General features: G+C 39.0%; 2 protein-coding genes across 3 annotated transcripts; both read left to right on the top strand.

Moving 5' to 3' along the window:
- Positions 1 to 16,114: 16,114 nt before the first annotated feature.
- On the top strand, positions 16,115 to 21,247 carry LOC122180875 (hyaluronidase PH-20-like). The gene is made up of 3 exons (XM_042872801.1): positions 16,115 to 17,083; positions 19,476 to 19,565; positions 20,588 to 21,247. Exons 1-3 carry the CDS (start codon positions 16,115 to 16,117, stop codon positions 21,245 to 21,247), a joined length of 1,719 nt encoding a protein of 572 aa, XP_042728735.1.
- Positions 21,248 to 30,937: 9,690 nt separating this feature from the next.
- LOC122180954 (ADP-ribosylation factor-like protein 8B) lies at positions 30,938 to 57,567 on the top strand. 2 transcript variants are annotated; one of them, XM_042872979.1, is made up of 7 exons: positions 30,938 to 31,126; positions 35,307 to 35,387; positions 49,260 to 49,333; positions 50,134 to 50,227; positions 52,387 to 52,454; positions 54,084 to 54,154; positions 57,110 to 57,567. In XM_042872979.1, exons 1-7 carry the CDS (start codon positions 30,938 to 30,940, stop codon positions 57,157 to 57,159), a joined length of 627 nt encoding a protein of 208 aa, XP_042728913.1. In that variant the 3' UTR covers positions 57,160 to 57,567. The 2 variants fall into 2 exon arrangements, with proteins under 2 accessions (XP_042728913.1, XP_042728914.1); XM_042872980.1 differs by lacking the exon at positions 54,084 to 54,154.
- Positions 57,568 to 72,089: the final 14,522 nt, after the last annotated feature.

The raw sequence follows: 72,089 nt of genomic DNA, 5'->3' as shown, positions 1-72,089 counted from the left end.
ATGCACTGCTACCTTTGCATGTTTCAGAAGTCGTTTAAATTCGTTTCACAGGCAGGTGAAAGACTTCAGAGGCATTTTATAATGCAGATTCTCTTTAAGGCCACATTCCAGCTGTGTTCGAAGGTGTGGAAAGTCACTGCTGTTCCAACAGCTTCTGCTAGCTGGTAAGCTACTTCCTGTTCCAGCCGCTGTGAAAAGCCTCGCGGTTCCTTTCTTTCTTTAATTCAAATTCAGGTAGTCATCCAGACACAGAACATTTATGACCTGCTTTAATTAGCACTTTTCTCAGCAGGCTCAGTAAATTGGACTTTTTTAAATTTTTTTTTTATTTTTTTTTTTTTATTTTCCAAGGTAACAGCTGGATCTGTTTCTTCAAGCCTCCTAGTGAACGGAAGTTCCTAATAATTGAAATAATTCTTTTTTTTTTTTCTTTTTCCAAAGTTATTTTACAAGTGCTTAAAGGCCTAATCAGGCTGAATTTATAATTGTTTGTGGTATTGTTCTTAATATAGAAATAACAAGGAAAAGATCCCTGGGTCTGATTCCTCTTTCCTGGCAGAAACAAATCAGGAATATCCTCTGATGAACTTCCGCCAGACAGATCCCTTCCACATTAATCCAGTTAGAAATTGATCTGATTTCTGCAGAAGTTATGTGTGAAATAAAACCGTAAGAGAAGCCTGTGAAGCACCTGAACTTCTCTTAAAGCAGGGCAAATATTAATTAGGACCTGTTAGTATCTACGTCTCAGAACTCCTTTCCAGTGCATGAATAGTTATGGCAAAGCTTTAATGAGTTTTTACTCTCCTTAACTTCACAGGCAGGGTGGAAAAAAAGCAGACTCAGCAGGGAAGTTCTGAATGCTCAGGAGAAAGAGCTAATTTAACTGCAGGAAACTCTTGGAAGAAAATCCTTGAGATCAAACTCCTAATCAAGTTCAATACATACCAATGTGAAAAGAACAAAAACCTATCAGTCAAACACGCTGTATAGCACTGCTGAATGGGAATTGTTTGATGATTTTTTTAAAGAATATTCCAGTCTGTTCAAAAAATAAACTGCAACCATAGATTTCTCAAAGAAATTTGTGCATGTGCACATTACCTAGGCAAATGTTCTCACAGCTTGAAATATGCCGTGGAAACACTCATGTGCCTCTTTCTGGCTGCTGCAGCCTATGGGCCTGCTGTGTTATGGTGAGATGGTGCTGACAGTGATTTTTGGCTGAGGAATGCTGCCCACATCTGCGTTTCACATCTCTGCTGCTTTCTTTGCCTGGGGCAGTGTTGTCACTGTGTTTGGGGTGGAGGTCAGTATTACTCAACAAAGATGGTTTGCTCCTGGCCAGGATCACAGGCGATACATTCTACTCCATGGCATTCTCAGTAATTATTGCATGGTTAGCAAGAACATTAATATTTTAGAAAAATGAGAATAGAGAATATTAATTTGGATTTTGCACGACTTCCACATAAATGATTTTCAGATGGGTTGTATTTTTATAACAGGGGAAACGTTCCGGCCTGCAAGATGTGTGTTGGCACCAAAAAGTAAAGTCTGGCAGATGACAGTGAGAAGTGGGATTTACTGGGATCCAGAGATGTGTGTATCCCAAATGGCAAGGATCTAGGAGCATAGGGAAGACTATAAAGTTCTCTTTTACACTCTTCATTCTTTTCAATTGAAAGGATCCATAGGGGTTTATTTCATTTTCTCTGCAAGGGTAATGAGGATGTCTGCTTCTCTTTCTTTCCGCATATACTTTGAGCCAGTCTGTATGCAAGGATCACTTCCTGCATGCTCATGCTAATGTGCAGGCCAGTGGGTTTATTCATGCTAAAGACATGATCCCAAGCATCCATTATATACTGGTGAGTGTTGGCACACTGACATCAATTCTCATAGGTGCATGAGAGCTATATGCACTGCGGTGAACTTCAGCAGAGAGAATGTGGGACTGGATACACTTCAGAAGGATACTGTGCTGATGCTATTGCTGTAAGCTGCAGCTGAGTTTCCTAACCCTTTTTGCAGTTAGAATGGAAAGGGAAGGGTGTCAATGTCTACTATTCTTTATTAAAACTGCAGCTTTCAGTATGTACACAGGGTACATGGGAATATATATTTCTTGACATAAAACCATTTCATTTAGATTGCTTTTAGCTTCCACATCTGAGGATATAACTTGAAAGTGGCTTGGCATAGAATGACATAAAAGACAATGAGACATGAAAGGCAATCAGGTAAATAAGAAAATTCTTATTTACTAATTTTTGTAGTGCCTTCTGTCATGGCAACTTTGCAAGGTTTTAGAAAGATGTATATTAGAAATGTCATTCCAAAAGGAAAGTTATAATGCAAGACTGAGAAAAAGAAGCAAAATAGCCTTCTCTACAGCCTTCAAAAGCTTACATCTGAGTCCAGGAAGACACTAAGGCAAACCACTGACGCTGTGCTGCCCATCAGCGTGCACAGAGGAACACGAGGCAGACTGGCTGTGCAAACCTACCAGCCCCAGAACAGGGAAAACCCAAACTCTAGAAGTGTGGTGCTGTTCCCAAACAAAAGTTCTATGGAGGCAGCAACAGGATAGCTGCCCTGCAGCGCTGAACGTGGGACAACAATTTGCCAGTTCAGTCATGGGGCCTTTAGGATCAGGAGGTGCAGTGCTGAGCTGTTGCATGAAGGGAGCTGCTCAGGCCCTAAAAGTACTCCAGACAAATTAAACAGATCTGTACCAAACAGAACAGTGCTACACATGAAAAGGTGACATGTTGATCTGCTCTGCTGCTTTCAGGACCCTTGCTCATGTTTCTGCACTGGATTGTGCTGTGTAGGTAAGCCGTCTCATTTGGAGATTACAGAAGAAAATCTTCCCTGGGCTGCATTACATAAAGCAGACAGACAAATGGTGAAAGTTTTCAAAATGACTATAACTGCTGTAATTCAATAGAGGGCTCTGTGCTTAGACAACCTGACTTGCCAGCATGCAAGAGGCATTTCCGCCTGGAGATTTTATGCATGCATAGGAAGGAAAATACTGCCTCAGTTTAAATCACAGTGAGCTCTCAACATTCCTGCTTTTGTTATATGTGTCACCTACAACCTGGGGCAAGGTATGGAGGTGCACTGCTTTCTATGGCTCTTCCCCAGTGCCCTGGTTTCTGTCACAGGGAAACCTGTGACAAAGGCCAGAAGGAGACCATATGAACTCAGGACAAATTTCTAACCTGGATGTTTAGAAAGTGAGATTTCAGGATGTTCATATTATACACCTGTTGGTCAGATCTCATGCAGCTTTACACCTCTAGGTCCTAGAAAATTTTAAAACTACACCTTCCCTCCAACTTGCAGTGGTTTTGTTGAGCAACAGAGAAGGCAGTTGGCAGTAGCTATGATGGATGGCCCAGCTCAATGAGCAGCTACATACGTGCTGGGGGCCTGGGCAACAGGCACAATTCTTCAAAAAGCAGTGGCCTTCCAGGCTGCAAGTGCACACTGTTGGCTATATGCAGTTTTTTGTCCTATGGTTTGCTCTTAAGGCAGCAGAGTTCAGTTTTGCTTACACTGTTTAAAAGCTTTGGGCCACTTTTGCCTTTGCACACTACATGTCTGGACTTCTGCAAGGCCTTTGACATGGTTCTACACCACATCCTTTATTTCTAAATTTGAGAGAATTTTTTACTGAGAATGTGGCTCTGACAGAGGTTGCCCAGAGAATCTGTGGATGCCCTATTCCTGTGTTCAAGGCTAGGCTGAATGTGGCCCTGGGCAGCCTGATGCAGCATGTGGAAACACTGAGCACAGCAGGGGGTTGCAACTAGGTGGTCTTTAGGGTGCCTTCTAGCCCAAGTCATTTTATGACTCTCTACTATATCTATATCCCATTATTTTATTTGTAGCATTCAGTGATACAGACTGTGTGGTGGATTTCTATATCTTTACCAGTTTTTCTTCCCATCTGGCTTCAGACATCTCCACCCTTATTAGTTACCAGCTGTTGCTTTTCTGCTTTTTCTTCTTCTTCCACCGTCCCTCAGCCAGCACATACACCTTCCAATTTGTGTCGTATCAAATTGAAATCAAGAGCCACCTAACAGCCACGCTCTTACAATTTGGAGGGGCACAGAGACATTTACCACCAGATTATTGGGTTGAATCCAGCTCATTCAGTAGCAACTGGAAATTGTGACTGTCTGCATACTGGCCGACATCTGTGGGGCGTGACACTGGTGGCTCTTCTCCAGTTGCTAATGGACAGATGTTCACATTATATGACAGAAACAGCATTAGCACTTCTTCTGGCAGCCTCAGCAGGGGGGCTGACATGTTCAGCAGCCATGGGGCTGTTTGTAACTCCCAGAAGTGGCCACAGAGAAGCCCTGCAGTACTGCAGAAAATAATTTGCTGACCCCTGTAGGGGATGGGAACCTTCTGTATTGGCAGCTGAGCCTCTTGCTTTGGAAGAGTTTGATGGTAAAAGTCAGAGAGGATGTAAGTGAACGTCTTAAAAACAAACTGGTAAGTTAATGAGGTGTGAAGAATGGTTTGGTCAAGGTTCCCTGCAGCTCTTCTTTAAATTTGGTTTCCCATAGTCCTGCAAAACCATTACCATGTCTCCTCAGCTTCCTCAATTTTCATTCTATTCCATAAGACCACTTCCACCATGCATACCAATGCTTCCTTCCCATTTTAGGAACTGCCTGGTATTTAACTTCTTTATTTAAAACTTCTGCCAGCAAAAGCCCTGTTCTGGGAGCAAATTCTTATTTGATACAAGTAATGGATGGCAGACGACAGGTGGTAAATGTGCAAGCTAGGATTCTGGCTGTTAGACCCCTGTGAGGTGGATCCTGTACCAAAAAGATGAAGTGTCAGAGGAAAGAAAACCACTTCTACAGGTGAAGTGGCAGAGCCTTGCAATCTGTAGCTTGGGCTGAAATAGCAGCGGGTTTCTGAAAACAGCAACCATGAGTTTCTCAACAGTAAATCAACCTATGAGGTCTCATTATTGTGTATCTCTCTTTTCCTTGCTCATCTCACACATCAAGCTGGCTTGATATTTTCCATGAAGAAGGAAATATTTTCTTTTACAGAATTGAACCCAGACAAGAACAGATTTTAGAATAATACTGAAAAATCTAAAACCCTTGATTTTTTTCAAGGCTTTTACCAATTAATATTGTTTTTAAATTCTTACCTACTGTACAGGAGCATATTAGTAAGGAGAGATAAAACAAATGTATACATACATATAAAAATTCTATTCCAACTTGTTCCTTCACCACAGAAAACTCTTTGCTTTAAAATATTTTTTATCATAATTTTAGAATGGTGTTAAAAGCTATTATTTTCTAAATAATAATTTCTAGATTATTCTTCTATACCTTTATTTAAAATCAGTGTAAAAATATAAGTACTAAATAGTGGCTAATTTTAATGATTGTATAAAATAATTGACTATTTTGACTCTTATCATTTGGGGATTTATCATTAGATCTATTTACTCATACATTTAAGAAGGATGTGTCATGTAGTACAGAAAACAGTAAAAGACAGTACACTAAGAAACCAGTATGTGAGATGTTTGAAAGGTTTTAATATTGTAACAAAAATCTTGACACTAAAGTCAACTCCAAAGACAAAGCTGTTTTTCTGCTGAGGGAGAAATGTATCCATTAATAAACTTCCACATTACAGGCGTAAGTGAAGTTCTGCAGCTCAAAACGGCTCCAACCCATGGCTACCTGCCACCCCACTGTTGTAGGAAGCCCTCAATCTACAGGGCTATGCGAGTGTCATCACAGTGAGGAGTTTAATGACATAGTGGGAGGTTGTTTCAGTACCTCCATATGGCTGGTAACATGCTCTGCATCAGCATCCACCACAAATGCTCCAGCGCTCCTGCCTGAATATGAGAACAATCAGAGGGCACCGTGCTGCTCAGTTGGCAATCCCCAACCTAGCAACCTCGGTCTCTGCTCCCCAATGAGTAATTCCCCCTGCTGCCTTGTTTGGCACACAGCACGCATGCAGCTCCTGTTGGCTCTTTATGCTTGAGCACCAGAGAAGGCAGTTCTCTTCCCCCACCTCATAGCAAACCCATGAAAATTATTTTACCTCCACTGGTCAAACCACTGGTGCATCAAAAAGTAAAAGCTGAAATATAAAGTATTTCTTACTTTAGGAAAAAAAAAAGTTTCAATTTGTTTTTGGAAATTTTATATTACAAAACTAGTTGTAAGACCTTTGACGGGTAATGTTTTGTCACAGTAATTACTGTGATCAGCTAAGACAGAAGACACCTTTAATCAACTACCCTGTAATTATGCTAAGGTTTACACTAAATGACAAATCCCAATTGGCTGGGCCAGAGCCCTGCCTTTCCAGACAAGGCTAATTATATTGTCAACTCACTTGTTCATTCATTCCAGCAAGTCCTGACCTGTGGTACCATGTAGGTGAGTATTTACTGTTTATTTCTATGTTGTTTGGTTTTTACTATTTTGAAATTTAAATCTCCGTAAATAAAAAGGTAAATTTCAGCAGTAATTTCCAGCAAGATTGTGAATACTCATGACACATAGAAACCTATCTCTGCTGTGATGAACCACGTGTTGAACTTCTGCTGTGTGATACTATCAGCTTCTTCTCTCTCACTGTCTCCTGATTTTTTTTTTTTCATTCCAAGTGATTCCTTGACTATTACACACACAAAAGATTACTTACAAGCAGTAAATATACAGTTGTCACAGTTAAATCTATGTGTGCATATCAACAAAACTGCTAAAACCATCTCATTTTAAATTTCAAACCCTTTAGGTTACATTGCTAGTCTGGGCGATTTTTTGGGGTGGTGGTGAGAATAGATTTCATTTACAGACAGGGGTATGCTGAAAGGGAATGTGAGGCAACTGAAATAAACTGACATTTGGGGAAGTTTAGTAAGAATCTATTTGTCCATAGTGAATGTTTCTATTCAGAGGTAAAAGAGATGAGACCTTAATGTGTTTAACCACTCAACTCAGGTAAATGATACGCTGCAGTGTAATAGTTATTTTTTATATGCAGCTACAGGAGGGTGAAGCAAACCACAAAATATCAAAGGCAACAGGTTTGAGTCAGAGCTGCTTAAGGGCAATAGAGCCAGTGACAGGCAGCTCCTGCACAGGTACAGGCTGTCGTGGGTTTCCCTGAAGCCATCAGAGAGTAGAAAGCCTAGAGAGGGAGGTGTGGATGTGAGGGCATCTCCACACTGAGAGCAAAGCCTGCATGGCCTGTGCCATCCAGGGCAGAGAACCTGTGGCAAATGGTCCAAGTTGACTTTCTCAGCATGTGAGACATTAGATCTTTCATCCTAAAAATCAATGACATTGTCTCTCAAATTGTCCGCTTAGCCAGGATTTTAAGAGTTTGCAGGTTATTTCAGCTAGAAGAAAAGCTGATGCTGAGGTTAGGTACCCTATCTGTTTGGTTCCAAGAATCACACATGTTTTAACCTTCTTAGCACTGGCAGATCAAGAAATTGCTGTCTATGGAGAGCTGCAAGCCTCTGCTTTCCAGCTCCCTTACTGTAAATCCTTCTTCATAGGCTTTCTTTAAGGCTTATGCTAATGTGCTTGCTCAGGCAGGTCCAACTGCCTTCTCTTTCTTTTCAGGTAAAATTGTTAATTCTTTGCATAACCATTTCCCCAAACAGTGCTCGATAATGCTAATTTCTCCTTTATAAAATCACCGTGTTCTGCATAGCTTTGTACTCACCTTTGTTTTGAGACTTTGACATCTGCTTACCATCTCTCTCACTTATCTCCAGGGATGGGTGGCAATTATGCTGGCTCTTTGGTATTAGGAGGTTTATCAAAATAACAAAAGACCCAGGGGGACCGGAAAGAAACAGAGTGAATGGAGACACAGTATGAAACAGCAGGAAAGAAATTATTCTTGTGGGAAGGTTTATTTCTTTACTTCAGTTTCACATTTTCCTCAGATTATATATAGTCATATGGAATAAAAGAATACAGAATGAATTACAGTCCCAGAAGAGGAAGTTTTGAAAGACAGAACATTAAGGTATAGCACAAAAGATCTTGAAATCACATACTGTGAAGACAGATACTAAGATATAAACTGGTGCTGAGGTTTATAATATTTATTTCCAAGGCTAATTCCCACTTGAGGACCCCCTTACCTCTCCCTCCTGTGGCTCTAGTTATAAAGCATTGTTACTAAAAGCTGGGAACGATTTCATCCATTCAGGTAGGGTTCACTCCAGCGGTACATCTGCTCCCTTGCTTTCAAAAAAGAATGCCGCTATTGTCTCTCCTGTTGCATCCTCTCCTTTAAAAAAGAGGGCATGATTTTGTGACTGAAACTGCTTCACATTCGGAATGTGTTAATTTTAATTTTTCTGCTGTGTTAATTTTAATACTGCGTTACTTAACACCGACTAAATGAAAGCCTATACTGACTCTTCCTGAGATGTCTACAACAGTACATTTCACCTACAAACACCTATTTCAAAGGCACAGATACTTTTGTACAGCGCAGGTCATTTTTTCGTATTAATTACTAGGACAGCGTAATGATTTGCTAGAGGGAAAATATTCTTAACACAGATGTGAAATGCCATCTGCTTTGACCGAAAGTGTACTGTAGTTATATTTCCATGCTGCATGGAATACTTAAGAGGAAAGAATATCATGTGTTTTTCTGCCCAGTTCAGATGTCTGGTTTTCCAAAGAATATTCCTATGAGAGATGATAAACATACATGTTAATGGCATATTATAATCCTCTAGATTGTTGTCTCCCTCTGAGACTAGCCATGAACTTGCAGACATAATGTTGTCTTGTTTGGAAGAGCTCACCTGCAAGATCCAGTAAGCTGCTTTGAAAGCCTGTTTATGAACTGCAGCTCCAAGTGCATGGACAGCTCTCTTGCAAAGACTGCTGTCCAAAAGAGTTCAAAATGATACTGGAATACAAACAGGATTCAGCTGCAAAGCAAAAGATATTAGACATCTTAGGTGGAATTGCAAAGCATTATTTTGATGAAAGTATTCAAAGATTATTTGATTTACTCAGTTGTGTCCCCATAGGATAGGAGGAAAATCAATGAAAATTACACATACAACCTTGTCATGTAGTTAGAGGGAAGAACAGGTTGAATACGTGAACTAAAACAGAGAAAATGTGTTGACCTTTTATTCTGAAGGCTCCTAATTAGAGTTATTCAGTAGGGTTCAGTGGGATGTAGGATGCAGCAAAGAATATTCAACTAAAAATTGGCCAAATGTAACCACTTGTTGCATTTTGAAATGGAGCTGTGACTTGCCCAATATTCTATATATTTTTTTCATACGACACTGATTAGTATTGCACATCTTTAATTATTTTAAATTCTGCTACAGGGTTCTCCACAGAGTGACAAGTGACAGATTCTTATTTCGTCTTTGATTTCCCTGCAATAGAAACTGTCATTACAGAATCTGAGTTCTGACAAGTCTAATTATACACAATACAGCAAACAAAATGTTCCAACTAGTCTTGAAAATGTGTTCAGGCAGCTTATTCGGCTACCTCACTAAACAAACTCAACAAATCAGAACATTAGTAAAAAAAAAAGCTGCTAGGATATTACAGAACTTTACAGAGTTGGGAATTAGAACTTTCAAGAGAAGAAACTGAGAAATTAAGAGGAGAAAAGAATTTTTCTAATATTTTCAATCAGTCAGGGAACACAGGAGCAGTGATAGTAAGACTTTGAAAACCAATTGGAAAGATTAGCAAAAACATATAGTGGAGTCACAGATAAATAATCAAATATTAGTTTGACTAAGACTTTTTAAGGCAGGCTATCCAGAGCTTGGATGCTAAGCTACTGACCTTTAACAATATCGACATATTTTGATTTCTTCCACGGGCAAATTAACTTCTCTCAGCTGGGAATGTCTGTATAGAAATTTGTCTGGAGGTTTTCTCAGGCTAGAGGTCCTCATGCAACCATTGCCCTATACTCAAAACCAGAACTCAAGAATGAGAGTAAGCAATCACATAAGAGCTGGTTTGTCAGTCATTGCTGATAAGGACAGCTCCAGCACTGGGGCGTAGCCTGACAAGCACTTCTGAAATCATCGGTGCTGGCTAAACTAGCCAGTTTTGCTGGTTTGTGTACTTGGAAAAAAAACCTTCCTCTCTTCACTTCTGGCTGAGGCATTTTTAACCTCAACGACTCACTGCGTGGCCCCAGAAATGGTTGTAGTAGTTCAGATGAGAAGATTATATGCAAGTGAGGGTGGAGTTTTAGAAACTATTATGCAAATAAATGCTTACCAAATTCTGACTTTACAAACAAGTGTATCTCAGTACATTTCTAACAAGGCTAAATCCTACTATGCAAAGGCTTCGTGCTTAATGTCTGATCTTGTTCAATTTCCCATCAGCTGTGCACACACATAGCTCATGTTTGCACCTTCTTTCTGAGAGGCTACCTAATCCTCACAAGTGTTATTTTCACAGCTCCTGTACGTATGTGTTAATTGAGTATGACCGTCTTGAATTTTAGAAAACATTTCACCTTGGGAGTGCAATGCAGCTGCAGGATTATTCTTCCCTTTCTTCTGTGGCTGTTGTATGTCTCTATCTATGCCTGTGATACCATGGCCTAGTATTAGATATGGAGGTTGGTGGCCCTGCATGTGGTAGAGAGGTTGTAACTTGATGATCTTTGAGGTCCTTTCAACCATTCTATGATAAGCAAACAGCCTCCTGCCCAGGTTCCTTCCCTTTAAAAGTGTTTAAATCATCTCTAGGTCACAGTTCCATCAAAGCAGGTGCTTTCATACACATCAGTAGCACTTTCCCCTTCTTTCAGACTCCTCCAGACTAGAGAATAAGACAACAGGGCCATTTTTCACATCACTACCTGAGGCAGCCAAGAACAGAGCAGAAGGAATTTCAAATACATTCAGTATTTTCTATCAATCCCTCAAAAGTAGAGGTGTCCAGCAGTGTGAACTGCTAACAGTATGAACTGCTTTGATCCTATTTGGGGAACCACGAGTCAATGGACTGCATTGGTATTGCTGATACTTTCTGGTTTGTCAACAAAAAAACCAAAAAAAAAAAAAACCCACAACAAAGTCCTCTGTACTCTACTTCAAGTTCTGAGTTTAAATACATTAACACACAATTAAACATATTCTTAGCACTTATTAGTTCCTCTGCTACTTGGGAATCATGGAAATTTCCTTGTACTTAAGTGTTACTCAGTGGTGCTTTCTTTCCTGAAGATGAGTCTTTAGACAACTTCATATTTTCCTAGTGTTGAGATAAGGGAAGATGCAAAGCAAATTGTCCCAGGCACTTATAAAGCTATGGTGTCAAGATCTCTATCTTCTCTATACTGTTGGGAGTCATCTATTTTAAGTAATTCTTATAATGCAAATGAAAGAATAGGAACTAAGTATACAATACTCTGGTCTCATTTGTGTATTTGACCACATTTTTTCCACCACAGCTTCACAGTGATTTAAAGACAAGCACTGCTCTATCAGGAGCAATCAGTTCTATGTGCAGACTTCTAGCTGTATTTTCCTCAGCACAGTGAAAATACTATTTTCATTATCAATAATTTGTTATTATTTTGTATCATTAATAAGTATGAATATGTTTGCAAGGCAAGAAACAGATAATAAGCTCTTGAAAACTATTATAATTAAATTGATGATCTCAGGCTTACTCTTACACACTGTTGTAGAAGTGTAGATATTGTATTCCTATTATTTTCTAACTGTCTTTGGCCAAGAGGGACATTTTTTAAACAGGACTGTGTAGCTTGACCCAAATCTATGACAGTGCAGCTACCAAAATATGGGAGCACACTTGTATTTTCAACAATGTGTGTTTCTGCAGTCCAGTTTATGCTGTGAAAAAAAAAAAAAAAAAAAAAAAAAAAAATTAAATTAAGAAAATTCCCGTGATTCTCTCTAATATGTAACCTTTACAAATGCCAAATTCAGGAAAATGTAAAGCAGAAATTATTTCCCTAGACTATGGGCATTTAGCTCCATCAGTATGTATTTCTAGTACATAGCTCTAGCCCCAGAGCAATTAGTGTTAATATATTGTAAAGATATTGACTTTTTGACAAAGAACAGCTTTATTACTCAGCTCACTTAGGCTGATATTCAAGGAGACTGAAAAGAGTAACATTTATTAGAGCTGTCATCGTTAGGCTGGACCAAAGACAATCCTTTTAACTGGAAGCCATCACATAAACTAATCTATCAGTTTATACTCAGCAGAGTACATTACAGCAGCATTTGCAGGAGAACTATTTCCCAACAATGTTAAATCAAACTTTGTAAGATAAGTCAGTAATAAATGTGTTCCAGCTGAACCAGTAAATACAGTATTCAAAGTGATAACTTCCTCTTTATCAATGGCTTGCTATTGAAATCCACTCATGAAAAAGCTTACAGGAACAAAAATTTCAGTCCTGTAGTTCTGACTTCTGCGGAGTCAAGAAATCTTTCATAAGCGAAATAGAGGCACACTGAAAACTTAACTCCACCCTACAACTCCTTTATTTAGATGACCCCTATTATATGAAGGGTCCACTGTCTTGGCAAATGCCAATGTAGATCAGCTTCTATGTGTGATCATTCCATTATGTTGTATTTGCATAAGTCAAAAATACTTTTTTTAAGTGTTTCTCCATGGAATTATTTTATTTTGTCCTGAAGTCTCAGTTTCTACCGTATCAGGAAATGTAACTTCATTTGATAATGTAAGAGTCAGCAATGAGAGACAATGTTGGACATAGTTACAAACAAGGAAGCTGAAGACTGAGGTTTGCAGCCGCTACACAGGGACTGGCTGCAGTGACCATGAGATGAAAGAATTTAGAATCCTGAAAAGCAGGAACAAGGCAAATGGCAGGACTGACTTCAGGACAACTAACTTCACTTACACTTTATAAGAGACTGGCTTGGAAACTTTCATTTGAGACAGCCTTAGGTGGAAGACAGATCCATGACAGCTATTTAATCTTTAAGAATCACCTTCTCATGAATGGTCCATCTCAACACACAGAAAAATAAGCTAAGAGACACCCTGTATGAATAAATAGGGAACTTCACAAAGCTAAATCCCCAAATGAAGCACACCTGAAGGGGATGCAGAGATAGAATCATAGAATTATAGAATCACAAGGTTGGAAAGGACCTACAATATCATCCAGTCCAACCATCCTCCCATCACCATTACTACCATAAACTACTAAACCATATCTTGTAGCTCCTCATCCAGATGCCTCTTGAACACTGCCAGGGATGATGACTTCACCACCTCCCTGGACAGGCCATTCCAGGGCATGACCACCCTCTGAGAGAAAATGTCTTTCCTTATGTCAAATCTAAACCAGTTCTCTGGTACAACTTGCAGCCATTTCCTCAGGTCCCGTTTGTTACCCGGGAGAAGAGGCCAAACCCCTCCTCATCACAGCCTCCCTTCAAGAAGTTGTAGAGTGCAGTGAGGTCTCCCCTGAGCCTCCTCTTCTCCAGACTTAAAGAATCCCAGCTCCCTCAGCCACTCCTCACGAGACTTGTGCTCCAGACCCCTGACCACTTTCGTTGCCCTTCTCTGGACACGCTCCAGGGCCTCAATGTCTTTTTTGTAGTGAGGGTCCTGAAACTGAACACAGTACTCATCAGAGCTGAGTAGAGGGGGGCACTCAAACACTCATCCCCAAGCCTGTAGCCCTGCATGGTGTAATTGTGGCCAAAGTGCAGGATACTGTCTGATACTCAAATACTGAGTGCGTAATGATGGGATTATGAAAGCCAAAAACCCACCCAGACTTGAATCTGGCAAGAGATGTGAAGAACAACATGAAGAGCTTCTACATCTTCAACAACAGAAGAAAGACAAGAAAAACGATATAAAAACTGAGCAGTGAGGCAGGAGATCTGGCAGTAAATGACATGGAAAAGGTCAAAACACTCAATGCCTTCTCCACTTCAATTTCTATTTCTAGGATCCCAGGCTCCTTGCATTCATAGGAAAGACTGCATGGAGGATTCACGCTTAGTGGAGGAAGATCAGGTTACGGAACATTTAAACAAACCAGACAAGTCTAAAAACAAAACCAAAACAAATCCAAGGCTATGGGTTATAGTGGCATGTGCCCATGAGTGCTGAAGGATCTGGCTGATGTCATTGCAAGGCCTTGCTTGATAATCTTTAAAAGGTGATTACAACAGGGGGAGGGTTCAGAGAACTGGAAGAAAGTAAATGTCACTCATCATCAGGAAGGGCAAAAAACAATGATCCAAGGAATGACACACTTGTCAGCACAGTCCCACCTTGAACTGTAGGAATTAGGCAGACAAATATTTCTGGACAATGCTTCAAAACCTTAAGGACAAGGTGACTGGAAGGAGTCAGCATGATTTTACAAATTGGAAATCACACTTGGCCAACCCGATTGCCTTTTATAATAAACTGGCTGAGTGTACAAGTGGAGAGTAGTGGATATTACTGATCTTGATTTTAGCAAGGCTTTCAACATTGTCTCCCATAGCTTTTTCACTGATGAAATACAGGCAAGTTATATGGAAAATTAAGCTGAAAACTGCCTGAACTACTAGGCTCAAAGGGTTCTGATCAGTGCCAGAATGTCCAGCTGGAGACCTCACTCTCGCAATATACACAAAAGTTTTAGTCAGCATCCAGTACTGTTTAACATCTTCATTAATTATCTGGGTGATGTGCCCACTTCATGGTGCCTCCTGTATTTTCCTCCATGCTCTTATATGCTTTAGATACTCTATGGCCTAATGATGAGGTTGCTGCCATAGCCAATCTCCACCAGTTTTATAATTCAGTATGATGTCATATGGTATGGAAAATCCCTTTGGCCAGTTTGGGTCAGCTGTTTTGGTTCTGCTCCTTCCCAGCTCCTTGCATATCTCCAGTCCCCTCACTTGCAGGACAGTGAAAAGCTAAAACATTCTTCTCTTTGTGCAGTGCCACTCAGCAGCAACTAAAACATTGGTGTGTTATTAACACTGTTTTTCTCCTAAAGCCAAAACATAGCATCATACCAGATACTATGAAGAAATAAAATCTATCCCAGCTGAAACCAAGACAACCACCACTGCTACCATTATGTTCTTGACTAAAAGTAAGTGTGACTGCTCACTGCGTATGCATGCGTGACCTCAGGTTTCCTAATGCATTATGTTCCTGGGCACACTTGGCCTTTTGGACACTTAATCTGTAAATGTGAACCAGCCTCAGGAAAAATATAGATAGCCATATGCCAAGACGATACACAGCTTTTGAATCTGTTTAAGAACTTCTGGACAGAAGATAGAGTGCCTTTCATATTTCAGATACCTCAGTGAATTAAATGAGTTTATATGGATTGTTTTCTTTGATGTGTGCCAACGTTCTGGTTCCAATTTTGTGTTATCTTGGATCTTTCCTTAAGAGCTCTGTAAAATTAATCAATTATGACCTAAAACTGTTTTGAGACAGATGAGAAGTATTACTTATAGGTTACTGTTGATTAAAAGAAGACATTGTGAGAACGCTCATGTATACAGACATCAGTCACAGCCACAATCAGAACTACTATCGAGCATATTCATTCCAATCCATGACTCATTGGGTACCACTTCATTGACAATTTTGTATCTGTTCTTATGAAGCTTATTTCTTCTATGATTATACATTGTGCTTTTCCTTCAAGAGAGTTTTACTCAAAGATAACAATATATTCAAAACCAAAAATAGTGTTTGTTTCACAGTTAGAAAAGAAAGATTTATCACCTCTTATTTATCTTTTTTTTTTCCCTCTTTTTTTTTTCCCTCTTTTTTTTCTGCATTAGGTCTTAGAAATTGTTGAGAAGTTTCCTGCAGTCAGAAATGGTAGAGAGAGTCACATAAAGGACACGTCCATTCTGCACCTCAGAAATACTGCTTAATGGCTTTAACCTGAACATTATTGTATGGTACAGCTTCTAACAGACTACCAAACTTCTCAGCAACCCAGAGAACATTTAATTTTTGTCTGATCACAATCACCTAATGCCACTGCACATGCTACAATGGAAACTCTAAGACAAATACAAAATTTTGGTATCTGTGTTACTTGTACATATCCCATAGCCTCTGGCATGGTGTTCACCATTCTTCTAGTTTCTTGCTGCTCATCTCTGAACATGAGAGCTCGTCCACTTCTTTCTAATTCACCTTTCCTTTCCATCTGGAATGCTCCTACAGAACTTTGTACTGAAAGGACTGGAGTGCAGCTGGACATGTCATTTTTTTCTCTCATTGGAAGCACACTGAAGACATCCATTGGGCAAAACATCACTCTATTCTATCCAGACAGGCTTGGTTACTACCCATACAAAAATGAAGTCACAGGAGAAGCATTCAATGGAGGACTCCCTCAACTCGCGCTGCTGGAAAATCATTTAAAAAAAGCCAGAGAGGATATCCAGTTCTATATTCCTTCAGATGAACAGTTTGGATTGGCTGTCATTGACTGGGAAAATTGGAGACCTGTGTGGATAAGGAATTGGGGATCAAAAGACATTTATAGGCAGGAATCTATTGAATTGGTTCAGCAGAGAGACGTAAGTCTATCAGAAGCTGAAGCCAGGACTATAGCTAAAAAGGAATTTGAAGCTGCAGCAAGATCTCTTATGTTGGAATCTTTAAAACTGGGCATAGCAATGAAGCCAAATCGTCTTTGGGGATACTACCTTTACCCAGACTGTTATAACTATGATTACAAACAAAATCCACATAATTATACAGGAACCTGTTTAGATATTGAAATAGCAAGAAATAATGAGCTTAATTGGTTGTGGGAGAAGAGCACAGCACTTTATCCATCTGTCTATCTAGAAACAGCCTTAAGGTCTTCCAGAAATGCCCAACTCTTTGTTCGCAACAGAGTTCAAGAAGCCATCAGAGTTTCCTATGTCTCTAATTCTACTCATCCCCTTCCAGTTTTTGTATATACACGACCAGTATTCACAGATCTCTATGAGGAATACCTCTCTCAGGTGAGTGGAGCTACGCCTTCAGTATTTCAAACTTAAATGGAAAGAAATTATCACAGGATGCTTATTTAGAAAAGATATCAATTTGTATCAGAAGTATATAAAAAAAGCTACCAACTACATTTGAGCAAACTGAACAGAAAGAAGTCTATTTTCAATCCTACCTCATATTTATCAACTTATGTTTTACTCTCTGAGCAGTCCTCACCTGCAGCAAAATATTAACATCTAGAGAGCATATTACAGTACATTAATCCAGAAGAAAGAATAACCTTTTCCAAAGAGAATTAATAAAACTGGGCTTGCCTAACATCTACTTTTTAACAGAAAAAACAATAAAAGAGAGTTTTTCTCTTTGTTTTACAATAAGCGTTTCCTTCTCCTCGCTTTTCTCTTTGGTAAATATGAGGTGTATCCCTCCTGATTTTGTTAGAGGAGGTGGAGGTACCTATGGGTGACTATTGTAAGATCTTATACTTTCATACCTCTCCTATTCCTCAGCCTCCAGTTGAAAAATGAGAGGTCATTCAATCATCACTTCTTTGTCCAAAATGTTCACTTTTTTCTTCTTTTGGAATTCTGTAGAACATATTAAACTAAATAATTCCTGTTGCAGAAATTCTTAAGTGGTAAATCACCATTTTTCCACTCCCAGTTATCTGATTTTTATGATGATATAATCTAATTAGTTTCTGGAATTGAAGAACTTTCTTGCCTGTTTAGGACTTGAAATACTGATGCAAAAAAATCAGTTTGTAAAAACCAAAATAAGGACAGAAGACTGCTTTGAATTCTTTCTTTGGTTGATGGGTTTTAAGGCTAGTGAAGAAATTCTGTCCTTAGGTACACTATGCTAGCTTCCTAAATATCATTTCAGCAAATCACGGGTTTGCCAAGGTTAGGATCTGACTAAGTTCTAATCATCTTATTACAGTTCTGGCTACTTTTTTCTGAATATTCTTCATTTACCTGTACTATCTTACATACCACCAAACTGATGAATCTCCTCCAGGGCACAGGGAGGGGGAGGTTAGTAACTATCTGGTAACTGTAACTGTGTCCAAATACTGGACAGAGCACTACTGAGCATGGCTCCCAGCTCTGTGCATACCTGTGAGGAGCAGGAGGTTCTGTCAGCAGTTCTCCTGGGTTCCTGGTTACTCTCTTTAAATCCTCCAACACTCACATATTGCCTTCTCATATTGTGCCTCTCACAAAGATTTTTTTTCCCCCTGTTCTTTTTCTGTCTATAGCCCTCTCCCGTTCCAGATGGGCTTAAATGCTTTATTAGGACTGGGCTAATAGCTGACCCTTAGAAAGAGAAGTGAACAGAAACAAATTTCCCTGATCAATCTCTGTAAAAGGTCAGAGGCATTCTCTTGAGAAAAGAGATTCCTGTTGGTGAAAGCTCTGCTCTTGCTACTTTTCTGCTCCAGCACTTTCTGAGAACTGAAATTAAATTCAATTTAAAAAGATCATACATCTGTGCTTTCTAGCTTGCACTTCAGGCAGCATTACTGAAACTGGTTCCCACCAGCTCCAAGCAGTCAGAAAACAATATAGCAGAATAAAAATTAAAATGGTTGGTGGGGTATATGGGCTTTCTAACCATATACATAGGTTGCTCCAAAAGCAATGCTTCCTGTTTATTTCCATGGAAGCCACAACAGCTGTAAAGAGCACAATAACACTATTTGGTAGACCAAATTCTTAGCTACAAAACATTATTTTTTCAACATAATCACCACCAGTATTTGTGCATTTACTCCAGCAATGAATAAGAGCCTACATGCTGAGCTCATAAATACATGCACCAGCAGAGGTGACCCACTGTCACTGTTGCCACTGCTGAAACACACCACCCTCCACCTCACTGTGCTCACATCCACTGTTTGGTCTCCATAAATGCTTAGCAAGCATCAGTGAATGTCAGTGGGTACAATTTTTTTCTGTGTGGGGAAATTCAGTGACACACCTTTGCTTCACATGCACTTCAATGTCAGACAGCACTTTGTCAGACTGCCCGTCTGCTGCCATCTGTCACACAGCAACAACATCTAATGGAATATTACTGGGAAGGTGCAAGCTCTGCTGCCATACCACCAGCATCTGCCTCTGATATCATGGGCCACCATAATAAAGTAAGAGGCATTACTTTCAGAGCAGAACCTTGTATAAACTGGAAACAGTTGCCAATATTTTCCAGTATTGCCTGCTCAACTCCATCCCAGAACAAAACAGTGTTATTGTGAGCAGAATGTTTGCATAGTGTATAATTGCTAGCTGTCTTCAGAGTAGTTATTTTGGCTATGTAATTTACTACATGGATTTTATCTTCAGCCTGTATGTTATAGCTTACATACACTGGTATGATTCTTTCCTCATTTATTCTCAGGATGACCTGGTAAATACCATTGGCGAGTCTGCTGCACTGGGTGCTTCTGGAATTGTGATTTGGGGTGATATGAATTTAACACAAAGTAAGGTATGCGAGGTTAGTTATTATGTGGTATTTTTAAAGAGCAATAAAGTGAAAAGGATACAGAAAAGGATTACAATTATTTACATCATATCTTCTACTTTAACAGCAATGACTTCATATTGTCAGCAGATCTACTGTTTTCACTAACCAAAAACCAAGCCCATCTGAGGCTAATGAAGATTGCCACTGACTACTGAGAATAAGGCTTCAATTTTTCGTACTTTTTGTGTTTTAAGATGTCAAGCAAAATTTTCTAGGCAGGCTTTTCATCTAAAAGAAAAACAAACAACTGCATATACCTCAGATTCACTGAAATGATGTCTATCACTGTAAATATTAGCTTTATCTGTCTACTGATGTGTGGTATTAGACAAATGCCCTAAGAGCATACAGCTTCAGAAACAAACTGTTCCCCAAACCTCTTGTTTGACAAGCATATACAGCATACATGCCAGCTTCGTGGTCAATTAGATGTTCTCTTAGTATACATTTAATTTGACCATACTCCCAAAATCCTTTCCATTCAAAAATGCAATGACAGCTCCCCATTCCTGCAGTCCAGCTATTCAGAAGAAAACTGAAGATTATCACAAGGTGAATTAACAGAAAAAATATTTGCTTAGGCTGAAGGACTGTTTTGTGAGTTGGTTTTATTGTTTATTTTTCCCTCAAGATATTCAAAACACATAAAAAGGAACACTGATCCTTCATACAGCTTTTTAAAATGCATCTGATTCAAAAGGCAACAGGGAATCTCACACAGATAAAATGAAAGCTTAAAGTCATCTACTATCTTCTAGAAGTGCTTTTAGTAATATCTCCAATAACCACCTAAGATAAATTTATTGTGATCCTTGGATTATACAGCAACTTCTCTGATAAATCTGCTTCCAGAAACCAGTTACAACTGTTTTTAAAACCTCAGGAAAAACATTTACTCATATCCACTACAGTACTCTTACTATAAAGACAGCATTCTAATAGTTCCTGTACTAAACTTTTCAGATATGATGTTCTTTTTACAGAACACCTGTAGGACTCTGGACAACTACCTTAGGAAGACTTTGACTCCTTATCTCATCAACGTCACAATGGCAGCCAGAATCTGCAGCCAGGTAGTATGCCAAGACTCTGGTGCCTGTGCACGGAAAAAATGGAATTCCAATGACTATCTTCACTTGAATCCAGAGAATATTGCCATTCAAATGACAAAGGATGGAAAATACACTCTGCAAGGGCAACCAGCATTTCAGGATCTGAAAACATTCGTAGAAAAATTTGACTGCCACTGTTATGCAGGGCACAGCTGTGAACCCAGGGTCGATATCAATGACATCCATTACCTTCGTGCGTGTATTTCAGAAGAAATTTGCATTCAGATATCCTCAAATTCATTTTCTAATATAGACTCTTCTAAAGAAAAGAATCTATCTAACAGAACTGTATTTCCACTTGCCTCTCAGAGTAAGGTGACATTATCTACACATCCTGAAATAGGTGATTTCCAGCCTGCCACTGGAAGTAATATACTGCATTTAACAACTGCAGAATATAACACTGTCACAGCAGCCACTAGATATGATGTAGAAGCAAATGATACTTGTAGTTTTGGTAGCTCTACATCCTATAGGATAAATATATTTAATCTTTTTTTTTTAATTCTAATTCTGAGAACCTTAATATAAATGACTTGAAGAAGTGTGAATATTTTTTTCTTGGCTGTGTTTAATTTGCACAGAAAAATAATTCCTAAAAGGTGTAAAACAGCTGCAACTCTGCGGTCTTATCTGTATCAGGTAACCTCTTCTATTCCTTGTGTAACACTTCAGTTTGAATGTAATTCTTCAGTTTAGTTCTATAAACTACTATTTGTGCCAAAAATATACTGGTCTGTATACACTGATTATACCTGCTGAAATGATAACTCAGCATGAGGAACACTTTTAACACTTTTTTTGTTTTGTTTTTTAATAGTTGACATTTTTAACAGTTGCATTTGAAGAACACATTTGTGAATAGTACCACTTTGTATACTTCAAGTTAAGTCAGCTAAATCCATCTTAACCTGGATTTTATTCTCAACAGTTAATGCTCTGTGTTCATTCCCTCTCAACACTAGCTATTAAAAATATTTGGCTTAACTTTATATTGTGGATCTTTGCAACATAAGGTTTCTATGATGAAGGTACCCACCACCCCAATTTTTTTTTTAAAAAAAACTTTTTACAATATCTGCAAGCACACTGTGGTTCATCTTTTAATTGAATATACTCCTAACTCTTCAAAAGTTAAGGTAAATATTGACTTCTAACTAATGCAACTTCATTATGTAAAATTGGAGCTGTAGCAGTTAATCTTTCCTTCTTTCTTCTCCTCTTCTTCTGCCAAGCTCTCTCCTTTTTTTCTTATTGGCTCTCAATTGTTTTGCCTGGCCAATACTCAAAACTCATCAGATCTGCTTCCTCAGTCCCTAATGGCACAGGTTATTAGTCCTGGTTTCTCTGGTCAGCAAGCCCTGGAAAGTGCATGTGACTGTCTCTGTGCCATGTGGACAGCAGCCTGAGTGCATAGGACATTTTCTACACTGATTTATTTCCTATTCAGTCTATTTCGTGGAAAACAGTTTGCTCCTTATGAAAACTGAACAGTGGCAGATGTGATGCTGGGGATCAGGGATTCTCATTATTCATTTCCAGTGCCTATGATCAATCATGTCAGATTTTTTATCCATTCTGCTCACAAAACCCCAAACTACCTCCCCTGGCATGTAGAAAGTTCTGTGCCCCAAATGCTTTCTTGGCAAGAGCAGTCTATGTGTGCCATCAAGAAAGAAAAGCAGACTGCAGTTGACAGGAAAGATAGTAATAGAGGAAATACGCCTATCTGGAGAAGCACATCATCCAAAAAGCACATCATCCAGGACACTACTGTGAAGGCCACGGTGTGAAACCACTTTCTTTCAGCTCTGAACAGAAACAGCAAACAATGAGAACTATGAGTTGCAATTTATGATTTCACTGCAGATGCTCAGCTGTCATGCAGAGGCTAGGCAGTTTGTGTTTTCCTCAAGAGACAGGAAAGGACTTGGTATATTCAGAAGGAATTCAGAGAAAATCAGTTATTCAAGCCTATGATCTGCCAAAAGCCACTCCGTGTAGCTACAATAGCATCTGTGTAGCTACAATAAGACTATTTACTTAATATTATTTTATTGAAGTCACATATAAACCTCAGAAGAAAATCACTCCCAGTTTCACATCAAGAATCTAGTTATGATTTCTGTATAGCTAGTTGAAGCATTCAGAAGCAACTAACTGCAGTTCATTTGATACAATATTTCCAAATTATTAACTCAGATGCTTAATAGAAGGCTTGACTTCTAATGGCTAAAGAGTGGCTGCTGGCACTGATAGATTAAAAATGTCTCCATAGAGCTAGGCATGATCTGCATAAATAAATCATCATCTCGCATAGATACAACATAACAGAATGATCTGTCATTTCAATATAGCAGCCCTTTACTTGCAAAAACCTAATGCCTAAATCTAGCAAAAAATATGTATTAGATCTAATGCTTTCAAATGTTTGTGTTGTCAGTCATAACGTGCAGACAAATAGATGAAGACTTTAGATTTAAGAAGAAGAAATAATGTTTAATGGCTTTTGGACAGCAAGTTATCAGGAGGAAGTAATGATTTTCTCACTGCACTTACACTGTTGAGCCCACAAGTCAAAGTTACTCCTGACATCAATGTGACAAGTAGACTAAAAAGTAAAAAAATGTATTTGTAGCAAACTGTCCAGAACAAAAGAAGTCAGCAGGTTTTTAATTACTTCTGTAAAAACATAGTTTTGTCCCTCCAGCTTTTAATGGATGTTTGACCTTGGGTTAACAAAAGCCATGGTGCCCTACTGCATTATTGCCACACCTGAAGTCCCTCTGCTTCATGCTGAGCTTGATATAATTATCAAAGAATTTCTAAGACCTGGAATCTTCACTGGTAATGTCTTAGCATACTTTGTATGACTTATACAAAGTATTTTTTTGGTTTGTTTTAGCAGAATCCTTTAACATGGCTAACACTTTCTGCTGGCATATAGAGTTTTAGTTCAAAGGCTGCATTGCGTTGTGGAATCACGTACTGAACAGTTTCTTGAGGTCAGGCTTCTTTGTAAATATCTAGCTCGCTTCAAGACACTGAATTTGTATTACTTTGTGATAAGTGAGCTTGCAGCATCACAAAATCTACAAGTCCTGCCCAAAAAATTACCGACTATCAGCCAAGTAATAGCAAGCAGAGCATTTGTTGTGAAATCCCAAGGGAAGAAGTAGGAAAGAGAAGATAATAAGAGTTAGGACAAATCATCTGAACTTCCCAGTGGGTAAAGAGGAAGTGAACTGCAGAAGTGAAAGGGTACATCAGAAGGGAATATGGACAGCCTTTCTGTACCACAGTTTTTATCTACTTGCTATTTAATATAGACAGCCTTTTCCCAATGCTCACTATAAAGATAAAAGAACACAATAACTGATATGTTAGATTAGATACATTTATCTGATCTCACTTAATTTTTTCTTGAGAGCAGCTAGAATTACAAAAGTATGAGACAAGTGAGAGGAAAGCAAACCATCACAAAAACTCTCCACAGAAATGTATCTTCCTAAGCTCCATCATAAGCAATTATCTTGTGCTCTGAAGGGTAATGCTTTACCAAGCATTTTGAATCTACGTGTTACTCAAACATACCTGAAACTCATGCTTAAATCCTACAGACTTCTTACAATAAAGAGATTTGTGTATACTGACATGTATAGTTATTTTCCAAGCATATTATTGTGTTCTGCATTATGTTTGTCTTTCCTCTTTCTATGTCAAAGAGTAACCATGGAGTCAGCAAGAGTTTTCATGGAGTAAGGATGGAGAAAAGAAAGAAAAGTAGAGCTACTCCTGTTGCTGGGGATTACTTTACGTTCCAAGCCAAACTTGTATTCTCCTACAGCAGACAAACAAACAAAAAAACCAATCACTTTCCATTAATTGCATTTCCTGTAATCACCGTTGTCTCTGTAGCCTTATAGTTTCAGTTTCTTATGTTCTTGTGTTTTTCAAAAGATTAAATACTAGATGAGCATTTGTCCACTTTGGTTACCATTCATCATTTTGCACCTCTTCCTTCCAGGCATAACTTAGGCTGGTTATACTCAAGGAATGGGGTACTCTAAACCGGGTTTGATGAAAAGGTCTAAAAAAATGAAAGATATTCAACCACCTTCAGTGCCCTTTTTCAATGTGTACAAATTTGGCTAGTATTTTCATTAAAATTCTGATTCTCTATCTGAAGGATCTGGATCTGGCTTATTGTGTTGCTTATTGTGGGACAGCCAAAGATACTGGCACTTTCACAGGAGATGACCGTTGGATTTCACAGAATCTGAACACAAGTGAAGCCACAGACTAGTAACTGCCATACATTTCCTTGCTTCTCAGTTTGAAACCTAAGAATGTGCAGGGAGATTCTTAGAGACAGGCCAGTAGGACCACTTTGCAAGCAGCCTAGGACGTGACAGCATCCCAAGCATCCAGGAAAATTTGTTAATCCTTGAAACATACTGGAATGTACTGCTGTATATATATAAGAAAGGGATTTCAAGCCAGTACAATGCACACTATGCAACTCCTAGGCACTCCTAGACTCCTACTACGTGTGTACCGGTATCTCTATCAATCACAGTATTAATACAAGCAACAAGACAGCAGACAGTCACATAATTTTGAAATATATTCAGTTACAAAGCACCAATGAGCAACTAAATTCTTTCCTTCAGGCATACAGAATACAAATATTTGACCTGAGATTTCAGGGCAGAGTTTGTTTAATTCCAAAGTAACATTGTATGCACTTAAAAGTGTGCAACTTTATTAAACTGTGACTTCATTTTTCTTAAAGAAAAAATAATCTCATTATTACTATCCTTTTGTTGTAGGTGTTTTTTTTTGTTTGTTTGTTTTGTTTTTTTTTTGTTTTTTTTTTTAAACATCTTACTCAAAAGCAGTGTACAGGTGGCTAGAAACGAATTCAAAAGGTTAACTGATCTGACTTCATGCCTTATCACATCTAAATATTTTTTGCAATGTGGCTATTGCAAATCCTTCTAATTTGCTGGAAATACTTCATTGAAATGATATTTTTCCTTAAGTAAAATTATGTAAACATGAAGAATTCAAGACAATCCTCAGCTTTTGTGTCTGTCAATCAAGGATCTAAGTCTTTAGAGAACAGTTATTTTCTGTAGGTGTTCTGAACCTTCAGCAGCTACTTTTCCTCTTCGTTGTCAGTAGTACTCAGAACTGCAAAAACTTCCTGCATCTGTTTTCCCATCATCATATATGAGAAAGAAAAGGACAGGGATGTAAAGGACACCTATCAATATTAGCACCCTTAAGGGATTAACTTCGGATATCATTATGTTCACTAATGTGTTCCTACCATCACTATTTATTGATTATAGTTCTTCTTTGCCAGTAGTAATTAGATAACATTTTCTAGTGTATGCTTGTATATCCCTTAGTTTATAACTGATAAGGTATTTATTGATTAGTAATCAGACCCAAACAGACAGTATGAAGATTAATGTGAACCACTGCTTTGAATACTAAATATTTTGTTTCTGCTCCACAGTTGGACATCAAACAATATGCAGTCACCTTTCTCTGACTTTGTTTCCATCTCAGAAAATATATTTATGCAACAGAACTTCAAGATCCTGCAGAAGAAATATGCCATATGTTGGCAATCTCCTTCTGGAGCAAGCTGCTCCCCCAGGCTAGTAACAGGTTGAGACAAGATGACAGCTTGCCAGTGTATAGTGATGATTTCCTGAGGCAGGCACCTTACAACCACCCATTTAAAGGGAGGTAAGGGCAGTCCGCAGTCACATAACAACAATATTAATGCCACAACAAAATATGAAGCACCTTACTGGCGCCAACAAGTTCTTAAAGCACTGGACTAATAATGTTCAGACTTGGGCTGCCTGTCTGTAAATCCATTGCACTGTTTCGGTTATCATGCTAAATATAGCAAACATAGGTATCCAAAACACAGAGTTTTTCAGTTAAAAATCTCAATCTGCCCTACTCTGCTAGTGTAACAACCCAGACCTAAATTTTTTTTTATGTTTTTCTTCCCTGGAGTGAGTAAAACTATAGAGGCACACTCATTTCTGAGGCTGCGGCCAGCAGAGGGCACAACTAATGCCCATGGACACCAACGGGGGCTACAGTGCTTTTACAGAGACCTTCAGTACAGTCTTTCTCTCATCCTCAAAGCAGCTGCTTGACTCTGGTTTACAAAGGGAAGAGCAGTGTCTTACCAGTGCAGTACCTTGGAAGCAGAAAAGATGCATAGTTTATTCTACTTCCCTCCCCCCCCCCAAAGAGCTAGTATATCAGGACAAACTTGAAAATACCAAAGGCAGACATCACTTCATTCTCTCCTCTCTAAACATTTCACTCAGCTGAAAGCTTCTTTTCATTAAGATCTACAGCTGTCACTAAAAACCAGGCTTAAGCTACAGACAATCTGATCTCTTTGGTAATGTTGAGAACTAGACATGCGGGTCCCCATCATCTTGTACTGATCAAATGTTTGTATCTGATGCATTCATTCAGATCAAATTTTTCTGTATCATTATCATCATCTGAAACGTAGTATCAGTTATTATCATTTTTATAACACAAGGAAGTCTCCACAATAAAGTAAGCTGCTTTATTACCACTTCACAGACAGAGAACTTGAAAAACTCAATATAGCACATGCTATGCATTGCCATAACACAGCTAAGCCGGTCCCAAAGTGTGTAAATCTCTATAGGCAAGAAAGAAAAATGAAATGTTTTATCAGCAGTTAAATGTTTCCTGGAGAGATTAAGTGGCCTGCCTACAGTCACGGGGGATAATGAATGGTGGCCTTCTGTGTCTTGGGCCAGGCTTTCAATAGCAAGAACAAATATCCTTGAAGATGCTAACTGTAACAAGGTAGTAAGACTTTCACATACAATATTCTCATGCAATATGCTATCATCAAACAGCCTGTAAATTAAAGAACTGCTTGTCATAGTCCCATAGTTTGTCACAAAAATAGGGGTGTTACGGGAGATTTCAAATATAACAGAACTTTGAATTTGGGCAAACACACCAAGAATTTTTAATATATTATATTTTGATGCTCTAGACACCATGAAAGACTTCAGTTAGTGTGTAACCAAATTAGCCTGAAAATTTACCTGCCTTTCCTCTGCTGTCTTTTATGAGGATACTTTTTTCCAGAATACACCACTGTATCTGTAACATATTGCTTATGTAAGCTTAACTGTGAGCTGTAAGCACTATTCCCGAATTTAGAATTCCTGAAAAATATTGACTGATTTATTTTATGTGCATTTTTCCCCATGCAGTAATCAGAACCACTTCACTCTCAGAAACTACTTGTACAAATGGCCTATCTTTATTCCACACATTGTGAGCTGAGTGATACGTAGATATGGGAGAAATCCTTACATTTTCAGTTTTGATGCTGCCAGAAGCATTTAATCTAGTCATTCAAAAAATCAATAATTGCTTTGGCTGAAACAAGTTTTTTAAAATAACAAAATACATGGCAGAAAAGTAAAGAAGAGTTGTTTTTCTATGAAATATTTCCTGAAATACTTTTACCCATCCAACCAGAATAATCTATTTCCTACCCTAGCTTTTTCACTCATGCCTCCAGTTCCCACTGAATGGCCAATTGCATGCTACCAAGAAGCAAGCAAAATAGCTGACTTCTGCTAACCTCTTATCTAATACAGGACTTGATCAAACGCCTCCCCTTCTATCATGCCACCAATTTTCAAGATCCGTACCATGCCCTGAAATTGCCTGAAGACACAATCAATGTTTCAGTTTTAAGAGTGACATCTGCAGTTCTACCTTTAATCAAAAACACCAAAGCTTTTTATCTTTTCAGTTTTAAAATTAACTGTTCACCACTTTATAACTTAATTCCTTACCTAAGAAAAAAACAGTCATGAATTTTTTTTTGTCTTCTGATTTTGTCTTGACATCCATTTTCACAGTGTTTTTAAAACCACAGAGGATTTCAATTAGCACGGGCTGAAGCTTTCACCTGTCCAGTTTCTACAGACTTAAGAGGAGGTGGTGGCTTGAAAAGAGGGAGGAACACGAATTAGACCCTCCACTGAGGGAACAACAAGCCACTACATTGAGCCAACCACTTGGAGGCCATGCATTCAACCTGCTGAAGGCAGTTTGCTTCGGGTGCATGTATAACTCTGGATGAGGAAGGTAACACAGGGGACGTAAAGAGGAAAATAGGGGTTACTGCAGAAGAGAAGCAAAGTTTATGGTTCTTAGCTAGTTATGAAACTAAATTCACTAGTTGTTTTTCTTAGAACATAACTCCATTTAAGAAAAATAATTAGTTATATATTTGTTGGTTGTTGCAGTTCAACTTTGTTTCTATTCTGTAAGCTTCTTTCATGACTTCCATATTGTTCATTTATATTTATGAATCTTTAAGGCTAACGCTCTACCATTTTACCTTGATCTTTTATCTAGCATAAAAGATTTAGACCATAAGAAAAAAAAAATAGAAATAATTAGCGCAACTGCCAAATCTCTAATAAAAACTCCACAATTCAGGAAAACACTAAATTACACAACCCTTAGCGACAGTCAGGTATGAGCAAACAATTGCTTCAGTTGCTGAGACAAATCTCCTGTGTGATAATTTAGTTCATAAATACACAAAGCAATGAAAATATCATTAAAATAAGCATTAGAAATAGCAACTCCCGTTGACACAAGCAAGATTGTAGCAGATTTAATGATTGCTTTTCCTAGCCCAGCACTTTGCCCCCAAAGTGGCTGTTCAACAGAAACTACGGGATAGCTTTGAACCAAAGAGATTACCTGTATCAAAGGCAGCAACTTAGGTTAGTTGGGGGAAAGAAAAAAAAAAAGCCACTAGTTGTTTGTTAGGGACTCATCACTTAATAAATGTCTGCACTCCTCCAGACTTTCAATAAAAAGAAGCAATGAAAAACAACTCCCCAGCATCAGCGCTGGGAGGCAAGGCCAGTTCTCCATTCCATTTTCTTTTTCAGATGTTTAATTAATTTTACAAGGGTAAATAAGCATCTAAATAAATAAATAAATAAATAAATCACAGAAATACATTATGAGTCATTTTGGCTGTATATACAACCAAAGCATGAAAAAGCATAAAAATCTGTCACCTTTATAGATAGCCCAGACCAGTTGCTCTTGACAGTAATGCCACAAGAGCTTCCAAGTTTTTGTGGTTGGGCAGATGTAACCAGTGAGCTTTGTCACACACTGCATTTTCTAAAATGATGAAATCAGCCTCGACAAGGAGCATGGAAAAAAAAATAATCTGAACAGTTCGATGAAAACACTAGGTTTCAAAATACAAATATCCATATAAAATTTGTAAGTGCATAGTTTATATATGCATGAACCCAGAACTGGAACCTCCTCAAGCATCATGTGGAATTTAAATGACAACTTCTGAGCTTGGCAGAGGGATTCCGACTAAGTGTTAGCTCTGTATATTTGGGGAAAACAAACCTGTATAAGTGTGTTAGATATCACTTACCCAGCGCAGGCAAAAGACAATTCCCTGCAATGCTGCACATCCTGTCATTGACAACTACAAAGACCAACCAACTAAACATCTCCTGTTGAAACAAGAAAGCGCGCGAAGGGAGCTGACGGATAAGAACCAAACAAAGACGTGGTAAGCCTTGGAACTTAAAAGTCTGTCCCAATACAAAGGACAAGGAACAGACTTCCACAGGAAGAGTGGGAGTACTGAAGCTGTGAGAACTGTCATTCTAAGAGGCGGACCTACAACATGGAATCTCTGAGGAGATGAGTCCATCAGCTCTCATGCCGTGCCCTCGGATGGTCCCGGGCAGACAACCCGCAGCCTGCAACAGCCCCACCGTTGAACCCACCACCCGTAACCCACGCAGCCAACCGCGCCCGCACCTTCACCCTCCCAGGGCCCGGCCCGGCCCCGCCGCCATCTCGCGGCACGGCCCCACCCTCGCCGCGGGCGGGATCCGTCACACCACGCCGCAAACACCTCCCCGGCCGCCGGCTCAGCCGCGGCCGCCGCCTCCTTCTCCTCCCCGCCGACCCCCTTGGGCCGGGCCAAACCCCTCCCACGTCTGCGGCGAGTGGCAGCGGCAGAAGGGCGGCGGCGCCGCCATCACGTGAGACACCGCCGAGCGCTCCGTGCCCGCGCCGCTTCGTCCGCCGCCGACCCTGGCGTCGCCCCGCGCCGCCATGCCCAGCAGCGAGGCGGTGCCGCTGGGGCTGGGCGCCTGCCGCAGGTCGGGGGCGCTGTCCGGGATGTTGGCGCTCGTGGCGCGGGTGCTGGAGTGGCTGCGCTCGCTGTTCTGGAAGGAGGAGATGGAGCTCACGCTGGTGGGGCTGCAGTACTCGGGGAAGACCACGCTGCTCACCGTGCTGGCGGTACGCTCCACGCCGCCGCCGGGCAGGGGCTGGGGCGGCGGCAGGGGCAGGGGCTGGGGCGGGCGGGCGCGGCGGGCGGAGGCCGGGGGCGGCGGGCTGCGGCGGCCGCCCAGCCGCAGCGGGTGGAGGTCTGGCCGCATGGCCCGACTCGGCCGGCCCCTTCGCTCCGTTTTCCCCAGCAACAAGTGCAGGCTGCGCCTCCGCGGCGGAGCCGTCTGCTGTCGTGAGATCCCCGCAGCCGTGCGCGGCGGGACGGGTGGGGCCGTCAGGGACCGCGGGCCTTCTGCAGCCTCGAGCGTGGCCTCCGGGCTCGGATGGGGCTGGCATTTTACACAGGAGAGGAAGAAGATGCCTCGTGTGTCGCGACTGCACAACGTGACCGTCGCAAACCAGGTTCCTAAATTCTCACCCGTCAGTGAGAGCTTACCGCTCACGTCAGTGTATTCCAAATTAATCAGTAATACATAGTGCTTCCTCCAGGGCCTTAACTTTCCCTTTACTGGTTTCTCCCGCCAGCTGCATCACATCCCACAGTTCCCTGATGGCCAGCCCTTCCCTAGCATTCAAGTCTGGCACACCATTCCCTTCCCACTGTAACAATGGGATGGCCTTGCTGCCTTGTTCAGCATCTGCACTGACATATACCATGACATTTTCCATTCTGTCTCCATGCTGAAATACTCTCTCATCTTTTGTTGATGTGCTGCTAACCATTCAGGTGCACTTTTCTATCTGCCCCAAAGCTTTCCATCAGAAGGTTGCAAAGGAATGCACATTACGTAGGGTTTGTGCTGATCATGAAGCTTGTCAATGGTGCCGTTTTCTCCGAGGTCATCAGCTCTGCACTGTATTGCAGCTTCACCTGTCATGAGATGGGAGCATCCAGATGTTGGACAAAAGCAGGAATAGGGCCTGTAGTCATAGATAGGGAGGCAGTGATGAACGCGAGCATAGGGCATTTGTTGTTTCCTTCGTGTGCGTTACAGGGAATAAAAGGATATGGGTGAATTAGTGTGAGTGAAGAAGTTGAGAGAAAGGATAAAAAGGAATGGAGTGGCGAAAGTGCAGGTAGCAAGGATAGTGTGCTTTGAGGCACGTCTGTCAGTAAACAGAAAACAGATTAAATACGCATTTTTGTTAGTTTCAGGTGGTCATAGTAGCATAGACCTCTGTACTCTTGTAATCCATTGGAAGCGTGCTTCCTGCAGCAGGCTTTGCTGAAGGAGGAGACATAATAGATTGTATTGTTTCTTGAATTGATTTAATAAAGGGAGCAGGAGAGAGCGCAGCATTTCAGAGACCTCAGTTCTCTAACAGTAGTGTGCATTGTCAGACTTTATGCTTGTAAATGCCCACTCGTTCAGACTACACCTGTAGAATAACATACATGTTTGTCTTTCTCATGCTAACCCAGATGTGATAACACTCCCTTTTTCTGCAGGTCTACTTTTGTCAGCATCTCTTTAAAGAGTATTCTGCAAGGCATCCATGTTTTCTGATCTGAGAAATGTCACAGATTACAGTTTTTGTAGCTTTTGGATTTTTTAATCTGGAGATCACGTCCCCTGATAAACACCAGTTGATAAGAGGATGGCAAACAGACTGATAATAGGCATCTGTTTGTGTGTGATTAGCATGCAACACGGGGAAAATAGCAATTACAAAACAGAATACTTGAACTCATTGCATACTTCAGTGGATCATAAAAACAAATGGTAGGAAATAATTATTTTTCCCACTGTGCAGTAGTGTTCTGAGTCTCTCTTATGCTACCATCCAATAAACATGCTTTAGAACAGTCTCCTCCCTGATAGAGCCTTATTTAGTTCTTGGTTAACAGTGGAAACCTTGGATAAATTCACTGCCTCTTACTGTGGATGAACACTGATGTATTGAAGTGAATCTGCCCCATTGTTTTTGATTGTGTAAGGTGTAATGACTGTATTCATTTTCAGTTCAATATTCATCAGCATTTAGAAAGGACATTACAATCTTCTTGCATTCATTATTTTCATTTCTGTTAAGATACAGTCGCTTTCACTGAAGTGTAACAATGAAATTGTACATCATGAATATTCAGGAAAATAGTTCATTTGTCATGTAAAACTTTGCCACTAAGCAAAACTGAACTTTTTACTTTATGGTGCTAACAGCAATTGAAACAACACAGTAATCAGAGTTTTTGTGCTAATATGGGTGAAAGATTAAAAATACTCATTTCCTTTTTTCATTTTGTGGGAAAATAAAGAACTGTAAACATAGTGCATATTTGTAGCTGGATCCACTCAACGAGAACTGAAAAGTTTAGAAGGTTAAAACTGTTGAAGGAGAAGACATTCATATACTGTATTCTATCCTCCAAACTGGATTGTTTTCTGTTTTTATCTTCCAGTTTAGTGTATTGAATGTGGTGTATGTTTTGTGATCAAGGAATCCAGACTTCTTATGCTTTGCCTAAACAATAACTTAGTAAGTTGGGTATCTGTTTTTTCCAGGCTTTCTTGTTGCTAAATAGTGATATTACATCCCCATGGTTTATGTGCTAGGAGGTGTGTATATGTCCACACAGATTTTGTCCTCCGCAAGTACATATACTATATATTTTACCAAATAGGCCAGAACCCACTGCAGCAGGTTGGTAGTGATTGGCTTTGTCTTACTGCATCCTCTTAGAAACTTCTGTCACTGATGGGTGTGTGGATCTGTAGGAGAGTGCTGGTGCATTTGTCTTCACTGCTGCTGCTGCTGACAAGTCACTGAAGCAAGGAAGGAGAAGAAAAAGAGACTTCCAGCAACAGAAGATGGGGATGATGCGTAGTACAGAATTTCGCAGTGCTAAGATCAAACAAGTAATTGATGGAATTTGGTTCTTGCCTAAGCCATCAAATTCCAAACCCCCAAATCATTGAGAAGAGCACATAGCTGACAAAGGCTATATAAGTTTTTAATCCCAAATTAAAAGTACTAGTTTAATGGACAAAAAGCAGAGGTGCAGTGTGTTCTCAATCTGCCATGAGTGAGGAAAGCAGTTGCAGAAAGCATGTAGTGATCAGCAGTAGCACTAAGGATAGCTGGTGGCACTATGGGGCTATGAGTTGCTGCTGTGCTGCACCTTGCAGCTCTGATCATCTGCTTCATGAGTGGGAGGGCCCTGCTGGAGGATGTTTGCTTCCCTCATTTGTATACCTGTATGCTGAAAAAATAAAGATTATAAAGGATGATGAGGTGAATGAAGGGAATGTGGGAACATAGAGACAAAAGGGTGGTGGCAATTCCAGGAAGCACCATGCTCCTTCTCTCTGGGTGATTAGAAAACCAGGACTACTGTGTGCGTTGCAGACAGCAGGGCCTGGACCTCTGCATAGAAAGAGTTATTAAGTAACCTTGGTCATGTCCTAATGCACCACTGGTGTTGAGGTTCAGTGCCTTATAAGTCATGCATTTTGAATGAGTGTCACCTTTCTCATGAAAAGCTATCTTCTGCAGTGGGTAAATTTTTGTAAGGTTTCTTTGTTGTACTGATGAGTATCTATCTTGTAGAAGTACTTGTCTTTGCTGCGGGTTGGAGGTAGGCATTCAGCATTTTGTTGTGGTTTATGGTATACTGAATTGTTCCTTGATTTTTCCTGTCTCAGTGACATTCTTTCAGGTTTCTATTCAGGTTCTTTCAGGTTCACCTATTCAGAAGCTCAGAGTGCTCTTTAAATGAATACTTCTTCACCATTTGTTACATCTGACATTAAACCTTTGGCAATAGCAGTGAAAATCACAGAATCACAGAATTGTAGGGGTTGGAAGGGACCTCCAGAGATCATCGAGTCCAACCCCCTCCCCCCCATCCAAAATGGGGAAAAATTCGAGTATAGTCAGTTTTATTATATTTTGAAACCCCTGCTTTCTGGTTTGCTCAAGAATCAGATGAGGAATTATCTGAAGTCTCGTGGTTTCTGGGGTGATCTTAGTCACTGAGGAGAATAAAAGATCATTTAAAGGGACTGAAATGAACAGTCTTCCTTGGCGTGACAATGCATTAATTGAAGTTCTGGCCAATGCTCTCTTGTGGAAAATTAATGTGGTGTTTTACTGTGTTTTAAAATAAAAATTTTATTTCGCAAATGAGAAATTCAGCTGCTTTGTATCAGTTATTTTATAATATGTATAATTTTTTTTTGCATTCCAGTCAGGGCAGTTCACAGAAGATATGATTCCCACAGTAGGCTTCAATATGAGAAAAATAACAAAAGGAAACGTTACCATAAAGGTAGGTGTGCATGGTTGCATTAATATAGAATGTATAATTAAAAGAGAGTGCGATAAGAATTTGTAATGAAACTGTATGCAAAGTTGTTTTTTTCGGGTGATAAAGGATCACCTATCTGTTTTTGTAGTTCAGAAATTCTTTTAAGAGCACATAGCTATACATTTCTGTGTTACATGAATATATATTATTTCATGATATCTGTGCCAGGTGGAACCTGGCTCTCCTTTGGATTAGAAAGGTCATAAAACTCCGAGATACTTGGGGAGCCATGTGAACAACCTGGAGGTGCCACTCTTGTACTCTTCTCATTTCTCACAAATCTAGAGCAACTTTCCTGTTAACTTTAGAAGCTCAGTGGAGAATGCATTTTAGCTCACACTGTGTTAGCTATCAAGAAATAGTACTTATAATCTAAGTCAGTTGTGTCTGCACCATCTCTTAGTGCCTCTTTTCTCTCTAGATGTGGAGAGATACGGATGCTGCCAGTTTGATTGTAATTCATAGTGTAGGCATCAAAATACAGATAAATTACTAGCATTAAGGCTCTCTCTGTTGTTTGATAATAAAAGGAATCAGATTGATTAGTCTAGCTCAAATTCATGACTTTTATCTAAAATTAGGTGAAGAGAATGTAGGTTTTTGCTTTTACCTTGACTTTTCCCTTCTTTTCCTTCATTTTCTCTCCTTTCTTGCTCAGTTCTAAAGGTGTTCTTATTCCTCTGGGTTGACATGACTCTTGTACCTAGGAATGATTTTCTAAAAGCACCTGTAATGTGAAAATAAGCAGTTGCAAATTATCTACCCGCTCACTTTTAACAATGAGCAAGTATGGGCTGATAAAACGGAAAACTGACTTCTGTTGCTTGGGAGATATTAAAGCTGAAGTATAATCATCATCCAAAACCTAAAATGACCGTAGGGATATAGATAGTGTGACTGCCTTTTTCTGGTGTTACTCTCTTGGTATGCTTTTTCAAAATCTTTCGTGACTGTAGGGAGTTTCAGCTGAACATTAAATTGAGTATCTGCTTCTATGTTAAACAGATGTAAGATAATCACTAGATGCACTACAAACACCTGTATATTATAGTGCCTAGTAAAGCCAGACTTTTGAAATACATTGAAAAGGATATAATGTTAGATCCAGTTATTTACTTGCAGCACTCCAACCCTCTTTCTAGTAAGCTCTCTTTCAGATTCACATCAGGTTTAGATGAAATAGCAACTCTTAATACTGTTCATGATTTAACCTGATTTTAATTTCACAGGAAATTTTGGCGGAAATAAATAAATGATGATGAATATCTAAAAACTAGGTCCACAGTAAAGGCTGTTAAGGCTTAAAAATGATGTGGGGTAAAATGTAAAACAAAATAGAATGTGAAATGGAGGAGAATCATTACTGCTATGATGACCTAAGTTCTGTGTCTTTGTAAACAATCACTATGGTACGGTACAGCCTGCTTTGAGGGAGAATCTGACCATACGTTTATCACAGAGTTGGTAGAGCAGGAAGACAAAGTAGAATTATAGAAGTATTTTTAAGTCTGATATTTCCTGAAGAGTAGATGGTTGGTAGAAGCCTAAATTTTTGTTTGTTTGCTTGTTTGTTTCAGTAAAGATGGTTTTTGTGTATTTGTGGGCTTAAAAAATCTGTTGTGTGATGAGCACTGCAAAAGTCACTGTTGGGTGGCCAAACCCTTTGAAGAATGTCATCACAGGACAAAAAAATATTTGATGGCAGTGTCCAATTTAATAAAGTAAATACAAATTATCATACCTTTATCATGTTTTTATTAAAATATATATTAGCACAAAAAGCTGGAATTACATGAGTAATTTTCTGAAATGTTGATAGAAAACCTTCAAAAGAGTTTTTGACTCAAAGAATTTATGTAAGTAAGAAATCAGGTGTGAGTTGAGAGCTCTAGAAATTGAAGTGTGCAGTGGCTCTCAGTTTTATGGTTTATTCCTAAAGATAAAATTTCTCATTATTTTCATGTAGTTCAGTATTAGTCATGTGTGTAGCAAACCCTTATATTCATGTATCTGCGTGTATATCCAGGGTTGCCTTGTCCCTTATGCAGAATCTGGCACTTGCTCTTGTTAAACTTCATGCTGTTGGTGATTATCCAGCTCTCTCAGTTTGTCAAGATCTCTCTTCAAGGCCTCTCTATTCTCAAGGGAGCCAACAGCTCCTCCTAATTTACTGCTGTCTGCAAATTTACTTAAAATGTATGCATTAGAGTCCTACATCCAGGTAATTTATGAAAATATTAAAAGATAACTGGCCCTGAAGTTGAGCCTGCTGAACGCTATTAGTGATTGGCTTTAAGCTTGATGTAACCCCATTTACTGATACCCTTTGGACGTGACCCATCAGCCAATTGTTCACCCACTGCATTATGTTTTTGTCAGCTGTGTGCTGAATTTGTATTTTCTGGAAGAATGCTGTGAAAATGAGTGTCAAAATTTTTGCTGAAACTCAGAAAGATTACATAGCTGGTTTCACTTGGTCCAGTAGGCGGGTAACCTCATAAAAGGAGATTAAGTTTATCGAACAGGACTTTACCCTTGTGTTGGCTGTGACCAGTGACTGTGCTGTCTTTTGGGCATTTTTCAGTGATTCCCAGAACAACTTTCCCTCCAAATCTTATCGAAGTCATTGTCTTAGTTAGACATGCTCCCTTCTTTCACTGCCTTGTTTCTTTATGACTCATCCCATTGTGCATACACATGAAGGTCAGTCCGTAAACTCCTCATTCCTCTAAGTAACAGCTCCTGTGAATTCAAAAGAAAGCAGCAGATGTCCAGGAGTGGATGTCAGTGAGTGATAGGGGGAAAAAAGAAATACTAGTCTTGAGTGCCTCTGTTAATTAAATGTCTTCCAATAGCCATCTGCTATTGCTGATCAGAGATTTGAACTCGGATGTAGAAAGAATATGCTCAAATGTAATAGCAGCTCGATGCATTCCCGTTTGTTTGTCTTCTCCCTAAGGAGAAAAAAAAAACCTACCTTTTAAATCAAAATCAGAGCTTCTAAATAGTTTTCATTTAGGCTCCAAATTCTTTCCAAACTATATTTCTTGTAGAGAGAGGTAAAGTCAGTCCCTCATCAAAAAATGAAAAAATAACCTTTTATCACACCTGCTCTTCTGCCTACTTCTAAACCTGAAAATGATGTTCCTTACAGTGAGGACAAACCAGACTTACTTCTGGGAAAACTGAGGGAGTCAGATGAGGGTGGTGGAGGTTAAAGGTCACCTTTTACAATCAGCTTAAGTAGATCATAGTGTGAGGCTTTACATTCTACTTTAAACCCATTCATACACCCTAGTACTCCATTCTATCTGCTAGCGATCACATGGCAAAGCATTATCAGTGTAACTGAGGTAGTTGGAAGCAACCTCTTCAAAACAAAAGCAGTGCAACCTTACTAGTTTGCCCCCAGTCAAGTTATTGAAGTAGTATAGCCCCAGCTATGTGGTTGCCACTGTGATGTGGGAAAGCAGGGTATAGATGTGCATTTTGGGGGCAATCTGGGTAGATTGTCTTAGTTGCAGAGCTCCATATTTAGAGACAGAATGTGGAGAGGAGTAAAGCAGTTTTTCAGTTGCTGAGGAAAGTTACATTTTCCTTCATTCTTCCACCCTGACACCTATAAACTCATAAGTACATTTAACACAGACTATGGCTAGAGGGCTGCCAGAATTATGTGTTCAATTTGCATACGTAGACTGATTGTGAATTTGTATGATTGTGACAGTATTTTTTTAAACTAAATGTTGAATGCTATAGTGTTAGAATTTATGAACTTTGAATGATTTTAAACTTTTCTAATCCTTGGAATTTATTCATAATTCATATTAGCTATAAAAGAGAATTTATGAAAAAGTCATTGGCCGTCAATACCAAAAGTCTGATTGATGTGCTAATTGTATAGATTTTCTCCTTTATTATTCTACTTATTATACACAAATGAACTTGTGCTAGCTATGACAGCAAATAAAGATAATGTATTTGCAACAGCAACCAGAGGTACTTGCCTTACAAGTGTAGATGCATCCTAAGGCATTCTTAGTCTCTTAACCATCAATGGCCAATGTCTGTGAGAACTAGACCAGTGACAGAATTGTGATTGATGCTGTGATATGAAGCTGCAAATGCAGACTCACAAGAAAAAGCTATTTGTTCTAGTTTAGGAAGTCAAACTGTCTTTTAAGTTATCACTTATTCAGACAGGAAATTTTTTCTTACTGTTCTTTCAGGCATGCAGGAATTTTGTCTTCCTAAATGAACTTTCCCTCTGTTTCAGAAGACTAAGCACATTTATAGTGAATCGTAGAATCATAGAATTGGTCAGGTTGGAAAAGACCTTAAAGATCATAAAGTCCAACCACAACCTAACCATACTACCCTAACTCTAACAACCCTCCACTAAATCATGTCCCTGAGCACCACATCCAAACAGTTTTTAAACACATTCAGGGATGGTGACTCAATCACCTCCCTGGGGAGCCTATTCCAGTGCTTAACAACCCTTTCTGTAAAGAAGTTTTTCCTGATATCCAACCTAAACCTGGCACAACTCGAGGCCATTTCCCCTTGTTCTGTCACCTGTCACCAGTGAGAAGAGACCAACCCTGCTCTCACTATAAGCACATTTCAGGTATTGGAAGAGAGCAATAAGGTCTCCCCTTGGCCTCCTTTTCACCCCACTAGACAGCCCCAGTTCTTTCAGTCTCTCCTCGTAGGCGTATTCTCCAAGCTCTTCACAAGCCCTGTTGCCCTTCTCTGGACCTGCTCCCAGCACCTCAATGTCCTTTCTGTACTGAGGTACCCAAAACTGAACACAGTACTTGAGGTGAGGCCTCACCAGTGCCGAGTACAGGGGCAGGATGACTTCCCTAGTCCTGCTCTCCACTCCATTCCTGATACAAGCCAGGATGCCATTGGCCTTCTTGTCCACCTGAGCACACTGCTGGCTCATATTCAGCCAACTGTCCATGAGTACACAAAGGTCCCTTTCCGTCAGGCAGCTTTCAGCCACTCCTTGCCAAGCTTGTGCAAAAATAAAGACTAATAATTTGTGCCAGAATTGATATTCCAAGATGAACATCATGCAAGCATGAGATATCTGTGAGTTTCTGTACAACTGTGTCCGATTCCAAAAGTCATACAATAGGTTTTACAGTACAGTTGGTAAGAATAAAAGGATAATGCTAACGTTATTATAAATTAACTAGATTTGAAAACAGTATTTAGTTTGGAAACCAGTATGCACAGGAAAATAATTGATCCCAACAAGTTATAATTGTCTCTCAGCGACAGTAGTATATAGTAAAAAGAGGATATGGCTGTTCCCTGTAAAAGCTTACTTCCCTAAAAGCCTGTCAAGAAGTACTTCCAAGTCACTATTGCTGTGTTTAGATAAATTGTTAAAATCTTACCAATTGCTAGATACAATTTTTAAAAATTATTTCACTGTGAGAAGAGTGATGTAATTTGTTGACATGTTGATGACTGAAGAATACTGAGGGGGATGTGTCAGCAATAAAGCGTGATTTTTTCTCGAGTACCAAATGGCTATGATAATACAGCCATCAGGTACTATGAACATTCTTGGATAAAGCATTATTTTACTGAACTTGTGAAGTCCTTGAAATGTGGCAGGAACAATGTTCATGGTATGCAGATAGATTGTTGCATTTGACCTTTTTTGGAGATCTTGGTATGCTGCATAGAAGAAGAAATTAAACCTAGTATAAGAGTGAGACTGAGTAACAATCTGTGTCAAAAAGTCATCACGGGGGGAAAAAAAAAAGCGTTGTGGAAGACTAGGACTGGTCACTTTAGGAAGAGAAAGTTACACCACCAAAAAGAGGGTGGTAATAATCCTTGTGGTTTTTTGACATATTTTCATTTAGGCCACTAAGAAGGAAATACTGTGCTGGTGCAGCATCGTTGTCTGGTTTCTTGACTGCAGTTCTGTCTCTAGATTCTATACTATTAAAAAAAAAAAACAAAAAACAAAAAACAACAGTCTATTTTATTTCTGTTTTGACAGTCTTTTCCAGAAGCCAGTGGATTTACTCTTGTATTTAGTCTATCATCCTGGAGTGTAAAAGTATGGTGACCGGCATACTTAGGTATAAGCATTTGTCTGAACCACATGGGAAGAAAAATACTGATTTATGTTGGCCTAAAGAATGGAGATTGCCAATTTTATGTGGTCTGTAACGTGGCTCATGTGGTTGAGAGTGATAAAAATCATAAAGCTCTCAGTTCTAACCATGTACTGCCAAACTTTAGTACCTTTTGTTTCCAAAACAAAATGGGAGGAAAAGAGGAAATGTTTGAGCAGACACCATTTAGAGTCCAAGCAGGAAGCTTAGTGGATTTTAAGGCTGTGGTCAAAGTATTAAATTACAGGATTCCAGTATCAAAATGCTTAATGTACTTCAACTTATAGATCTGTTAAGGCTCTTATGAAGTTCATAGTGAAACTGATGGCTATTTATTTATTCATTTATTTATTTATGATGAAGCTGTATGATTGAAATAATTTGAGGTTTTAATTCAAAAAAATGTTTGTCATTTGCAGAGTGATTTGATTTTGTGGTATTGCTCTGTTTTTGGATCAGCACTTTACTGATACTTTTACTCTGGTGAGGTTTACTGTTCAGTAAGCTAGAGAATAGATAGAACATTTAACATACCGTGTTTTGGGAGACTCAGAAGACACACATTGCTAACTGTTCTCTGAAATGTTTGTGAAACTCAAACTAATCAACCTTTGATTCTAACGAATCTTAGAATGAGTTCTAGAATAAGAAATAAAAAAAGAAACATTGTAAAACAAGAAATGTCTACAGAAAAAAGCAACTTCCAATTTCCTTGGTGTTTCAGTGTGCTTTAAACTTACTGTCTTAAAGTTGTACCACCAGTTGGTTTCTGCACTCCACTGGGTAGTGCAGCCTGGTGAGAACTGGAGCTGAGAAGGTCGGACTGCAGTTACCCCAGCTGCCACCGCTAGAGGCCAGCCTCTTCCCATGGCAGCTGCAGCCTGGGCAAATGCCTGAGGGCCAAGCCAGGTATCTTGCTGCTTGCTGTTTGCTCTGATGTGATGGAGGAGGATCCTAGCTCAGTGTGTTCCTCTCTTGCTTCCTTCATTGCTGCATTCCTTCCTCCTCTAAATAATTGTTTTCAAGTTTTGGCAGATATGCATAATCCTTCTGCTTTTTAATGTTTCATCCTACAATTAAAAAACAGCTGCTGCTCCACCATCTCACGTGTCATGCTATAATATAACCCTGTGACTGTACTGCTGATACAGCTCCAGCAGATTCTCTGCAAGTACTGGAGTATTCCAGTTTGGGTCCATTTGAAAAGGCCATACTATCTCTGGTCTAATGTCAAATCAATCAGGATCACATCACATTAGAAAGTCCAGTCACTAGTCAGTGACTAGGGGGTATTTAACATCTTCATTAATGTCTCACAGGACAGATTGCAGCCTGTGCATGTTTGCCAGTGCTGCCAAACTGAGCAGAGCTATAGATACACCATGTGGTTGTTCTGTCATGTACAAGGACCTCAGCAGGCTGGAGAAATGGGCTGACAGGAGCCTCAAGCACTTCAATAAAGGGAAGTCCCAAGCCTGCATCTGGGGAGGAACAACCCTAGGCACCAGGACATGCTGGGGACCAGACAAGTGGAAAGCAGCTTTGTGGAAAAGGACATGGGGGGTCCTGTAGTCATCAACTTGACCATGAATCAGCAAAGAAGGCCAGTGGTTCATGAACTGCATGAGGAGAAATACTGCCAAGAGGTTGAGGAAGGGGAAACCTTCATCTCCTCTGCATTGGTGAAGCCATGCCTGGACTACAGTATCTCAGTCTGCCAGTACTAGTGGGATGTGAAGCTGCTGGATTCCAGTAAAGGGCATGGAAAATATTAAATCACCATCACATCAGAGAATTCTTGGAGGCTGTGTATGTGCTCAGTTGTGTTCAGAAAGTAATGTGAGTTAGGATCATGTATTTGGCAGAAGGGTGTTCAATGGTTGGGCAAATGCATGCGACCAGAAGGCAGAGTCCTCAGATATCTCACTGGACATTCAAAGTAACTGTTAGGACTCCTAAAAATGAGAACAGTTGATCTCAAGGAGCTGACTCAATTGTCTAAACCAGCCTTGTGCTCTGAGATGAACCAGGTGTTTACCCAAATATCTCTAAATAACTGTTTCTTAAAATTTGGTGTTGCACGAAGAGGGTTCCACGGTATACCTTGTTTTATGCTATGCACTTTCACTCTCAGAGTTAAAAAAAGCTTCTAGAATGATTTGTCATCATAATAGATTGAGCTGCTTTGTTCTTCTGTGTCTGGCAGCCATAGAAAACACTGCTCATTTTTCTGTTCTTGGGAAACATTGTAATAATCTACTGGATTATCACCTATTTTGTGTTGGTGTATTTGGTTCCTTCTTTCTGAATATAGATGTTGAACTTGCACATTTTAAATCTCAGCTGCTGTATTTCAGACTGTCTCTCAAGTTGGTCCAGGTAATTTAGGATTCTGATCTTCTTTTATCCATTCCCAGCTTGAAGTTTTCTGTAACTTATATAACTTATATAAACATATATTCTATTCCAACATACTGTTGGGACACCTGGGGACCATAAATGCTGCTTCTGATTAGTTATTTCCTCAGCAGCTTTGTCTCACTGATGCATGCTGAGAATCTGTCATAATTGCTCATTCCAGAGGTAAGAGAACAGACAGTGGGAGTTCATTGGAGTTGAAGCTGGCATCGGAGAATGTCCAATTGTTGTCTGGTCTACCAGTATTAGAGTAAGTTTTCTCAGCATATGCTCTGTTGCACATTCCACTAGTTTTTGCTACTGAGCACGTACTCATTTTGCTTTCATGGTTGTATGTTCCTCAAGAGCAAGTAAAATTAATAATTACTGCAGTAGTTATCGATCCGCTGTTAGGAGCTAGCAGTGACCTTGTCTCTGGTCTCCTTGCTGTCTTCCAAACGCAGGTTCTGCTCATAGCTTATAACTTCTGTATGCTGACCTTCACCAGAATCTCTTGGATTTTGATGTCTGGAGTTTGGCTTGTGATCCTATGAGGATTGTTCATGACCACCCACCTTTAATCAAGGCTTTCTGCCTGGCAGAGAACACAGTTTTTAGGCCAGGATGGATTGGCTTCTTGTGTTTAGTAATGTGTTACATCTTCATTAAGGGGGCTGCAGTCTTATCTCTAAACTTAAGCTCCCTGGTGCATTCCTGCCTTAGAACACATCGTGGCTGTAAGCACCACTAAATTCAGAAAATGGTTGCTGAGAACAGACTTTGCTTCCGTGTCCTATTTAAAGTCCAGCAGACATTGTGCCTTGTGTCTCTTCAGCCATTTTGTGCTGTTTCTAGTTCTCCGCTGACAGTGCAGTGCCACGATTAAATTAATTATGAACGGTGTGAACTGTGCATACAGTACTTTTTTTTTCTGACTGGCATGACTAAAATAAATTACCTAATTGCAAAAATGTTAAAAAGTTGGGCATTATCACCAGGGAGGGGTGACAGGGTTCTTTGAAGGACCAAGGCTGTTTTCAGAGAACAGGGTGTTCTGGGAAGTATTGCCTGCAGAAACTGTAGCCGAGTGCCTTTTTTTTTTCAGCTCTAAGGCAACTGCTAATATGTTTGCAAAATAAGTAGTAGACAGATATTAACTACAATTAATGGAACTATGAGTGTGTTCTCACTTTCATAATGAACTACATGGTTAGTATTCTACAAGTAAGGCTCTATACTTTTGTAACCACAAGGCAATTTATTAAAAAGTGTACTTGATTTAGCTCTTTTTATTCTTCCCATTTATTAGGCAAGAAAGGAGAATGTTACCGAGTGAACATTCCACTCTAGAATAGGTGACCGTTTAGGATTTGTCTCCCCTAATCTTGGCCAGGTGAAAAGGAGGAAGCCAACTGGAGCCATTTGCCTAAACTCAGTGGAAGGCAGTGGGTGCTTTGCAAGAGCGGTTCACCTGATAGGTGAGGTGGGTAAGACAGATGACATCTTTTTCTGCTTTAGGTGCCCTCAGGGAGCTTCAGATTGCTAGTAACTTGGATGAGATGCCTACATTTTAGCAGGCTGAAATTGCAGGAAATGAATTCCCTGCTTTCCAGTTACTCTTTGCCGTTCCACAGTGAGTTGGCTATGAATGCTGTCACTGTGCTTGCTGTATATGTGTGAGCTCTTTTAAGTCACGTGTCAGTATACCTGGATTTGTCTATGTACAACATGTTGCTGAATGTTGCTCGTGCTACCTTATTCTGCCCAAATATTTTTCTGTATTTAAAACTTCCTCATCTATTTGTTTAGGTTAGGTTTTATGGCTAATAGTTTCTGACTACATCCAGTCAAATATATATTTCTATGTTCAGGTACTTATTGTGTCAGATTCAGCTTGCAAATCAGGATGGTTCAATGCCACCAACTTCATATCTGCATGAAGATTAAGCTCTTTTAATATTGAAAGAAGCTCTAGTCACTACTGGCAAGCCTAGAGTGAAATACTATCATCCTAAAGAAAACACTGCTTCTGGTCAGCTGAATAGATGAACAGCTGTCAGCCTATAGTGAGGTCTTAGGTATTGTGCCTATGCATTAACATGAAGACAGAAATGTATCACTGTACTCATCTCTGTCTGCAAGATAAATCCCACCCAGCATGTCAGAAAAAAAAAAAGCTGCGAAAAACTGGCATTTAGAAAATACTACTTATCCTTTCCTGCAACTTTCTCAATAACTGTCAAATTTTCCCACAGTATAAGCTAATTATAAGAAGCACAGCTAGAGTGTTAATGAGCCTCCCCATAAAAGAAAAGCTTTTGAAAACCTTTGAATGTAATCCATAACTGCATTTTTTTCTCAACTGTCGTGATACACCTCTGTGCAAAAGGAAAATATTTGTTCCTTAAACATAGCTGATATCTGCAGTCTTAGCGAGGAGCCTTAAAGCTGTATGAACAAGAGACATACCCAGAGAGTTTCCTGTTCTAAAACAGGCTGACTGAACAGGTAGTTGTGGTATGGCAGATTGTGGTAAATGGTGATTCTGAAGTACAGTGATTAATCTTGTTTACAAATTAAAACATTTCTTTATGAGAGTATAGACTTGCAAGCATGGTAGGAATTACTGTTCTACAGATATAGATGGGAACAAAAAAAGCAGTGATTTATAAAATGTTACAGGAATAGGAATATAGAAATACATAGAAATAAGATTTAGCCTAAAGAACAACTTAAGATGTTAATCTCCTCTGAGAGAATGGCAAAGGATATCAAAGAAACTTCTTATCTGTTTTGGTCATTATGTAGGCATTTTGTGCTTAACATCAGCTGATCTGTGCATAAAACTACCTATTATACGTTGTGAAAATTTTATTCCTGAGGGATCAACAAAAACTATAGGAGAAATTGAAGTCCAGTCTCTTTTAAAACCATCAAGATACAGTGAACTTTTCTTTTTACAGCTAACTTGATATTCTGTTGGTAGGGTGTAGTCTCCCTCCTCTCCCAGAATGTTTTATCTGTGTATTACATACTCGGATACAAAAATAAGTAACATACAAAGCATGCAGAGCTCATGCATGAAAACATCTGTAATGCCAGCACATCTCTTTTTCCTGAATGTAAGAATGCCTCCTATAGTTCTGTCTGTTTGATTTACAGTGAAAATGGTTTAGGGCAGAGATTCAATATAATAAAGAGTATTAGAAAGTTACTCCTAGCAACATTTTAATTTCATAAATAAGGAGGTAATTTTTTACTTCATCAGTTAATTTTCATTTTCTGATTAAGGTAATTATAACGTAATGCAATGATAGAAACTTGGTTTGCACATGTCGTTAAGAACACCTCATGTCCTTTGTGTTGTACTTTTAATGAATAACTGTAAGCCTTGTGAGGGAAACTAACTGGAAATGACTTACCTTTCTGTTGTTTCAAGGTGACTCTTTCTCCTAATGAGAATAACACTTGTTCTGCAGTGTGATTTAACACATTGTACATATAGTATATCATCAAACAAGGACAGAACCAGTATTTCATTATCTTGTATTTGTTTTGTGATTAGTCCAGGCCACATCTTCTGGATTTTTCTGGCTACCAGGAGTAACGGCAATCAGTCTCCAGAAATCTAATCTTATTACTGGCCTTCCCTATCCTTTTGCCCCTTCTTTTCTCCTCTGATCTACCAAGAAAGTAATTTGTTCTTTTTCTCCAGACACCCAGATGTCAGTAGATGGCTACAGTTAGTTTCAAGGTCCTGAAGAATTATTTGAGTAATTAGTGTTGATGAGAGGTTTGTCATCTAACTATAATATTGAACAGGGTACTTATCTCTTTCAAGCTTTAAAACTAAAAGGTTTATTTTATTAAGACTTCTGAAACAGCACCTCAGATGTCAGTGCAGATCATAATTGATAGTTCATGTTCAGAAGTTCACCCAACTCTCTTTAATGTGTAAAATTCTTAATCTTATAAGAGGGATCAAAGACAATGTACATTTATGTGATGTACTAATGTTATGCCAAGAGGAGTGGTAAGATTATCAGTCATAGAATGTGATCTATGGACTGTGGAAGGAAAAATACAGTCCACGTTAATTGAAAAAGTCCTTAATCCAAGGGTATATTGTCTGTTTTATATTGTCACAGCAGCTTTAATCTGTTTTGATTTAGAAAGCATAAACGTGAAAGCAACTCCTAAGGAAATTTGGAAGGCATAAACTTTTGCTTCTATGCATATTACTTGCAAATTCAGTTTGGGCTGTAATGGATATGCCTCCTAGTTTTGATGTATGGAACATATAACTTTGATAGCTAAATCATTTGAAATAAGGGGTAAGTCTTTTGTATAGGAACAAATCCACTCCTTTTATTTTTCAGTATTCATTAATATTTTAATAGGCATGTTGCATGTAATACAAGTTAGATGTTGCCGCCTTTAGATGTAGCTGCAGCAGCTGCATCAACATGTAGTCCTTGCATTCACAATTGTTCCTTTCCCTGCTATTTTGATCTTGGATCTTTGAAGCTGTTTATTTGCATCCACCAAAAATACTAATTTTTTTTGCAAGCAAAGGAGAAGTAATTCCTGTATAGAAGAGTAATGTGCTAGCCCTTTGATAAAGAATTCGTTGTGATTGTCCAATGTTAATAGTAGGCATAAGCATTTGCAGGATTGGAGCTTTATGAAATCCCAAGCAGAAGTTAGGTTTCCTTTTCTTAAGATTCACGTATTAATCACTTCAGGCCTACCTTACCCTGCTGTTTGTTTTCTGGTTCTAATCAGCTAATTCCTGTGCCTTTTATGAACACCTAATGAACAAAAGGGAGAGCTGAGGTCCTGGAGTTCCCTATGATTAACACTCCTTTACATGGGCTGGCTCTACTCTCTGACCAATTTTTTATTAGTATTCTCCTTTATCCCACTGAAGGCTTGGTGTGTTCTTATCTCAGGTCTCCCTAGCCCCATAAAAAATGCAGCTCAATAAATGTTTTCATTCAAGTAAGCCATCTTTTGTGGGTCATGGACCATGTATTTAAACAATTCAGACTTTTTTTTCCCTATTAATGGAAAAAGGCAGAAGTGTCCTGGTAGACATTGGAACTGTTTCAGTCACAGAACTGAAGGAGCTGAGAATATCATTTTCTTGAGGACAGTCTAGGAACTACAGTCAGGCAGTGTAAACTCAATGTGCATGTTGCATGGAAGTCTTCTTTTGTTACACTCTTTTCTGTTAGTGCTGTATAGTTCAAAAAGACTTTTGGACTTGGTGTGTTTTTATCTTTTCCAGGTATGGGACATTGGAGGGCAGCCAAGATTTCGAAGCATGTGGGAGCGTTACTGCAGGGGAGTCAATGCGGTTGTGTAAGTTTTTAATATTAAAATACATAATATTTTTAACATTGAAATACAGATATGCTTGCACACTTGTCCATCTCCATCTCTTACCCATTTCTTAATTGTGCTGCTGTTCTCTTATGGTGAGATGTTTAACTGAGCCTGCTGGTAACATGAAAACAAGAAGGAAGCATAAAATATGCAGCAGCCTTCTTTTTGGAAGCTGGCTACTACATCAGCATAAAGCAGAATTTAAGAAAAAAACGACTTGGACTGTAATAGAGAGTTACTTGACTTATTGCATTTAGAGTGACTTGTCTTGACTTTTCTGGCATCTGGATGAAAGATACATGTTATGCAGCTGACAGAAAATTATTTCCTATGCTTGTCATATTCTTGTTGATTCCTAGCACTTGATATAGGTTCAGATAACAGTGTATTTAATAGAGTCCACTGTCTCCATCCATTTATCCATTACTCTTTACTACTTTGCTGATGTTAGATTTTTTAATTGAAAAAAATATTGCTGCTAGAAACAGATGCTTCTAGAAAAGTCTATAATAGGATGCTTAAATATGTCAAACCATTCAGTGAGAGAACCCAAGACAATACAAATAATGTTTTATACATCCTGTGTTCCAGATATATAAGAAATTGTATGTTCCAGTTTTGTATCTTCCAGTATTAATAACTGCAGGGTTTATACAAATGAGGAGTGGTTTAATGCTGTTGGCAATGTGAACACATTTGTCAAATTATACTGAACTTTTAATGCAGCTTTCTGTAAGTGAAGGACAACACCATAAATATCTGTTTTCCTATTGCAGTTACATGGTGGATGCAGCAGACTTGGAAAAAGTAGAAGCATCAAAGAATGAGCTGCACAGTTTGATAGATAAACCACAATTGCATGGAATTCCAGTACGTATTTTGATTTTTATTGTTCTTACCGGACCGTAGGTGGTGTAGTCTTAAATCTTTGTGAATGTGCTCTCCTGGACTCTAGAAAATACTAGCTTAAGTCTGATGCAGCCTTGATACAACTTTGTAATATTTTTTCACAGGACTTAGCATCTTATCAGAGCTGCAGTGTGTTTGTACATTTCTAGTCTAAAGGTCAGAAGAGATTTGGAACGAATTCATTTTCACATGTGGCATTATCAGAAAATAATTATTTCCAGACAGTCCCCTTGTCAACTGGGTTTAAACCTATGACCTAAATATGTTTGTGGCAGTATCTTAAGACATGTGAGATTTGTTTTTCTGTCAGATGCTAACATAGTCACCTCTGCTTCCTGAGATTGTGGAGGAACTTGATTTTTTCTATCTTGACTTCTATTCTCTGACTGTTTGGATTTTCAAAATAAAAATGTTTGAAAAAATGCAAAATTATAATGGTTCTCAAGTATGAGGTGTCAGAATGCTGAAATTCTGCTGAGGAATTATGGAGTTAGAGATTAATGTTGTTCAAAAATGAGGTTGAACCCCATGACAGAGCTTGGAACTACGTAGTCTATAAAGTCCCTTCTAACCCAGGACATCCTATGATTCTTTTATCAGTGATTCATTGAAATGTAATGTGTCATTTGAGACCTGATATAAATCAATCTAGCATTGACCTCAGTGCTGACATCACTGAATGAGTTATTATGTTTGATCATAAGAAAGAAACTAATAATACTTAAAAATTAGAGGGGATTTACTGACAGCTTAATGGCTTTTGCTTCAACCCTCTTTGCAAGCGTGTGGATGCTCAGCCCGGTACAAATGCTTGAAGTCATCTGAGGAGGAGTGGACAGAAAGTTCTCATGAAGTCACTGAGAGGATAAAATTAGGCAAATGCATTTATTTGAGAGTTTTTCAAGTGGTTCTTAATCTTTATTATAAAGTTTGCTATCATTCTGTTTTTATGTGTTACTTAAATACTGAACAAATCCTACAGAAATCTACAGTCATGGTGGGTGATACTGTTTTTCTGTACTCTCTGTATGGACTGTTTTAATTTTCGCTGTCCCTTCCTTGACAGAATAGGTCACTATCAGAACTACCTAATTAAATTCCTTTGGCTTTATATGTTATGATGCCACATTTCATTTGCCCAGCTTGGCCAGCACAGTGCAGTAATGTACTTTTTACTTATTTTTATTTAATAGATAGTCACTAGTATTGAACTTTCTCCAGTTTATTTTAACTAGGCTTTGGCATTATAAATTTTAAGATAACTTTATTAATCTGAGAGTATAAATAACGGGTTTCTTTGTGTTCCAGTTGCATGGGAATTAATGAGACAATCATTTATTTGTCTGGGAATTGAAACACATCTGTAAAACAGTGATGCAATTACAATTAAAAAAACCTTTGTTGCTTACTTTATCTTAGAACGTACTCAAACCATTCATCTGACTTTAACTTGTACTTGAGGCTTTAAGTCTGAGCATCTGTTTAATAAATTTTCTGCATTTCTCAGACTTAATTTGTAATTGTTGCTGTTTGCATTTTTTTTATAATGGGTGTTCAAAGGGGAGGGAAAGGAATCAGTCATTTAGCTGGGATAGGGGTGAGCTGTGGTTTGGCTGCCTGATTAGTATACCTTCATTATACCTACACTGAGAACCAGGGAAGCAGAACTGGAGAGAGAATTAGGTGATTTTGAGGATTCAGTGTTTACTGCTGGGTTCATACATTTGATCTGGTCCTGTAGATTCAGAGTCTACTGGTGGCCTGAGTGCAGTGATTAATGCTATCTTCCAAGTTTATGTTTCATGCTAAAGGAGTCTGTGTAGGGAACTTCTGATACTGATGCACTCATTGATGATTGAACACATTCAGTTTTCAGAGGATACGTACCTGGCTGGGAAGGATGTTTCCAGGCTGCTCACACAGACATTGGTCAATCTGAATATGTCAGCTATTGCATTGTATGTATATATAATATATGTATATAATATGTATATAATATAATATGTATATATATATATATATTTGGCTACAAGATCCTATATATTGGCAATAAGTGACAAAATACAGAAATAAACTGTTATTGCCCATGGATTAATATAAATATTAATTATTTCTTTCAGGTGTTAGTCCTTGGAAATAAAAGAGACCTCCCAGGTGCACTGGATGAAAAACAGTTGATTGAGAAATTGTAAGTAGCTGGTCAGTGTAAAAAGCTAAACCACTATGAAATAAGATATATAAAGGAAAGTGCTTGGTAGTCTGTGGCAATAGTGAACTGTAAGAGGTTCCATTTTGCATTCTCAGATGCTCCTTTTCAGGTGCTCCTGGCAGTTGAAATAGCAATCTAGGCTGATAGCTGACTGCAGGAGACTTGAACCTCTCTTGGTTATGATTTCAGTTGTGCAAAGTTGTTTCAGATAATCTTGTTCTCTCATTGCTGAAGGTAGAACTGCTAGAGATAGTAATAGGATCACTTCCCAAAGTACTTTGTAGTGGCAGTTTAGTGCTTAAATGGCATTACAGCAGAATCTTTTCAAACTACTGTCTACAAATGTGAGCAATTTGGATATTTTTGACATGTATCCTAAGCATATATTCATGTATAACTGAAACTGACTTAAATTGTTGCATTGCAAGGGTAATTTTAAATGAAGTACACAATTTTGTAAAAATGGTTGGTATAGCAATAATTTTGCAGAATACATTTTTGTATCTCAGATCACCTAATTTTAATCAGTAGGAAGTGAAACAAAGCTTTCTGTTTAGAAGGATGATCCAAAGGCTGAGCAATGGAGAATTAGGAAACAGAATCACAAAATGTTTGGAAGGAACCACTGCAGATCATCTAGTTGAGGTCCTCTACTCAAACTGGGCTCCTAAGAGCTCATTACACAGGACCATTTCCCTGAGCCTTATGTTCCTCAGGCTGAACAGCCTTGACTTTCTCAGCTTTTCCTCATAGGAGAGATGCTCTAGTTAATAATTTTGTAGTCTGTTTTTTGGAGCCTCTCCAATGGCTCCTTGTCCTTCTCCTACTTGGGACACAAGAGCCAAACACTGAGCTCCAGATTTGGCCTCATCAGTGCTTAGTTGAGGGAAATGGTCACCTCCCTTGACTTACTGGCAACACTAACTCCTAACATAGTCCAGGGTATCTTTGGCTTTCTTTGTGTAAGGGTACATTGCTGATTCCTGTTCAGCTTGCACTTCCTGGTGCTTTTCTGCAAAACTTTAGACTCTTCTTTTCTCAGTGCTTCTACTTGCCATCTGTTCCGTGAGCATCATCTGTTTCCTGCATGTTCCTTTCACTTGTGTGAGGATAAACAAATGAAAAAAATAGAAAAGTGTTCAGAAATGCTGAGGAGGAATAGGGAGATTCCCATAATGAAGCTGAAGTAAATTAAGAAACAATATCTTCCTAACTGAGAGGTGTCCTTTCAGTAGGAATTGGATCTATTACCTTTGTATATGACGTAGTAAGCTTTCTGAAGAATAATGCTGAATACTGTTGCTTGTTAATAGAGCTAAAAGTTTTGAACACTAAAACAAGTGCTGTTATTTGGCGCGGACTGTTACTGTCAGTTCATTGAATTCTGCTTTTTTATTATTCATTATTCCATTAACTTAATGAGAAGCTTAAATGTTTGAAATAATTTAATAACCTTAATGTCTTTATAATTAAAAAAATAATAATTTAACGTGCTATGGCATATTCTAAAAATTTAATATATGAGAGTAGAATTTAACCCAGTGAATAAAATGCAGGAAATTTCTGTTGCCTGTTCTTGTGACATTAAAATGTTTTTTTGTTCTGTAGAAACCTTTCAGCTATTCAAGACAGAGAAATCTGTTGCTATTCTATTTCCTGTAAAGAGAAGGATAACATCGGTAAGCTTCTTTTTCTTTTAGCCTTGTCTTGTACACTTTGGATCAGATGTTTAGAAACATTAATGATATTTGAATATTTAGCTCCCACCTGTGCTTGAAAAGCTCAAATTACTTTGAAAGACTTTGTTGGAAATACCACCTTCAGTGGTGTATCTTTTAATATGTAATTATATGTAATTTAAAAATCACTTCCTAGGAAGTTGAGAAATAAATTTGGCAAAGGTCTTGGAAAAGTGGGTTTAAAAATGAAATGGACTCAACCCCTCACAAAGACTGTGCTGCTTTTGAAAGAAATAGTAACTGTGTATGAAGGCCTTCCAATTATTAGGTGGTACTTAATAAATTTTAATGTGTTTCTCTCCACATGTGATCTTTCTTTTAAAGCAGACCTTATATGCACATGTCTATAGGGTGTTCCTGAGATAGAGTGGCTACTGCTTTTGTCCTACTGAAGATATGCTGAATTTACCCTAAAATCTGTTGGGGACCTGTAAAAGCCACATGAAGTTGTTTCATATTTAGCCTTCGCTTTTTGCCCTTCTCAGTCTTTCTTCTTTTCTTCACTTTCCTGTTCCTGTCTTCTGTCATGTTCTCCCCTTTCTCCCCTTTCCTCTCTATCCTGTGTGACAGTTGAGCTTACTTGGCGACTGCAGTGAGCGGGAGGAAAGGTAGGGTGGGCCGGCCCTGGCAGCCATCTTCCTTGTGCAGAGAGAGACGTGTGGTGCTCACTGGGACACGTACAAACTAGTAGATATTTTAGCTGCTTCTTGAGGAAAACAGGCTCTTTGGAAGAGCTGGTCAGCTCTGTAGGACTCAGCTGAGTGAGAGACAGTGGGAGTGAAAACTGGTGGACAGCCAGCTTCTCCCAGCAGCAGCAGGGAAAATTTTCTCTTTGGCAGGAAGAACCAGGTAGTGGAGTAGTGAGGTGACTATGCTATCATACCTGATCTTCAGAGAGTTAGGGAAACTTCAGCCAAGTGCAGGAATGTATTAGGCAGTGTCAGGCAGACCACTCATCTGTTCCCTTGGATGTGGTGTGTAGGCTTTGGGGGCACTGGTTTGAAGGGGACCTGGTTTTGCTCCAGCTTGGGTTGTAACCATTATTTCTTAGTAAGGGGAATGCACAGAATGTATTGTTAAACTTGGGAAGAATAGGCTTAGGGATATCTGCAGAAGTGAAGGACAGACTGAGTTTAGAGGCAGGCCTAAATTAGCAACAAAGTGAAGAAAGTAAAATACAGGGTAGGCAAGAAAAAACTGAGTGGAGGACACCAGAAACTGGATGGCTCCAGAAATTACGTGGCTCCCAGTTAAGTAAGCACGGGTTTGTTCAAAATTCAGAATGTATTCCCCGGTTCACCTAAGTACCATCTTCGCCTTCAAGTTTTATAAATGCGGTGTCTGAGCCTCATCAAATCATTAAGGCTTCAGTGAAGGATCTCGAAGCGATAATGTAGCTGGAAAATGTATCAGGCAGCATCATTTCTGGCAGCGTTCTGGAGAAAATAGGTTTTAATCTTAGTTCATTTATGTGAATGGCTGTGAGGAAAAAAGTGTGCAAAAAAAAATTATGCTAAAATTTGCAAATGGGAAACTAATGAAAAGAATGATCACTAATGCAGAACAGTATAGATCACTTACTTGTGGGAGTCCTGAGAGTAGAGATAGAAAAAAAAAAAAAAAAAAAAAGCAAAAAAACCCGAAGTCCTGGCTGAGAATCAGTCAAGTATCTTCCAATGTAACATTGTGCCTAGGAAAGCTGATCTGGTTTCTGAATATTTGCACAGGAAAATTAAAAACAAAAAAGATTGGATGATGTATATCACGTGCATTTGGAATTGCATGAGCATTATTGGAACACAGTGTTCATTCTGTGCCATTTTTTGAGGAAGACCTGGGAAACTGAAAGGAGGTTGAGCAATAACCTGGGGAGATCAAAGGACTAGCAGATATCATTTATGATGAAAAACTGTAATGAAAATTTATTTAGCTTATTAAAATGATGAAAATACAGTTCTGTTAAGGAGAAAAGTGGGAGCTGTCCTCTTGCTCCACATTTATGATTGATGTCAATGCAGTTGAACGAGAGAGTCATTTTTCAGTGCAAACTGTAACCTAACTAACGAGCCTCATCAAGGGGTGTTTGTTTGAGGCTGTCAATTTCTGTGTCCTGAGAGACTGGGGAAGATTAGTACATAGTTATTAGCTTTGGATGCTCTGGGATGCTTTTGTCTGCCTCAGTGCCTAAGCTGATCTTCCTGGAGTGCCATTTAGGATTTAGCACAAATAGGGCGAAAAAAATTAAAATTGAGGGCTACAGTTGTTCCTGCCTCCTGGCATCCTTCCTACCACCCTAACAGATGTTACTGCCTTGAGGCAAAAAAAACTGATCTGCTCATGAATCAGTTTGTAAACTACTGCGGTCTTCAGCCCAGTGCATAAGTTAGTATCAGGAGGGGGATCAATTTCAGCTGTCAAATTTTACTCCAGTGTTCCATGTCTTTCAGAGACCTTGGGTTCCTAGAATCTACTCAAATGGCTTCTTAATGCCTTGTCAGATGCCTGTCCTCTTTTCTTTTGGTCATGTGTTTCTGCCTTTATTCTCATACTGCATTTCATTCCAGTCTGGATTTTACAGTACATTCTATGATCATTTTAGATCTTTGCTTTTCCAACATTTCTTTATCTGTAACGTAGAAAATTTGATGCCAGTCATCGTATTTTAGGAATATAAAAATGCTCATGATTTAAAAACAAAAAACAACAGAAGAACCACGTGGTCTTGAGTGCTCAGTTTTTAATCAGGTGTGAATGAAGGCCTGTGGTTACTGAGTTTTCTTTATTTGCTTTTTTTTTTTATTTTAAATTTGTATTAACCTGCTTGTGCTGTGTTGTCCCTCTAAGCTCTGCAGACAGACTGTTGAGTTTTTCATTTTGTTTTGTCTATCCTGGCAGACATAACGTTGCAGTGGCTTATTCAGCACTCCAAATCAAGACACTGTTGAAGAAAACAAAACAAACTTGCTGAAGATAACTCTTCTTTCCCAATCACTTTGACTCCTATTAGCTATATACAACTGAAAAGATAAAAGAATACAGCTGCATACTACCAGGACTCACTTTGATCATATTTGTTAATGGAAATAAAACTAAACTATGGCTTGTCTCTCCATTCTGGTTCTGTTTTTTGTTTTTTTTTTTTTGTTGTTGTTGTTGTTATTTTTTTTTTAATAAATACAGATATTTGTTTGCCTAGATGAAATTCCTGAATGCCTTAATACAGGATGGAAAGAAATTGGTGCTTTTGGGGGCTGAGATGGTTGAGTTTATGCATGTGAATTGTCAAGCAGTGTTTTTTGTTTGGTTATTTTTTTTCTAATTTTAAACTGAATAAACTGCACAGTGGAAACAGATATGACTGTTTTTTCTGTTTGAAGGTGTCATTCAATTATTCAAACAGAATGTTTCTCCTATTAACGCCTGTAGTTAAATTTAAATAATCGAATAGAACCGTATTTAAAAGTTTCTTAGTTGTCAAAATGCTGTTAATGAGAGCACTTTCAAATACTGTGATGGGTCAGAAGTTATTTCCAAAGTTATGTGTCTGTAGTTATCCAGTTTTTCCAGTCACAAAAATAAATGATTCGTCTGAATATTCCTTGGGAAGTGAAAAACAAAATAAATTACAGGCAATCTTATGCTCTCTTGGGAAAAGAAAGATTCAGGGGCTGCAGTGGAAGTTTTTGCCTCTCAGAGAGGTAAGAGTGCATACAGCAGGTGAGAGTATGCACTGTTTTTCTTTATGGACCAACTGATGTTATTGCCCCCAAACTTACTGTATTTCGAAGCATTTGTATTGTGCTTGAATTGATTACTGCTTCCATTCTGAATCTAGCAGAATTTACCAGTGTATCTGGGTGCTGAAGTAGGATTAGTTTTCTCAAACAGATTAAAGGAGCAATTCACTTTTTAAATTTTGCATTGCTCACATCCTACAAATACCTTCACTTACATGCACTGTTGAGAATTCTGAGAGTCTGAAAATTCTGTTAAATATGGAACATTCATATCAACAAATAACAGATAGACTTAAAGTCACACAAGATGGGTGCTCATTACCAGATGTTTCAAGGACACTTGAAGATGTAGGAGGGCAAAGTTCGGAGATACTGATCTGAAGATGTGATAGATGAATGAACAGCTATAAGCATTAAAAGTTAGAGGTAGCTTATGCTGGTTTTTTGTAGTTAAAAATATAAAATACAAACCTTGTAACATGTTTTGTCGAGTCTGAAGATGCTTTTTGTATAGGTGACTGATAAGCTGCTTAACAACAGAACAGCCTTGATAAAATCCTTCTTGAATGTGACAGGGTTGTGGTACTGTAAGCATGATAGGCAGGGCATAGCAGTTATTTGTAAATGTTTGCCTTACTGCAAAAGTGTGGACAGAAGGCCTATTTTTTTCTCTACCGCTGGTCTCAGTGTCCTACCTGAGTTACGGTTTTTGACAACAGTTTAATCCATTCACCTTACTAACATGACATACCAGGTCCTTTCTGGCATAGAGGAGCTTGGTCTTTGCTGGTTGGTTGGAACGAGCACTGGTAATAAAGGCAGTGGTGGGTGCTGTGTTTCCCTTGCTTTGCTTCAAGTAGTGTTTCTGTGTGAGAGGACCAAAGAAGTTAACTTCCTATGTGTGGTATACACATTACCTGAACCAGGGGAAACGCAAGGTAGACCATGGAGATCGGAGGTTACCTTTCAGACTGATTGAATGTACCTCTGAATATGAGGTGAGAGTGAATTATTTTGTTATTAAAATCATCTCATTATGCAGCATATGCGGATTCTTATTTTGTTTTCTCCTACTGTGTGACCTTGTATCTGAACCTAAGGCAAATGAGCACAGACGCTGGCCTTGCTGTTTGCATTTGAAACAGCCTGTGTGTTTTTCAGTGACTTGCCTTCAGATCATCTTTCAAAATGGGCTTAACTCAAGATGAGTTTTCTGTCACAGTCAATAGCTGTTCAGGAAGGATGGACTGTCAACTCTGACATCCTATTTCTGAAACTGCATATGGTCATAAAATGTTACAGCACTCTAGACTACTGGAGGCAGTATTGCAGAAAATCTGCACAGAAGGTCACAGATCTCAGAGGGGTCTCAGTGCCCGCTTGCAAGTGTCCACTTGCTCTGAGTGCAGTGTATGACATAGTGCTTTGTATAGGTACCATTTGAGGTGTGTTTCAGAAGGGAAGATTTGCTATGACCACACTGGGATTGCTTTCTGCTTCTTGGTATTCTTGAGAAGCTGCCTGCAAGTTGGAGCAGTAGAGGCTGCTGTTGTGTTCTGGCTTTGCTGCGGGGTGGTGAGCAGCATGGTGTGCTGTACTCAGCTGTCCTGACCCCAGGCACATGAGATGGCTGTAATCTGACCTACACAGACAGCGTCCTCCAGGCCATGGGAGCAAAGCTGGGGTGCGTAGGCAACAGTGAAATGAGAACTTACGTTTGGTTTAGACACATCTAATAGCTCCAGACCCCAGAATCTCAGGAGCCCTAAAATAGTATGAGTGCAACAGTGACACAGATGTGTTTTCCTTCCTTCCTGTATAGGAATAATGTAACTGTCACCCAGGGCTATGCAGAGCCAGGTGCCATCCATCTGTTCTACATCCAGCTCTTTATTTATTCATTATTTTTCCTGCTAGAGATCTAATTTTTCACATTTCTTTTCCATTTGAATTTATTGTAGAGAGCAATTGTGAACATAACATTTTAGCTAAGTGATATTAAAAGAAAAATAAAAGTCAAGTTGGTGGGTTTTTTTTTTTTTTGTTTGGTTGTTTTATGAAATGCACTATGAAACTATCTACATTTATTGCAGAGATCAGTGACACTCATATAATTTGTTCCTCAATAAGCCATTTTGTGAAACATTGGTACTGCACTCACCTGAACAGCACACTAAACTGAGTACCTTCTCTCTGTGTGTTGGGATAGAGTGTACATAGTGGCTGTTGAACAAGTTTTGTGCAGGCCCATGGAACAAATACTAGAACTGAGTATAATGATCTAAAGGCATTTTGAAGCTTGTGAAATAGAACAGGTTGTACCCTTGGTGGCATCTCCATCCAGGCTCTCCTGCCTCCTGATATGACACAGACCAGTCTGTAGCACACACAGTGATCCTGCAAGGCCCTACAGAACAAACTTTGCCTGTCTCAGGCCATAACCTCACAGCTTAAAAGCACACATGGGAGGTGATATATAGGTGAGGGGCTGGTTCTGGTGATTAATTTTCTACTCCTTGTTGTCAAGGCCAGTCCATGCGTTGAGTCTATACACGGCAGTCCATGCAGATCTTTCTATAGACCTGTCTTACTCAAATGTCTTCAGAGAGCAGGACACATTTGTATTTTTCCTTTCCAAACTTGTAGGGTACGCAGGTGGGAGGCTAGAGGCTCTGGTAGCTGCTGAGTAAATTTCTGTTTGCAGGCACACGTTGCTGGCATGGTAGTATGCTCCAGCTGCTGAAGGAGGCATCTGGGATCACTGTTGTTGAGATTTACAGGACGGCTTTTAAGAGGGTGGACATCCAGCCCTGTGCCATTCCATGATCAGAAGAACGGCATCAAGAAGGATCTGTCCAGATTTTCCTAATGCCTCTCCAAGGCCAGGACAGTGAGGACAAGGTATGGCATCTGGTAGTCATCCAAATATTTCTACCTAGTGTACCTAGTCCCTCAGTTAAGAACAGCTCTTCTGGGAGATTCTGCTTCTTATGGGATGTGTTATAGTGTCCAGCATGTGCTGTGGTGGAGGTGGAGGCCTGCCCTCATTAGCTGAAAAAAGGTGTAGGTGATTTTTTTGTCATCTCTAAATACATAATCCTTGCTGCCAGAGACAACTCAACCCTGGGGCTCACAGTAATACCTTTAGAAAATGCTTTTTTTTTTCTTTTCTTTTTTTTTTGACAGTGAGTGAACTAGATTGTACCTAGAGCACATAATTTTACAAAATGGGCCCCAAAGAGGGTAGCTCATCTGCCTTCCAGATTCAAAAATTGAAGCATTATGATACATCTATGTGGTAGTACACTTCTTCAAGAATAGGGTATTTACAGTTAAGTGCACTTTAAGTAAGTGGATTTGTTAAGCAGCATTGCCTGACTCTGCTCATTGTTACCTGTAAATTGTGCAGTAAGTGTTTTCAGTGAAGTGGAAAACAAGTCAATACATTTCCCTAATATATCCTTCAGCAGCCACGTGCACTGCTGGTATTTAAAGATATTTATCAATTAAAGAACAAAGAATTCAAGTTTGTGGCTTGTCACTTGTTGTGGAGACTGCATGGTGCAGCCATATTGGACCAAGAACAGAGCCCTAGTATACAAGCATTCCATGTTTTGAATCAGTGTCCCTTCTAACATGAATAACATTGCAAAGAACTCCTAGTGGAGGTTCTCCTCACCCTGCATATTATGGAAAAGTTGTCCTGCAATTTGAAAAAGACATTGGAGTAGATACAGTGCCTGCCAACTCTGCCCATGGCAGCAGATTGGAACTAGATGATCTTTAAGGCCCTGTTCAATATAAGCCATGCTATGATTCTATGATATGTAAGCATCACCTTGCATATTCCTTCAGCTGTTTTTTTTTCTTTTCTTTATGTCCCTCAAACTTAAATGCAGTGTTTTAAGGAGTTGATATAAATACTGTTGAGCTGTATTTTGGTTTTGTCTGGTGTGATTAAGCCTAGTGAGGGGATATCATGTGTCTGTTTTTCTTCCCCTTTCTACTCACATGGGGACACTGAAATCTTAGTGTTAAGTAGATTTCACATAGGGTAAAGAGCTGCTTCTGCACCCAGAAGCTCAACTTTTTGGATAGTTGAAAGATGATCTTATGCTTCTTCAGCTCAAAAGCCAGCATAGGAAATTATATGTAAGTGCATGATATGGCACAAAAATGATTCTTTGATATCTGTTGGTCAATATGTGAGTGTATTCTTCAAAACATAGCTTAAATGAGATTCACTTTCAGTCTCCAGAGAGGAGTGAACTGATTTTGAATATTATATTTTTAAATCCTTAACTTAAATCCACCCACTAAGTTTCAGTCCATGTACAACTCCAAACGCATATGCATCACATGCATCTAGTTTGGATGCACAAAAGTACATCCACGTACATTGTGTTCAGTTGTACATGCAGATGTCTAGCTGGCTACCTCCTTATTTGAATAAGGTCAAAATTAATCTGACTTGTAAAAGAACAGGTCATCAGCCACAAGCAAAAAAGAACACATCTCTTCTGTGGTGATTAATGCAGATTACCTGTATTTTTGCTGTACTCATGCCATATGGAGGTCTGTTAGTGCTCCATATAGAATGTATCAAGATGGCTCAGAAACATTTCAATATTATATACTGTGCAAAAAAAATTAAGCTTCCGGGTCAGATTAATTAAGAACCTGTGATACCACTCCACATCAGACAGCTCTGATCAGTGTCCCATTCCTGGATGTGCCAAAGGTCAGCTCCCAAACCATCACCCTATGCATTCCTTGGTACACAGAAAATTGAGGATGCATTGGTCATCCAGGGGTTAAGCATTAATCTGAAGGGTGAATGAAGTGCAACATTAAGATAGCATGTTTCTACAACCTCACCTTCTGTATAGAGAGAAAGGAAATGGTGTTATCATGCAACCTGCTTATCAGGCAGTTTACTCCTTTGTATCAGACAGAAAACTCTACCAGTTTGCTGGTTGACATCCTAAGCAGTGGAGTCTTGGTCAGCAGGTAAGATTTCCTAGCTGTACAAAATTGGTTCATCTTTGAAAGCAGTGAATTACTGGCATAGTAAAGCAAGTCTGCTCTAAAATGAAATGAAGACAGTACATTTTTGTTCCTTAGATGTGAAATATTCAGGAATTTGGTCTTCTAACTCCAGGGTCTGAGATTTTGATTCTGTTAATTTTGCTTGTAAGAAGTCTGGTATTTCAGACAGTGAACTTTTCATTTAACCTTTTTATTACCTCAAGTCTCACTTCTGACTCTGGCAGGCTACCCTGCTCTCAAATTTTCTTAGTGCTTACAGCCTAATCTGTATTGAATATCAGAGACCTTAAAATCTGTAAGTGTCTGGTGGCTGTCTGCCTCTCATGTAAATGCAATAAATGAAAAAGAAATTGATATAACATAATATCTCCGTGTTTAGGGATACTTTTCTGTTAATACAGCAATTTTAAAATGTGTGCCTAACACTCAGAAGTGCTTTGTGTTTTGTCCACAGCCATTAACAAATTAACAAACGCATATGGCCTGTTCAGATATCATCCATGTAGATGCTAATATCCTGGGTCTTCTAAAAAAAGGCATCTTATCTGCCAGAAGGTGAGCTTAGCATATCCATTCAGGCTTGGAAGTAGACAAGACAAACATTTTGTGCATTGGAAGAATGAAATCCACTTATATGATTCTCAAATTCTCTTCATTCTCACCTTTCCTATAACTAGAATGTCCTAAAACAATTTTTCATGCAGTTGACAAAATACTATTACAAGCTTCATTTGCATTGATTACACAAAAATCAGATCTGAATGGCCCACAAGTGCAGGTAGAATTGTATTTTCAGTGCTTCAGGAAAGCAGTATTTAACAAAGTATCCACAGAAAGATCTACATTGCAAGAACCAACCAAGAACATGAAATACATTTATAGCTTACATTTTGAAGAAACTGTTAAATAGATCTAGCAATTAATCGTATACATATTTGCAATTTCTTTGCTTAAAATTTGTCTTTTGAGTATACGTTTGATGTCAAATTATAGTAAGGTCATTAAAGCCCTTTTGCCCTTATACAATCATTATAGAATACAAGTGGATTATATGTCTCTATGAAAAAGAAGAACTAAAGGATTTGTGGAATGAGGAAGGTTTTACTGAGGGGAGGGATTATCATCCAGAAGGACCTTGTTTTTCTAAGATTTTTCTTACTGATGTATATTAATTGGTTTTCATTGACAATAAAGTCGAAGCTGTCACACAGTCTTACATGTGCCAACACAAAGTTCAAAGCTGTAGCTCAGCCTATGCTGAACTTAGCATAAAACAGGGAAATGCTAACAAAATAATAATGCAGTATTTGAAATCTTGGATAACTTATTTCTAATTAAATATATCTACTGTCAAAACAGCTCTGTGGTACATTTGAGAAATGAAGCTCAATGTCAGATGTAAGATGGTGGTAACTGACAGCTTGCTCTCTCAAAAATAACAACCATGAAAATTCTTACGATACACAAAGGGGTGAAGATTAATGTGGCTGTTGCCCTCATCCCTTTCATCTGGCTTCCTTTTTTTCTTTTCTTGTGCTGTTCACTAATGATGCTCATTTGTCTGCTTCAATTCCTGCTATCTGCCCTTCTCCTGTGCCCTCCCGTGTGCACAGATCCACTCATGGCTCAGGGGGCTGCCCTTTCCCAGCCTCTCATTCCTGGTCAGCGCTGATGGGTTTTTGGTCGCTGTTGCCTCTGAAGAAGGCATTTTTCTCTTTGCTCCACCTCTCTGCCAGAATCTATCTCCTCAGAGGTGGTGGAGATGTGGTACCCTGCATCGCAGCCTGGTGTCATGTTTGACAGGGATGGGTGGCAACCAAAGTTCATGCACCAGGGATCTAAAATGAGATTCAAACTTCTCAGAACAGTCCCTGCCATTTCATTTAGAGCACAAGATATTAGCCTTTTTGAATACTGCAAGATGATAGATTTGTCACAGCAAATGTATTTTCCACGCTTAACTGGAGAGTAATTAATCTTGGAGATTTTTCCTTCCTTCTGGGAATGGTGCTATCAGCTGCTTCCCAAGGATGGCAGGCAATTGGCAACAGGCAGCCTACTTGAAGTGAGGTGGGTGTCTCTGAAGGTACTGATACTGAGTAGGGTCTGTTTGAGAAAAAGAACTACTCAGAAGGGGAGAAAGGGACAAGAACTAGGGAAAGCCAGGCCTTCATCCCCTCAGCTTTCAGAGGCAAAGGTTTACGGACAGCTCACCCCAAATATTATTGTTACAAAATGATTTGTTACTGTCCTATATGCTGTCAGTCTAAAGCAGCAGACTTGGATCCATATATACACATATAAAAATGCATGCAAACACACATCAAACATGGTAGCGGATGCATTTTTTATTTCTATGTACAAAATAATGTATTAATTAGATTCAACATGAAGTTTGAGCATTTCACAGCAGGATCTGAAGGGCTGTTGTGGGGAAAAACAGATAATTTGCTAAATTGCTTACTCAAGGGTAACTTATACACTCATGCTCATCTCATTTCTGCATGTTCATGGATTTGTGTTTTGCAAACTATGTTGTCTGTTTTGTGTATAGCAAGTAAACAGTTTCTATTTGCTCTCATCTTAGCCAGTCCTGTGATAAAGCTTCTTTAAGGTCACTTTCAAATGTCAAGCCATTCCTTCCCTGCATATATTACCACCTTCTGAAGTGGGAGGTTGGGAAACTTAACAACTTCTTGACCCTCTGCGCATTGCTCCAGGGTGGGAGTGTTGACATGATGGACTTGTTTTCATATTGGCTGGCTTGAAAATCACTGGTGTGGGAGTGAGAAATAGACGTGTCTTCCTGTGACCACCAGCATGCCAGGAACTTGCTTACTCACATCAGGGTGTGAGGTATGCATGTAATGTGTGAGAATTTTCAAGGTGAGGTGTTCTGACAGTCACACTATTGCATTTTCAAGAAGATTTGTGAAATCCATTGCTAAATAAGCTTCATATTTTGTTTACAATAGATTCAGGAATGTGAAAAATAATGTAAGCATATATTGCCTTAGTCTACAGTAAGACCTCCAGAGTCTTCCATGGAACTGCATATAGTCTCTTTGTAAAGGCTCCAGTTAAAATGGAACAGATGAGAGAAAAATCAACCTGCCAGTCCACAGGAAAAACTCTTCAATATGAATCTCTCATAACCAACGGGCATTTTTACTAAATATGGAAATTCCAAAAATCTATGTCCAGAATAGCATTACGTGGGTCCTTGCCAGGTCTACCTTGAAGAAAAAGGCTGCAGAATCTGCAGAGTACAAAACCAAAATGTGCATAACTTGCTCTTTTTTCTTTTGTAATCAGATAAACATTTTGTTTTGAAAGTTTCAACAACCCAGCATAAGCTGTTATTTATACCCTTGGTATTGTTATCTGACATCCCATGGATATTATCCACTTGATTCAGTCTCTTTTTCAACAAGTGATGGTCCTTTTAATGTACATATAGTGCAGAGCTGATATAGCCAAGCAGAACTGTTTTCTATCTGTTGGAAAAACTTATTTTCATTGGTACCTGGAGACATTCGTGTTCTGCTGTGTTTATTAAACTGCTGGCCTGGATATTACTGAAATAGATAGCTTTGGGGTAGCTAGGGGATACGTACCAAAGACATCTTTTACCATTAATTTGTTCTAGCTGGGGTTACACTTAGAGACAGAAGATCAAAGAAAACTCAGCAGATGTGGTTTCACAATCACAGCAAAATGATATTTGCTTTGTGAATCAATGAACTGCCAGTTTTATTGCTTGTTAAAATCATTTTCTTTTCAACTGTCTATTAGAGGCTGAATGTTTCAAAACATATGCAGCAAAACTTAATCTGAAGAAATTCTCCAGATAAAAGCACCATACCAAACCCAGTAAGCATGGTTATTTGTGTGTTGTTCTCCTTTCAGGAAGAGAAAAATAAACCAAGATATTTAGATATATTCTTAGCTGCCCAGATCCAGTAGTCATGTAAAACAGACTTCATCCTGCTCTTGATAATGCAGTCAGCTTTGAGGTTAGATCCTACAGCTGTATATTTGCAAGCTAGGAGGGTGGAGTGACAGAGAGATGAATTGGTTTTCCAGAATCATTCACTTCTGTTCTGTTCTGTTTGCCACCAGCTGATGTACCTTCATCACTCTCCTCTGAGGTTAATAGTGAGATCTGCCACTACCTTTGTGCTTGTGAAAGAATCTGAGCTGAATTTCAGGTGTAGTAACAAGATAAATTTATTTAAAATAGCATAAATCTCTGTTAAGACGTGGGGCTATTTTTTTTTTTTTTTCCTTTTATTCTTCTTCTTCTTCTTCTTCTCTTTTTCTTTTTTCCTGCAGGCTTTACTGGGCTCTGCTTGACAGTGTATTGGAGTGCATACGACTCTGTCATCCTGTGGTTATTGGATAGAGCAGAAGTTTGCAGACTTGCTGCCTCTTCCATGAAAAGAACAGGAACCAACACTCCATAGCCTTACATATAACATTTGGGAGAAACACAGAAGCAGTTGAACTCCTTGTACTTTACTATGTAAAGTCTGTTCCTATCTGAGTTGAGTTGGATAATAACAATGAAAATGGGACTTCTAGTTCTTCACAGTTCCTTGAAAATGTAAGATTATTTTACACATAAAATCATATTTGCAATCTGAGTGGATGATCTTGGAGATCTTTTCCAACATAAATAATTCTATGATAATTGTAGAGTGGTTTCTTCAAACAAATATATTTTAAAATGCAATTGTTTCTTCTTGCAGCACTCTACAGTACCAAAGAAAGGGAAAAGGAGCAGCTTTCAATGGAATTGGCTTTTTTTGCAGTGTGTTGGTGGCAATCCAAGTTTGGCATGGGATTTAATTGATGGTGAGAGACTCTGCACAACAGACAGCAGACAGAACCTGCTGGTTCTTTAGGCATAGCAGAATGAAAGCCCACAGGTTTGGGATGGATCAGCATTATCTTTGCATATACTGTTTCAGACAAAACAATTCATCACTTATTTAGAATGTGTGCAGAACATTTTTGATAAACACAAATATGAAATGTAGGGTATCTGCTTTACTGCCATTCTGAGACTATGATCACTGATGTATTCAAGCTAACACTTCTTCCTTCCACTATATCATGCTGAACTTGATATCTTTTAATTGGAAACAATTTGAACAAAGATTTATTTTTCTGTTAAATTCCATTATCTTTCTTTTTTCTTGAGTTTCAACGTTTTACTCCAGAATCTCACTTTTTTTTTTTTTTTTTCCTTGAGAATTCACAGACAGCTATAAATTCTCTGAATAGCTGTCAGAACTACAGTCAGGACTTTGCAGGCCTCAGGCACAGTACATCTGGAAGAGTCTCCATCATGGCAGACAGGTACCTAGATGTGCACAGGATGGTTATACTGCATGCACACTGAAGTTCAGTCAGAATTTCTGAATGTATGGTGTAGCAACAGGTGTCCTGCTGTACAGATGAGCCGAATGGGTGATCTATCTATCTATCTATCTATCTATCTATCTATCTATCTATCTATTTATCTATCTATCTATCTGCAGTAGTTTTTTTCTGAGCATGGGCACAGAAACACATGCAAGGTTTTAGCTGGGATGAGTAGTCACTCTGGTGCTGAGTAATGTGTGCTGGTCACCATTCCACGCAGCCATTCAGCTTTATTCTGTAAGATCTCCTTAGCACTCTGTTTTCTGCATGTATAGTATCTAACATAATAGGACCGAGTCAGGTTCGCAGATGTTAATATAAAGGAGATAAATACTAACTTGTACTCAGGCAGTCTTGAAGTCATGAGGGCCTGCCCTCTGTGTCCCTATCTATGAGTCATCACTTCTGGAAAACTGCTGTGTTAAGAGGCTGAGGGAGGAGGGAACTCAGCTATCTTAGCAGAAATTTCATTTTGACCAAGTGTTTTCTACTTACTTCTGCTTGGCAATCTCTCCTACAGGCCAAGAGTTTTTGTATTCCCTTAGGTTTTTTGTCTGTTTGCTTTTAATCAGAACAGAAATAAAAATATATATCATCAGGAATAATAATGACAACTATGTCATTATTACAATTTGGGAGACCAGTACCTATGTATTTCCAGTGTATTACAAGAAATCAGTGACAAATAATAAGCCTCGGAGTGTTAAGAAAGAACAATGGGTATATAGGTTAAAAAAATAATAATTGTAGATTTGAATTCCAGTATGTTTCCAATTGCTTATATTCTTCCCCAGTGCTCATATGCAATGAAACCCAGCAGAACCCAGCGTTGTACTGTAATTGATTGACTGTGTAAGAGGCTTCCATAAGTTCCATGAAAACTTGTAAACTCTACAAATGAGGTGTTGTGGAAGGGCCCTTAAAAGCCTGAATCTCTCTCTCTTTCTGCTACAGGGAACTTTAATTCAAAAGCTAAGCCTCTGCATGGTCCAAAAACCACGCTATTGAATGGCGAGCAGATTTATCTCTGATGGGAGAAATGAATGTGTTTAATTTTACTGTAAAGCTCTGGGCGTTACAGGCAGCCAGGTAATATCCTGACATTGCTCAAATCACTGGCAAAATGCCTGCTGACTTCAATACAGGCAGGATTTCTTCCAAAATGTCATTAATAATCTCTGTCAAAATTCTTTGCTGTGGGTGGGAAGATGTGGAATTGTTCAAAAATGGAAAATGGAGAAGTTGCCAATAACTAAGAGGCATCACAGAATTTGAGAAGTTTCCATCTGGGAAACATCTTCAGTTTTTCTTTCATATACATTAGAAAATATCTTTCCTGTTTTCTGAAGCTAATTAACTGGGGAAAAAAATTCTTCATGTGGGTAAAACAAGTGAACAGACTATGAGATAAAATCTGTACCAGAAATACTACTAAAATTTTCACTTCTACTGAAGTATCCTCTTGTCCCCTTTTTTTGTGAATCTGTGTACCAGACTATGCACGTGGAAGTGGAACATCTTGTTTAAATGTTACTTAGAATTAATTCACAAAATCTAACACTAAGGAAGGATATTTCAGAGAATTTTAGAAAAAGGGCTTGTTTCTTCCTGTTTTTCCAGTTACTTGAAATCCAATCCAGTAAATAGAGTACACACAACTACTTTTTTGTTTGCTTGTTTGTTTGTTTGTTTTTTCTAAATCTAAGTCACTTCTGTTACCCTTCACTTTGAAACCAAGAAAGGAAGACATAAATACAAAATACAAAGCAACCCTTCCTGAACTCCAAAATATCAACTTGCCATTTATTGTATTTTTAAATAATAACTGGTTATAAAACACAGTCTTTATTTTATTGTTTCCAACCAGCCCAGGGCCAATGGTGACTGAGGACAGTAACTGACCAGCTCAAGCCCACGAGTTTGTGTCTGCTGATGGCTGGGATCCTTCCTTAACAGGGAAGCCAGCAGGGACACCACTTAGCCACAGACTGAGACAGAGATTACAACAAAAACCACTGCTCCAAGTGAGCAGGTAGCAAAGTACCAGCAGACAGAATAGAATATCTTTAAGTCTTGTGCATGAGAAATTAACTTTCCTCTCTCTGAGAAGCCTGTGACACCAAGTTAATGCTTCAAGACTGAACAAATCTCCTTTCAAAAAGGTACTGTGTGGAAACAACTAAGTCACAGCCTGAACCAATGATTGAGCAGCTGGTGAAGGGAAATAGCCAACCCTGGGAGCACAGATGAAAGCAATTCACCTGTGCAACCAGAACCAGGCTGCACCCCTCCCTAAGCCTCATTTAAAGGCTGGCAGTCACAAGGGAAGAGTCTCTACCTGTAGATCTCTCCTTTGGAGTATTTGGTGAATCCTGATCCTTGGGGCAGGTGAGCAAATCTTCCTTTAGTTAGCTGGTTTGTAGCTATTGTCCTTTTTTGGATAATTTAGAATTGGTTATCTGCTATTGCTTTTGCCTACAAAAAAAAAACAAACAAAAAAAAAAAAAACAAACCCTTAGTTTTGTCAAGATGTATGAAAGCAATTGAAATTCTCCTGGCTTATCACATAAGTCAAATAACTAGTAAGTTTTTTTTTCTTCTTCTTTTTTTTTTTTTAAATCTCAACAAAGAAATCAGGTGGGCTCTCTGGTAAGCTTTTACTGTTCTGTAGGCTTTTAAATATATGTAGGTTGCTCTGTAAGTAATGCCTCCTATTTATTTTTGTGGAAACTAGAACTGATACAACAAGTATAATAATGCTATTTGATAGAACTAGTTCTCAGCTGCTCTCTGTCGCAAATGTAGTGCAAGAATGAAATATAATGGAGTATTATTGGAAAGATTCAACCTTAATGTCAACATTCAATATTGTGCTCTGGCCAACATCATAAAATAGGAGGCATTACCTTCAGATAAGCATTTGTATATTAGCAACAAAGATAAAAACATATGAACTTTGTTATGCGAAGTAACCAAACTCCATTTCAGATGGAGTTCAGGATTTGCCCAGGAAGTTATACTTCACAGCTCTACATTTGGTAGGGGCTGAGCATCTGTCTGTTCTCTTTGGTAATTGTCAGAACTGGTTGGTTTTTTTTTTGTTTTTTTTTTTTTTTTTTTTTTTTTTTTTTCCTGTTTAATGTTAGTATTCATAAGGAAGTAACTGTTTACTTTATCTAAGTGGCTTTCTTCTCAACTCTCTCCGCAGTGCAGTTTGTAACAAGCCAGGTCAGATACTGCTGTATGAAAGACAGGTTTCTTGAGAGATACTACATCTGTAGGTTAAAAAGAGTGCATCCTTTGCTAATAGCAAACTGCATTCCTTCTGCTGCAATACAGAAAATGAAAAAGAAAATAAAACCAATATAAGCTCTGAAAGAGCTTCATTCCTCTCTGTGTGGAGAAGGGAAGAAGGCAATAGTATGGAAGTCTGGAAAGAGAGAATGGAAGCTTTCCTTTATGTGTCTATTTATGGAAGTAACACCTTTAGTAGGAGAACTAAACCTTAGGCAGGAAAAGCAGAGTCTTTAATCCATTGGTCTTAGAAGGGCTGCTAATATAGTAGAATTTACGTCATGCAAGTTAGGGCTTTTACCTGATCATTGATGAACTGTTGCTTTCAGAGCCAAAGCTTCTCTGCCATCAGATCATTGTGTTGT

The sequence above is a fragment of the Lagopus leucura genome, unplaced genomic scaffold (genome assembly GCF_019238085.1).
Source record: "Lagopus leucura isolate 7727_CA_CO unplaced genomic scaffold, USGS_WTPT01 Super-Scaffold_100008, whole genome shotgun sequence".
Taxonomy (NCBI): domain Eukaryota; kingdom Metazoa; phylum Chordata; class Aves; order Galliformes; family Phasianidae; genus Lagopus; species Lagopus leucura.
Note: the sequence above shows the minus strand (reverse complement) of the source record. Positions and strands in the feature narration are given on the sequence as shown.

What these genes read in the sequence shown, in the direction of transcription:
- LOC122180954 (XM_042872979.1), top strand. Translation starts at nt 30,938, where the DNA reads ATGCCCAGCAGCGAGGCGGTGCCGCTGGGGCTGGGCGCCTGCCGCAGG. An exon ending in AGGGGAGTCAATGCGGTTGT is followed by an intron (nt 49,334 to 50,133) that starts GTAAGTTTTTAA and finishes TTCCTATTGCAG; the next exon opens with TTACATGGTGGATGCAGCAG. An exon ending in TAAAGAGAAGGATAACATCG is followed by an intron (nt 54,155 to 57,109) that starts GTAAGCTTCTTT and finishes CTATCCTGGCAG; the next exon opens with ACATAACGTTGCAGTGGCTT.
- LOC122180875 (XM_042872801.1), top strand. Translation starts at nt 16,115, where the DNA reads ATGGAAACTCTAAGACAAATACAAAATTTTGGTATCTGTGTTACTTGT. An exon ending in ATGAGGAATACCTCTCTCAG is followed by an intron (nt 17,084 to 19,475) that starts GTGAGTGGAGCT and finishes ATTTATTCTCAG; the next exon opens with GATGACCTGGTAAATACCAT. An exon ending in TGAATTTAACACAAAGTAAG is followed by an intron (nt 19,566 to 20,587) that starts GTATGCGAGGTT and finishes TTCTTTTTACAG; the next exon opens with AACACCTGTAGGACTCTGGA.